We start from the raw sequence: 61,596 nt of genomic DNA, 5'->3' as shown, positions 1-61,596 counted from the left end.
ATGTATGTATGTATGTATGTATGTATGTATGTATGTATGTATGTATGTATGTATGTATGTATGTATGTATGTATGTATCTATGTATGTATCTATGTATGTATGTATGTATGTATCTATGTATGTATGTATGTATCTATCTATGTATGTATGTATCTATCTATCTATCTATCTATGTATCTATCTTTCTATCTATCTATCTATCTATCTATCTATCTATCTATCTATCTATCTATCTATCTATGCATGTATCTATATACGTATCTATGTATCTATGTTTGTATCTATGTATGTATCTATATATGTATCGATTTTGGTCTATGTATATGCGAACATAGTTTATATACATACAAAGAATGCGAGTAAAGGATAGAAACAAACAGGTATATACTTGCAGAAAATTATGACTGTTTTAAAAGCCCACGTAGAATCTGAGTATAAATTTTAATTATATGGTGAAATAAATGCTAAATCATCCAAGAAGTAGGACTTGGTCAAGGACAAACAGTGCAGCTGCATTTCAGACTGCCAACATTTCTCTCTCATCCTTGAGGCAAACGGTGTGCGAAAGGTCAAACATTATCTATTATTGACTTGATAGTGCTGTCACTGATAATTGTTGTTGACACTTGTCGCTGTGTGACTTTCGAAGTCTCAAATAATCATGCACATCATCTTTTGAATCAAATTATATAGTATGTGCCTGCTTTTGAAGTAATTTGAATTTACACCTCCAATCATATATATAATTGTAAACTTTTACCTCAACGTGAACAGCTTTCTGAAAGCTCTGAGTAATAGCTTGACAGGTACGTGTAGACTGACCGATAGTCTAGCAATCATTAACCTGAAAAAAACAGTTCAAGATTCCTCGCTCTATACCGACGCCTGTAAATGTTATCAATAGTGTAATAATCTTGTAAACACATGAACTCATGAACACATGAAAATATACATATCACGATATTTATTTATTGTCGATCAAAACAATTGCACATTTCCCTTAGCAAAGAAGTGGGGTCGGTCAACCGAAAAATGCCACATTAATAACGACATCGTAAGATGTGCATATCATCCAAACGGATACTGAAACATGCAAGAGATGTTTGTCCCACTCAATCAAGCATCGCAATTATTATTAGGAACTGGACCGAAGCGCACCGGAAGATATTATCTCGTTGATTATGAGGTACATGCTATTGTTGTACATTTACGATAGAAATATGAAGAAATCGACAAAGGCTGACAACCTTGAGTATGAGTCATCGTCACCGTTTACGCAAGTATACTCATTCCGACAGCAAATACCGAGTTTTCATAAATTCCGCTCAGGTAGGCGGCGCACATGAGAAACAATTCGTTTACACATTAAAACACATTTTTTACAGAATATATGACACACATGACGACCATTTACATAGACATTAAGTATTGCGCATAACTAGTCTACGTAGTATAAACATGATTGCGTGCATTAATACAAATAAACACACACACGCGCAAACACACTCATATATAAACAGAGGTACATGAATATATACATGCATAGTTATATTTACTTTGCATACATATTTTAGGGGAAATATCATTTTATTGATAAGAGCCTATATGCAGGCTTTCATCCAATAAGTGAACAAGGAGGTTCAATGCTTTTTTCGTATCCAAAGTCCTCGTATAATAACTCTCTGTCTGGTTACCGAAAAACGACTCGGAACTCGGTAGAAATCTCTTACATATTGTTTTACCTTACAGTCTGTGGTCTCGCTGTCGCTCGTAACAATGGTATTACGAACAAAAATGAAAATTTACGAAAAAAATAAATGCCTGATCGGCCATTTACGAATAATTTTGTAATTTTTGAAGCCTGATTTTCGGTTAAGATTAGGAATTCCGGGGAAATACTGTCATATCTCGTCTTTCAAAAACTACTCTGCCCCTATCATCGTCGCATCGACACATGGCGATAACTTTGGACTTTGACCTGTGCTAACATGAGCATGCGCGAAAAGGTTTCAAGATTCCCGGGTCGTGTACTCAGATACTGGTGTGCCATGCATTACGGTAGTTTCGAGACACCCAAACACTCACACGCTGTCAACTTTCCGAATGGACGGTTGGAGCGGATCGAGGGAAGCGGGCAGTTACAAATGCTTTAGATGGATAGTACCCTCAGCTGCGAAAGGAAGTTAGGAAAAAACGGCAACTGATATGACAAAAATTGGAAACCATGAAACCGCCGAGAAGAGATCAAGAACAGTAAGCCTGAAAGACAGTCGACCTGCAGTCCGGACCGCGCATGGTTGAACGACGTACCGCAAAGTGTTTGTCTGTGCATGGAGGCACTAAAGCGAGCCGGAAATCTAGCATGAAATCTTAGTTGTCATAGATTTGTCATTTGACGATGTGCAGATTGAATTTTCTGTGAACTTTCTAATTTTAATAGGTTTCCTTCAAAATATTTTACAAGAAACTGTCTCAGCAAATGTTTTGAATACTGATGGTTTTCTCTGATGCTCCATAGACAATGCTGTGCACAGTCGCACGACGAAAGTTTATCCAGACACACAAACATAAAGATCATCTGCAGCACTTTAAAAATGTGACTGTCTCTGTGAAAACATTTGCAGGATCACCAGTTTCAGTTTGCGCACTTAAATTTGCAGTTATAATGAGAAAAAGTTTGTGCGAAACCACAGACTGCCAAATGTTCTGATCAGTGGTTGTCCTAAAATAATTTTAGAGCTGAACATGGCATAATGACTGCAGCTATAGAGGTATCACCTAGTACCAAATGGATGACATGCATACTTTCAAAGTAACAGAGCTTTCCAAATATGAAAAACAGAGGACAGATTTTCTAGCATCTAAAACTTGTGCAAACACTGATAATATTAATGACTACTTAATATTTTAATATATATATAATCATCAACCACTGAGAAATAAAATAATAATAAAGATCGATTAATTGAATAACATTCATGGGCCGGTTGACCAAAATGACACACGTTATTGAGACAAGGAAGAAATTTTAATGTTACAAGCATTTATGACCCATGGTGTACTGGTTATGCGATGGATCTTTTGAAAATGGGTATCAAAATATGAGTGTTAATAATTGTCATAAAAAGGAATTTTTCGTTTACCTTTGTCTATCATGTAATCATACATTTTTTATTGAGTACCAGAAGTGCTTGTTGAAAATTGGCAGGCTCGGCATTACAGGGAGAGCACAGCTTGCAGTCATCTATAAATTCAGTCATATTTTTCTGTGACTATATATATGTTAGTTTCCATCCTTTTCTCGCATTCTCTGTAAAATGTGTACGCACATACATATACATACATACATACATACATACATACATACATACATACATACATACATGCATACATACATACATACATACATACAAACATACATACATACATACATACATACATACATACATACATACATACATACATACATACATACATACATACATACATACATACATACATACATACATACACACACACAGACACACACACATACATACATACATACATACATACATACATACATACATACATACATACATACATACATACATACATACATACATACATACATACATACATACATACATACATACATACATACATACATACATACATACATACATACATACATACATACATACATACATACATACATACATACATACATACATACATACATAACATCATATCTATGCATTCATGCATGTGTGTGCGTGTGTGTGTGTGTGTATGTGTGTCAATGATGAATACACCTTGTTTTCATATTTCCGTTTATACTTGAAGTCGTCTGATTTAGGTGCTTAATTGCATAAAAGTCTTTGCTTGTCGTCTGCATCCTGATAGGTGATCAGAAAAAAGTAAATGAACACAACGTTAAGACAATGTTAATCACAAATAAAGATATCATTTTTCCACAAGAAACCAAGTAAATAATGGGCTTATATTAGTACACTTGTGTTTTTTGTCTGTGTTTGTTCTTTTCCTTGGCTGGTGATAGGTTTTGCAAAAATCCAGGACGGCAAACAAAGAATTATTTTTAAATGGCCTTAGAGCAGACCAGAAAGGTTTTTTTTCCTACTTGTTCTGATAACATGACATTCAAACAAATCAACTGACCTGTGTCATGCACCGTCTACTATTTCTTGCATATTGACCATATGATCCTTAACCTTTAGTAAGGTGATCTTAGAGCATTGTACTATTAATTTATTATTTAACAAGCAAGCAAGAATTTGTGTGGGAGGGAATGTGATTAATATTATTAAGTGTATAACTCATTCCTATGCAGAGCACTGACATCACGCCAGGCAATGCTAGTTGAAGTGTCAAACAATCTGACCAAAATTGCAACAAGTGCTCACTGATTTAAATGTCAACAATTTTAACCTTGACATGGTTGTTCACACCCCTCTTAAATTATTTACGTTCAGACTTGTCTGCACTTTCCAACAACGATGGGACTGAAAATTTTCTGTCTTATTTTATTGGGGATCGTCTCAGCCACACATGGTCAAAGTAGGTCGGATTTTTTTCATTTTTATCTCAATTTAGCAAGGATGGTTACAAAGTAGACTTTCTGTCGTTACCTACACGCTTTTGGCAGGAGCGAGTTGTAATATTTTTAAGGGGCGGGTCCCCAACGGAAAGGGACTGCTAGTGTGTAGTCGGCAAGTGGTTTTAACAAGTGGGCCATGCGAGATCACTATACTCTCGAAGTGATAATGTCATTTTGAAGAAAACTTAAGAAGAAATATTGTCATGATTGCGAGGTAAACAGCACATGGTATATTTATTCCTTGATTACCCGACAGCGTTCATATCATACTTTCTGGGGTCAATTTATTGTCAAAAAGCGATAGTATACACGTCTCAGTTGTTTTTGGCATGAAAAGGTTTATATGTAAACTTCATTTTCTTTTTTCAAAAAAATTAATTGAGTTTTCTTTAAGCGGTGATATTTAAATGAAACTGGTAATCATGGTAACCTTTCAACACAGACGAGAATAGCGACGAAGAAACACGAGAGCTCTCTTTCACTAAGTTAGTAGCACACTTGATACTAAAAGGCTCATGGCGTGATACTGTGAACTTTAAGCACCGTAATATTTTGAGGTTATCACCCAATATCGCCTGTTTCTATGTCGTATCAGCATGAGTGTCATTTGTGCTGCGTCAGACACAAGACGAAGCCTTGTTGCTGCGGACATGAAAAATTATCACATAATGGCCGGCACGCAGCCAATTTATTTGATCTTACCGTAAAAAAGTCAAAGTGCATAGGTATGACATCAGTCCATGTCCTTGTACCAACTTTGAATAAAATCGGTTGAGACGTATACCGTTAAATATCACGGCTTAAATATCATGGCTGATATTTTACATTAAACGTCACCAGAAAGGAGCGATATGGGCGTTGGTATATGATAATCATTCTTATTCCTACTTTTAAACTTTGAAAGTAACAGCATAGTAAACATCAAGATCTTTATTTTTTACAGAAAGTGGAGATGGATATAGCTGTGACTTTGAGACCGGCATGTGTGGTCTGTCAAACAAAGAGGGCAACCCAGTGAAGTGGGTTCGGAATCAGGGTAGTACACCAACGCCGAATACAGGTCCATCTACTGATCACACCAAATCTAACAATCAAGGTAAAATCAAAACAGTCAGATGCACGCGTTAGAATGCCTTGCGTTTTAAATTCCGACTCAGGCTGCATAATTCGAATTAGTATATTGCCTGTTTGTTTAAGTTTAACATGTTAAGTTTTCTATGAGATCGACTCGCACTGACAATCAATGGTTTACTACTTTGTTTGCTAGGGCTGAGGTTTCAGCATATCCAGTCCCCTTAACGTATCTATTTCCGGCTAAAATGTCGCTTCTGTGCCCTAGACAGAGCCACTTACTGGCACTACAGATAAAACGTGTTTTTGTGACGGTGATGCGGCGCACAAGACTTTTTTATTGGTTTCTTTCGGATCTTTCCGAAAGTATTGCACTGAAAGTTTCAGTCTTGTATGGGCACTCCGACCCTAACAATTACTTAAAACGCAGACTACGGTGTAGAGTCGGAGTTGGATGAATGTCTACACACGACTGCAACTTTCAATCTTGTACTTTGAATTTTGTAAATCGGGCACCGAGGGCGTTGTTCTGAAAGTACACTGAGCAGCGTCCTCTGTATAGTGTTACACATTCTTCACAGAAATAAATGTTTTTGATAACAACAAATTAATACCTCTTATATCCAAATGTTCCTACATGAACCACAAACGTGAAACTTATTTGTTATCAATAAGCTCGCTCTTAATGTTATTAATATTCAGGAGAAAACAACTCTGTCACACATATTGGTCGATATATTTATGGTAGCTACATACCTTATAGACAATTTCAGATTTCCGCATCTTCATTTAGCACATAAAGGTTTGCAATTTTCGACTTTTATCAAGCAGACAAATACTTTGTGTGGGAAGGACATTCATAGTGAGATGTGCCGAACTGTGCATATATGTAATAATTTTTATCCAAACTTCGCAAGAAAGTTGAAGTATTACGAGAGTTTCGTGCGTTAAGTGACACCTTTGAGTTCAAGGTGAAAAATGAACGCTCAGAGTGTATTTTGATAACTATATTGCCTGCTTAACCATTTTGGCATATGATTACGTATTCTGTAGGTTACTATGCCTTTGTGAACGCTGCTCTCCTAGGCAACGGCGGAAAAACTACCATGTTTACCGAAAAATTCAGCGCAACAAGCAACAGCTGTTTGAAATTCTGGTACTACATGTATGGACAACATTGTGGGTTCCTGACGATATCTGTTGCAGACGGGAAAACTGGAACCTCAGCTACTATCTGGAAACGATGGTTCGACCAAGGAGATGGATGGATTCTTGGTCAAGCTAACATCATCTCCAAGGAATCCTACACGGTGGGTTAAGGTAGTACGTACCTGGAAACTGAAATACTCAATTGTTGCTAAACCTTTCCTCAAGGAAACTTTAAACCATTATCTTTTCTTAATCAAGATTCAAAATCAGGATTTAAGTGTAAATTTGGTATTTGGAAACAAACTAGTGGCATTTGAAATTCAAAATAACGGCTTTCTCTATGTTATCTCTGTAAGGAAAATTATATATTCACGAAAATAAGACCTTAAAATCTTAAATTACTTCACAAACTTCAAAACGAATCTACACGAGTAGTAGACCAGGAAAAGTTTTGTAGAAACTAGAGTGTTAGAATATCTGTCCCTGAGGCGCATTCTACCATAAGTGTATATAGATAAAAAGTAATTTTCAATATTTTAAAGGAAATGAATTTAGTGAACATTCAGTAAGGCGTAGGGTAGGGTAGGTAATGTGTCGACATCTGTAGCGAAATGTTCTAAAAACGAGTCAAAAATATTCTTCATTGAAAGAGTGAAGTCGATTGTTTATATGTAACATGATTATGTCCTTTCTGTGTAATGCTCCCTTTGACATAACCGGCCTGGTGAGTATAAAATTATCGTATATTATTTGTTTCCAGATTGAATTTGAGGTATACAATCGCATAGCTATCAACGCGTTCGAAGGTGACGTTGCATTGGATGACATTGCTATAGTCAGTGGTTCTTGTGAAGAAATCGGTGATTGTGATTTTGACCTTGATATGTGTTCATGGACAAACGACGCTGGAAATGACTTTGATTGGTCAAGACAAAAGGCGGGCGATGTAACTGTCGGACCGAGAAAGGACCATACTTTATCGTCTGAAAATGGTAATGTACTATTTTCATTTACTGTACTTTTTACATTGAGTGATGTCTACTAAAGTATTCAAATAGAATTTTCATCATTTATTTCCATGTTACCTAGTACATATTTTTTCTTCTTTTCCGCGTAGGTTATTTTGTTTATCTGGCTTTGCAGTCTTCCACCGGAAGTGACAGGAAATCACGGTTGATAAGTCAACAGTTCAGCTCAACCGATGTCAACGGCAGGTGTCTACAGTTCTGGTTTGTGATCTTCTGTCCTCACTTCGATTAAGATTATTTGTACAAATATTAACCTTATATGTTGATTTATACAAAAAAAATGAAGGATAGAGCTCTTGATACAACCAGAATCAAATTGCCTAAATAGGAATGTATTGAAAGGGACATACATTCTGATATCAAATATCATCTTCATGGTTAGTATGTTTGCAGTCTTTTTGATTTTATATAAATACACGAAAAACCTGTGGCGATTCTAATACATCATCAAATTACCAGCAATGTGATATTTTCAATTCTGAGGAATTTCAATATAAAAGTGATGTATACATATTTCGTACCGACACACACTCTGTCGATACTCAGACACGCAGTATTAAGGGGGACAAGAATGCTTCTTGCTTGGTATAAATAAACTATTTCAAGGTTGAAGCATAAGATCTAGTTACATACATATTTTGTCAATCGTCATCCGGGAACATTAAAATGTTAACAGTTCCAATATATTTTATAGAAAATGTTTATTTGAATAGTCAGTCAATAGACTCATTTGATTTAAAGATTCAATTGCGTCCTGTTATCGGACATTATCCATGATGCTCTTACAGTACTCATATTCTTGGCTACTATCTGTTACAAATGTGTTGTTAAAGACTTCTCTCATTTTTTCCTTTGTTTGCTCTTGTCGAAATGTTAATACAAAGGGATACCACGCTAGTATCCACTTTGAATTTCAAATTAAAGCATCAGTCAATATTGGGTAATTTGTTTCTCAGATTTTCATTTCAATGGAACGTTGAAATCTTTCATTTTTGATCACGTGTAGATCGTTAAAGATAGTGCCGTGTAAGGGGCAACGTCAAAAGATCGATGTTTGAAAAAAAACTTAAATGCTTAAGTTTAGGGGTGGGGGGTTTTAGGCCAAATTAATTTCTGTGAAGTCAAAAATGATTTAACGTCTTTTTGGCAAATTTTACGATTTCAAGGCTGCTTTTCGTACGCTAAAACCGATCCAGTCACCCGTATTTGTGTTACTTAATAATGGTTTTCAATTTTCATATAATTCAATGGTACACTGGTAAGTCGTTTGAAAGAATTAGTACAGGGTATGAGTCCGCAATGTTTTTCAATTTTAGGTCAGTTAAGTTAGAAGGGGGGGGGGGTATGAGGCCAAACTTAAGCAATTAAGTTAGATTTATTATATTGAACTTTTGATGTTGCCCCTAAGTTGAGTACAAGTTGCAGTCTCGACTTTTATGACTGAGACTTAAATTTCCAAATTGATTGGCAATTTTCCTTGCATATTGTACTGCATTACAGGTACTACACAGTTGGTTCAACGGGAACAATAACTATCTACGTCGATTATGGATCGACATTTCCATTCGAACAGCCATACTGGAGTTTGACTGGGAGTTCAATGAACGATTGGCAGAGAGGGTTCGTACCTGTCGTTAGCGAAGTAGACTATAAAGTAGGTGCTATTCTGTCTTATTTCTTTTTGTGAAGTATCGCTTTGAAAGATTTATATCTTTGTGTTACCCTTGCTTTATTTCGGTGTTATTCACAGGCTAGCTGTTTAGGAGCAAACTCAACAAGGGCAATCACCGAATTCGTTCGGGTGAGTTTGGTCGCGGAATTCGTGGAAAATGCAGTTGCGTCGCAGGTAGGGGTAAACCAAGACGAGTGCAGGGACTGGACAAATGACACAGACACTTGAAGTAAAACAAAAGAATAATAAACAAAATGTAATGAATAACGATCCAATAAAATTCAAATGTACCGGTACCGAGCAAAAATATCGAATTACAATGTCGTTAACAAAAAAAAACGTATTATCCCTAAATCGATTCAGCACTTGATATGTCTAAATGCTATAAAATTAAAAGACATTGATTGACATTGAAATTGACATTGACATGTACAAAATGATATCAAAAACATGTGACGTCGAGAACAAGTAACACTTATAGTGACAATGCTCAGCTGTTGCCACTCGTTGCGTTTCACTTGGCGGACAAACCAGAGCAAAGGCTCTGGACTTGTCAAACAAACAAACAGTACAGTGTCCGTTGCGTTAATTGTCCAAACGCCTATGTGGTAAGTTGACAACACAGTGACTCGTTAGCATTCCATCGCAGGTACACGTTCCTGGAGAAAACGAGCGTAGCTTCGCCTGCCAAGAGTCACTTCAGGCGTAGTTCGAAAGTTCATAAACAAACGCGAGAAACAACGTCGGCTTTCACCGATGAGGGCGTCGTCTCGCAAACAGCTCTCGGTAGCGTGTAAATGGACATATAAAGAGTCAGCAAAGCACGTCTCAGTTATAACCCACGAACGTCACGCTAATTCGCTGAGTATGAATTCCACTGGGACATTCGTTTGTCGACAATGCTCCGAGTTCCTTCAAACGTGAAGTTAAACTCAACACCAAAGCACTGATCAGTTCTTCGAATGAAAAATCACTTATAGGGTCGATTAATCATGCTCGTAAAATGATCCGTCGACTGTTTATCCGTTGGCGTTGAGTTATGCGGGTCGTTGCATTCCTCACACCCAGTTCAGAGAATTTCGAATGGCCGTAACGTTATCAAATTGAGTCCGATTTTCATGCGACTTGTATCGATCGAATCGTACTTACATCAGCTTCTAAGAAGTGAAGCATCAGCGTTGAGAAACCTGTGAAAGCATCCTTCATCGTCGGATCTCTGCAATCAATGTCTCCAAAGAAGTGTTCGATTTCGGCGAGTACCCACGCTTCGTTTAAGTACAGCAGACTTGACATGTAATAGGGTCGAAGAAATACCACTTCACACGCCGGGATCTCACGAAGACAAGCTCAATTAATGTCGGTTAACATCAAGCTTCCCTCGCGTCTCCTTCGAATGCGATTTCATCACACAATTCCGCCGATGGTTCGGATTTTGTAGAGACTTCCACTCACATCGACCTTACCGGACACCGGCCATATTCGAAGTTCCTCATTATCAAGTTTCCTTCGCCGTATTACACCCGCCAAACTTTGGGTGAAATACACACGCGTCTTCTTTGATTGAACTGATTTAAGCCTTCTATCAGCAAAAAGGTCAATAGTTAAAAATAAAAGAGCTTTCGTACAGAAATCATGAAATCTAAGGTCTAAATTACCACATCAAAATACAATCAAAACCTTTGGATTACTTTAATAGCGTAATCACCCCAAAAGCAAAAGTCAGTAGTTTAAAATCGTCTATCATCACCTATTCGTGGGTCATCCCACTATGACTTGAGGGGGTCATTGCCTATGGTATCATTTGCATGATAAAATATGCTGAAATTTGAAGCTGTTATCTCTATACACAATTTAGTAATGTGTCAGATTGCATATGAATGGAACTTGATTCAATGCAATGTAACGCTGTTTTATAACTACTATAATTGAACTATATTAAATTTATTCACCGAAAACTTGCCTTGAGAGAAAAGAGATGAATCCTATTATATTTTCTGACCATGACGAGGGATATTCATCCGGATTTAAGAATTCAACGCCCAACTAACTGTACCAAAGAACATGACTTTATATTTTTACATTTACTTTAAATAGTGTATATAAGGCATTACCAATTTTGATCACGTTAGCTGAAGAAAAGTAAATGAACGGATCAGAAATTATCTCTGGCCTGTCTTTTTGTGCGAGAGCTTCACGACGGGCATCAGTGTCTCGGTAGACTTCTGACTCAGAGTCTCTCTCTCTCTCTCTCTCTCTCTCTCTCTCTCTCTCTCTCTCTCTCTCTCTCTCTCTCTCTCTCTCTCTCTCTCTCTCTCTCTCAGATAATTATAGAAGTTGTAACGGGAAATGACAGAGACGGTGTTGTAAAAATCGATGATATAAGACTTACCATTGGCTGGTGCGATATATCACCGCAGTCTGCTTACCCACCTGTTGATACTCAGAGCAGGCCTACAGCGCCCCCACATGGTATGTCTTACTAGTCCTGTTTCAAAATGACCTACATTACACGTCCTACACACATGTACTGCATACTCTGATTGGTTAATCCACTTCTCTAAGGTCCACTTTCGGAGCAGTCATTGGAGGGACCTCATGTCTTAGGTCTCAGTATTATGTATTATTCAATTTACAGCTTCCTGATTGGTTAATGTGTAGGTCTGGTCCTCCAGTGTTCACTGCCTCATTATGCAATGTCCCATGTACTTTTGGATGATGCCTGCACGTTGTTGCAGCTCGATCCCAGTATATGAAGAAAAGTACTCATGCCGAGTATTTGTCAAAATATCTAGTTAGATTTGACCTTGTTCGAGAGTTTCTTCACTGTTCATGGCATTATTTGCAATGATTGAATGGATAAAATACCCTCTGCAGCTTTGTGTTCTCTTCAATTGCATGTCAGTGTTTTATTTCGATAGTCAATAATTTTTCAGTATAGTACATTTCCACGTTTGATCCTTATTTCTGTGTAACTTTACATACTAAGGGACTGGTCAGTTTCTTAAGCCTGGGGGGCCGGTGGATTCATGGGGGGGGGTCACCCTGTTTTTGACTTTGGTGATAGGGGGGTCACCATGTTTTTGAAATACCCAATAGGGGGGGTCAGTGTGTTTTTGAATTTTGACACAGGCTCATCATTGCCTAAAATGCTAGTGTCAGCCACAAATTTCATCATTCAGTTGTATTTTTCGGCGCGCCCTTCGGGCGCGTAACTTTAATAATCAGTCATATTTTTCACCACGCCCAACTTTAACATATCAAGCATACATACATCAGAGATATCTGTATGTTCAATATTTTTCAGCGTGCTCTTCAAGCTCATTACTTTAATATATCAGACATTTTTCAGCATGCCCTTCAGGTGCATGACTTTAATATACAAGGCATATATATCAGAGATATCAGGATGTTTCATATTTTTCGGCGCGCCCTTCAGAGATATCTTGATTTTTGCAAAGTGAGAGTGTACATTATGAAATCTTCATTTCATATGAAAAGGATGACAAATTAATGATACTTTTCTGTTCTCTCTATGAGAATTCAGTATGAGAAAGCAACATGCACAAATATTTCACAATATATATTTGATACAGTGACTTATTTTAGAGATAGAAAAATGACAAGATATCTTTCCTTCTCATTGATGCAATTATTTTCCTTTGTGTCACAGGTTTTCTGTAGAAAGATGCTTTTTTATGAACAAAATAACAGTTAAAAAGGGCAGTTTTTGTCATTATTAGCTGTGCTTTTATGGTTTCAATGTTACAAGAAAAGGTCCTCTCAGACACTGTACACATCAGATTTGGCTAAAAAAGCTCTCTATGGCTCCTCAGGAGATTTAATTGGATGGTTGGCAAGTCTTAACACCCATCAAAGTTTTTGATTCACTGCTTTTTCCTCTTTGATATTAATGATTGACATCCATTTCTGTACAACAGTTCAGGACATCTGGTTTAAGCATAGAAAGTGTGAAATACATTCAGGTGTGTCTGATGTGTACAGTGTCTGAGAGGACCTTTTCTTGTAACAACGGAGAATAAGCCCCCTACCATTCATCAGAATAATATTGGAACCTGTAGGAACAAATCGATAAAGCATTGGCATTCGTACGCCGGTCAACAGAAATTAAAAAGCAAGCACAAATATCGCGACCAATGACTCCAATCACCAAATGTCTGTCACTGTGTCGACTCAAGCTGTATTTGGACTTCCGGAACTTGAATTCATTATAGATGTTTTTTTGTTTACATCCGTGTATTCATAAATTTCCATAATACAGCCTGGCTAAAAATCTATTGGGAGGCATATCGCAAAGATAAAGGAAACAAATTTGTGGACAAAAAATTAAACCAATCAATAACAGAGTTTGAACTAATGTACAGGTGTGATTTTCGGTCTGTAGAAGAAGTAATGCAAATGAAAACATACAAAGATTTTTTGGCCGTCATATTGATTATTATTTGCATTTGAATGAACTCTGAATTCTGTTATGTAACTGTGTGCCGTCTTTGGCAACGGCCATATTGAAAAGGGGTCAATATGGCCATTGCCGCCGGGGTCAGTTTGTACATGACAACAAATTTGATGAATAAAACGTGAGAGGGGACATATTGTACCCGGAATGAGACGGAATTATTGCCGCGATCACATGAACTAACTAACCCTAACCCTAAAAAGTCTGTGATGGTCTTCATTTGCTTGATTTTGTGTCGGATGAAGCACAGTGGGAGCCAGAAATTAGGATTAGCTGACCAAATTGTCGGACCTCTGCTCGCTTCGCTTGCTCCATTCCTACAATTTGGTCAGCTAACCCCAATTCCTGGCCCCCACTGTACTTCACCCAATACAAAAACTAAGCAGTCGGAGATTGTGACAGTGATTTGAAGAAAGTGCAAATTTATATTATTTTAACCTTATTAGTTAGTCGGTGCCGCAATTACGGGGCGTCTGTGTTTTGTGTACGGCGATTTTGACGTCATCAGTTTGTGGCTATACCACTTGTAAAATGATGCCTGAGGGAGTGAAAATTAAAACAGTGTTCGGAAATGCAGGTTCTGTGTGGGGATGTCAACATCGCTGCAAAACAGTGAGTGCAATATCTTGGTACTGACTTGGATCAATCCTTGTCTGGTGAAACAGTAGCATCTAAGGTTTTTAAAAAGACATGCTCTCGTCTCAAAGTTTTATATCGTAATAAGAAGTTTTTAGATTTGCATACGAGAAAACTGTTGGCTAACTGTTTGATAAAATGCCATTTTGATTATGCAAGATCTTGCGGGTATAGTGCCTTGACTCTAAAAAGCAAACAAAAACTTCAAACTTCCCAAAATAATGTTATACGGTTTACCCTTTGTATGTCAGCAAGAGCACACCTTGAATCGGTTCACTTCAAACAAATGGGATGGCTACCTGTTAGCCACAGAGTCGCATATATAAAACTCAATCATGTTCATATAGTTACATTAGGATTAGCACCGGAATATTTGTCTGATAATTTTGTTTTTAACAGTCATGTCCGTAGAATGAGATCCGGACCCTATTCTATTTTCATTCAAGGTGGGGCTCGGTTTTATCAGAATAGTTTTGTATATACAGCTAGTGTTGAATGGAACAAAGTTCCAAGAAATATACAGAGTATTCCTTCAAATTCTCTGTTTAAAGAAAGTTAAAGAAGTATTTTATGAAGCAATGAATCAACGTGAGCAAAATGATTTTGTTTTTTATAAATTGTTGTGGAGCCGATTTGCTTGTGATTTTATTTTTCGTGGGACCACAGTGGAAATAAGTTTTTAACTTTTTATGTATTATATCAGCACTTTTGTCTTTGTCTTTTTTCTTGTTTGTATTGTATGGTTATTTTTTTAAGTGCTAAATAAATCAAATCAAATCAAAAACACACTGGAGGACCGGACCTACATATTAACCAATCAGGGAGCTGTAAAGTGAATAATACATAGTAATGAGACCTAACGCATGAGGTCCCACCAATCAGCGTAACGCAAATGGATCTTAAATTACCAGATGAACCAATCACTGATGTTGGTACATATGTCATGGACCTGACTTATGAAACAGGACTACTAAAACTAAATATGGTATTATCGAAAAGACACAGTAACAACCTATGAATGTACAGAAATCAAATTTACGCTGTCTTCCTGGATAAGTGAAACGTGGCTCATAAAAACAGTTTTGCTGCCTTTATATATTTATGTGCTGTTACACAGTATTATAATATTTTGATATCGACTGTTGATGATATAGATTGACTTTGAAATCTCCTGCAACAGACTGACCTGATATCTTGAATGGAATGGCATGAGATTCTGTATTCCTTTTATAAGTTAAAAGCAGATACTCACTTTATTGCTGAACAATAATGTCTTTAATAGTCTCGATCAACACCGGCGTTATTTATAGTCACCAAATGCATTATGTCACCCACCAATTGTCACAGGTGTTCGGTCAAAGTTACTGACAATATACTAGAAACGTTTTTTTTTTACATTAGGTGGATAACACATAATCATCGTTCTTTGACTACATTTCAGTGTCAACTCAGTATGATTGCGACTTTGAATTAGGCTCCCTGTGTTCCTGGACTCAGTCTAAAACTGACCACTTCGATTGGAAAGCTATACAAGCTAAAAGCAACGGTGGACATGGCCCTGTCATCGACCAAACTAGAAGAACAGGTAAAATGTTGAGGATAAAACATAGCGATCGCATGCTGGCGCTTCATTCTTGTGTCCTACAATGGGCGTGTCAAATTATTTTGTTTTACACATTAATATTGTACTAGAAATCATATAATTGTACCAATATTTTCTCTTAAGTTATTTCTTTCTATTTTTCTCTTGGTCAAAAAGGCATAATTCATACTCCAATAAATACTTCGTCACATTATCACCAACGTTTCCTTATAATCAAACGATGGCATTATACGTCATAATTTCACCATCACCACTGCAAGAACAATTCATCTGTACTGCGATAGCATGTCTTGAGAATGAAAAGTCGACTGATTGCGATGCTTAGTCGTACACTGTATAGAACAGTTTGATTGTTGTCCATAAAATTTTTGACTTCACTATTCCTTTTCGAGACATAGCCGGATTTTCATCTCTCTTCATCTCGGCCTGGCTGCAATGCCTGGTCATCGTTCAATATCTTGATGTATCCTTGAGTCAACAATGTGATACACCTGTGTTTGTAACCTGGGGAGTTTTATCGAACTGTGAATATTGGTATCAATATTCGAAAAATTCAAGTGCAGTCCAATTTGGTTCTAGTGAAAGTTACTTGACTTTTGAATAATATTCTGCTGAACTATGATTTCTCATGGCGATAGCGGTTTAGATTTTTGTTCCGTATGGGCCACTCAGTTGACGGTCTAGACGCATTCTCCCTTCATGCATTTCGCGTACAGGATATTCTGCAGACACTATTTGTTCAACTTTGCTAATAAAATTCTCCTACTAGAGTGATAAAGGTTTTTCACAAAATACCGGGATCTACGTTCTTGAACACTGTACGGCGGAGGGAAAAGTGCATCTGCAGTAAGATGTAATCTTGCACAGACATAAACCCCGATTGTGTCATTGCATTACTATAGTCACAGACAAATAGAAGAAACAGACTCGCAACGCGACATGGCTTTTGTTCCATGGTCGTCTCGGTAGACTATGGCCTTTTCATATCAAAATGAGCTTCAAAGGTGTTAAACTTTTTGGAGACTTTGTTTGTGGTTGATAATTGCACGAGATTATGCAAAAAGTACGACGAGATGGCATCGTGCTGCCAGTCGCGTAGCAACCATACTTTGTGAGCTCTCAGGGCAGAAACACTGCTTCACGCCAATCAAAACATAACACGCCCGCAGTTTCATAAACACGTCATTTATGACCAACTTTTAATAGACGATATGACTGACCGTAAACCATTGAGTAAAACCAGACAGTATCGATAGAAGATTTTCAAATTTGGTTGAAACACACTCATTATATATTCATAAAAATGTGAGAGAAATTTTTAAAATGGTAAAACTCACTTTCCCAAAGCTCAAAACTTTCCCGTTTTCGCCAGCATGCCGATTCCACTCAGCACCACATGACAACAATAACACAAACTTTGCCGAACATACTTTCGCTTAAAAATTGGCGAAAATCCTGAAACTACCGAAGGGTGCATGGTCGGCACTCTTCGGAAAAGCGAGGCGAGAGCTACCTGAGGCGAGGCGAACATGGATGACTTACGTAACCGCTTCACGCCTTGAACAATACCCGTTTTGCCAGTCTGTTTCCATTTGTCTGTGCTATAGCGCATGTGTGCGTTTACCTTTCAGTAAAAGTTTATGTATCTCATCAAATATAACGAGTATTTCTTTATTTCGCTTATGTACACAGTAAATTAGATCCATTAGGTATTTGATGTCTTAATAAAATATTTGATTTTTGATATTAAATATTTCATCGACGATTTGCGTTCTGTTTGCATGTTACTGAAGGAAATGGTTGGTATATTTACATTGAAAGTGAGGACCAGACTGTCGGTGATAAAGCCCAGCTCGTGAGTGATGTCATACCTGCATCGGATCAATCGTGTGTCATATTCTGGTACCACATATATGGCACACACGTTAACAAACTAAAAGTTTATACCAAAGCAAAGGATACTACATCACGACTTCCTATTTGGCTACGAGAGGGCGGGGAAAGCGACGAATGGACATTCGGTTATGTTTAATTTTCGTCAGCAGACGACTTTCAGGTATTGTATACTTCGTAGAATTTCCCTATAGACTGGAAAACTATTAAATCGTGAATTTTCAAAACGATTTCTCCCGTTACACTTTGTCTACATCAATAAAGCGTTTCCTGGTGAGTTATACGCTGGCGAGTACTTATCTTAGCCCGTGCATTTCTTAAGGTAGTTAAATTAATCCAGCTTCCTTACTATTTCAATTATTCACTGCATTGAAGTTCGTAGCAAGCAACGCACATTTACACGACGACTGTTCTAAATGATTTCAACGCTTGCATACAGTATTTGACAATTTGGCCTATAGATGATGTTTGTAAAATTGATTGACCGTTTTGCTAAAATTCCTTTCTCAAAGCTCATCTTCGAAGCTGAATGTGGAAGCAGCTACCATGGAGACATTGCGCTGGACGGAATCTTGTATATGAACGGAGAATGTCGATTTCCAGGTAGGTTGAAGATAATAAAACTGAAGACACTGTCGTCAATTGAAGATGTATGGCAAAACGCTAAGCTATCAAATTCATCATCAGACTTTTCTCAGTATTCTTCATAGCTATAACTGAAATTCACTTCATTGGATAGTTTAAGCTTTTTATGCCTTGAAAAATCGTAAATAGATACGTATAAACATGACAACAGCTTTGTGTTCTTGATAACGTTATTCCACACGCTTTCTCTTTCCGCCGGGGATACATGGATACACTGCGTCGACGATGTTGTTATGTAGACATGATTTGAATTTGAATATATTTCAGTGGATCCGAGCGCATTCGGTTAACTACAACCTACCCTAACATCATTTCTGGACGGTCGTAAATTGCAACAATCGTCTAAAAATGGTCTTTTGCGTAATGGGAAGATATTTCGGAAGGGTTTCCTGCCGTAGGCGTTTGTAAACATGAAGCCATAATGTACGACACAAGTAACAAAGTCGATCCAATCTGATAAAATGTTACTCTGTCATCCCTCAAAATTTCCCCGTTGTTTTACTCTTAGCTTAATGTGCTACGTTATTTGCTCGTTTGTCTCTCTGCCGTCAAATATTTTGAGTTTAAAAATGAATGAGTTGTTTTGACTTCTCTATTACAGAGATCCATGATATGGATTGTGACTTTGAAGATCCTTTTAACAGGCTGTGTGGCTGGCAGCAAGAAAAAGACGACGATTTTGATTTCGTAGTCGGAACTGGCGCCACACGAATTCACCATGAAATCGGTCCATCCATTGATCACACGACCAGAACCGAAAACGGTAAAATTTAAGATAATACAACAACAAAGCTCTTTCCTGCTTTTCTTTAGTTTAATATAGAGTAAAGTTTTGTTTTATACACACTACGTCATCTTTTGAACGTCATAATGCCTGCTTAATCTTTGTGCTGGAAAACATTTTCAGTGTATCAGCATCTGGGTCTGCACAGACCTATATCTCCATGTGAAAACCATCAACATGCTTTGTTCTTTACGATCCACGGGAGATGTTGCAATACACTATTAATGTAGATCTTGATTGATCCTAGGTCACTTTATTTACATTGATACAACTGACCATGAAAAGGGGGAGGCAGCATCCATTTTGTCTGGAAAACATGAATGGAGAACTTCATCCGTGTACAAGTGCTGGATTTTCCACTATCACCATTGGCTTACCACGGGAACGTTGTCAGCGTATGAACAGGTAATGAAAAGCAGTTAACACCCCGGCCTGAAAACGGTTTCCATGGCCGTGGATTTACACATACACAAAGTTGAGACGAAACACTAAGAACAAGACAATGCTACAATCAAAGCAGAAAAAAAGATTTCTGCACTTTCTGTCGTAAAACTAAGATGCATGCATGGCAGGTTCATCAATAAGAGTGGATGTATCCTTCCCTACGTGAGGCAACCATCATTAAATATAATAGATAATTTCAATGCATGTAACTTTCATTCGGCTACCACCTACACCAACCCGATTCTAAAGATAAAATCCATCATCAGTGAAAATAAATAGATTTTATTAGTTCCATCCATCTGCACATACATCAATCTGATTAAAATCATGATCAGATGCAGAGTACGGCGACGTCTATACTTACGCGGTATTCTCTTGCTGTCGCCTATCACTACATCTGATCAACTCCCATGCATAGAAGGTGGCATTTAAATCTCGCGCTCTGAAGCTGCAAATCAGATTGCATGTTACATCGATAACACTGGAGGAAACTTTCTAACTTCTGCTATATAATCACAGAGTCTCAGAAGGGCCGACTTCGATCGCCAGGTCGAGTTTGTCGATGCGATGTCGGTTTCTTTTATCCATGTAAACATCCGATCGTTGTTCAAATCTGCAGCGACAAGTAAAGATCACGACGCACTTTCAAATTTCAGTCTACAATTCATAAACCTGTCAGTTTGTTTATCTTGTCTCTTCAACATATCGAACCAAAACTCATCTTAAGGTCCAACTACAACTCTTCGGTAGTTTTCTCAGTCTCCAACTGGGTGGATGGCTCGGTTACACACTTCGACGACATTTTGATTTTCGTAGGTCTTCTTCTCGCATGCTCGCGAGTCATACCTATTGTTCTCTGTAAGGCGCGTTCTGATAGGTCGGCTGTTCTGGCTAGCGCGTGAGATTTGAACGCAACCTTTTATGGGAGTTGTTCAGATGTAGTGAGAGGCGACAGCAAGGGAAAACCGCGTATAAGTACAGACGTCGCCATCTGATTATAATTAGATTGCACAAACATGGATATGTGCGTACGCACGTACGTTTGTATACAGGTATATAGAGAGTGGTGCCAATCATGTAAACTTGACAGCTATTATAATCTGAGGATTTGTTTATGAAACAGACTTTTTTCACTTATAACTGTTATTCGCCAAAATAAAATCAAAAACTTCTTGCAGTTTGACTTCAAAGGGAAGACTTATAGGAAAATCTATGGGTGGACGGTACGTCGACGTGGCAATAACTGGGGAATGGGAGCCCTCACATTGAAACTCTATCAACATCCTAATTCACCTGTGCAGTGGGCTGTTAAACTGTATGTCGGTCGTGATGATAAAGGAGATATGGCGTATGACGATTTTACTGTGAAAGAAGGACCATGCTATGCGAGAGGTGAGTGAAATAACAAATAAAAATCAATTTATTTAGACACCTGTGAAAGAACAAATATCTGTCTGTCAGACAGACACTCATGCATTTGTTCATAGAAATCGCCCGATTCGCTCTTTGGTTACATTGATCAGCAAAACGTCCACCTCAGAGAGAAACGTACGTTGAATCAGCTGAATTAAATTTTTAGTAATAAGGGCATCCGTCAAGAGTTGAAGTTCCACAACCGCTTGTATAATTGTTAGCTCACAGTTAGTCTAGATACTAGACTTGCAATAAGAGATATGAAATCATAGAAATTAGTTTTATATGGTGAAACGCCTAACAACTAGAAATCTTCAAATTTGATGTAAAAAGGCAAAAACAATGAAAACAAGAGCACTGATATAGCAATTTAGTGCAGTTGACTCGCGATAGTCTTCAGTTAGTATATTTATTTAGAGAGGCCCGGTAAACGAGGTGTTACATGTACTAAAAGTGTAGTTGAAACCTCTTTGTTACATCAAAATGATTTCAGAAAGATACAGGGTCTGAAGTCAAAAAATATTGTTCCATTACAGACTTTGCCCCATTGTGTGCACTGTTAGATCTAATTATTCATAAACTTGCAAGTCCCCGAGTAGCCTGATTTCTATCTGCGACGCTGACGTAACAATTAAGGTGGGAAATATATCATGCCGTAAACGTCGCCTTTGCGCCTCCTCTTGTACTGATAAGTATAGTAACCCGCGAAGTAAATGATAGACAGTTTCGACTTGAACAACTTCGTACATTTACATGTATATACCATCTTACTTTTCAAGGAAATGAACCGTTCGAGGAGGGACTTGGCACATGGCTTAATGAACATGATGAAAATATGGACAAGTTTGATTGGCTACTGGCGTCAGGTGACAGTGTTTATGGAGTTTCTGGACCACAAGTGGATCACACACTTGGTACTGAGAGAGGTGAGCCCTGGACAAAATGTTTGGAACTCTTCAAGTTAGAAAGCGTCCGGCCATAGCTCGTCAATTCATTCACGTCTGTATCTTGTGTATTTTGCTTTTGTGAAATTTTCATGGAGAGTGTAATGTGGTTAATCTATCAATACATTTTGTACATTTATTGTGAGACTGATTTGATCTACGGCTATGGACTTGACTAGTCCTATGGTATTTGCATGGTCCTAACTAGACTATGATGTCTTAGCATATCATCAGTATCAGCTTTTAATGGTTCTACTCCGGAATAAAAAGGACGCGATGAGTTCTATAGCCTCCGTACGACCAAGAGATCAGGTGATGGCGATACAAACAAATCCACGTGTACAAGCGCATACGATGGTCCATTCGAATTCCGGTTTTTAGGTTACGTGAAGGGTCTACACGAAACTAACTGAGTATTGTCATTTTTCTGATGTCATTTTTACCTCGCGTGCGCATGCGCGCAGCGAGGTTATGTCGCAGCGATGTCTGTCTGTGTGTCTGTCTGTCTGTCTGTTGGTCCATTTTCTCAAAAACGGCTGAACGTATTTCAGTCAAATTTGGTAGACATCTTTAGAATTCAAATGGCTAGAACTGAAAAGGTTTTGGTGGGCGTGGCTTGGTATTAATGAAGTTATGAAAGTTTTAATTTTTCTGTTACGCCGCGTATGACAAGTGAAAACAATCGACTGTTTGAGGGCGCTGTGAAATGTGCTTGTCCAGGTTGGCTACAGCTGGATAGCTCTGGTTTCAACCACGGTCCCTCCGTGTTTCAACCTCGTATTGAACATTAAAAATATGATATTTTATTACTCATTCAACTCACTATTCAAGATAAAATATCGTTTAGCAAATTAGCTTCATCCTTGGTAATTGATTGTTTCCCTCGCTGCTCGATCGCCAGAAATGAGTACATACGTTCTTAGCCCTGCGTACGATGCTGTGTGTTCCGCTACAGCTATTAATAGCCCCGCTCACCACAGCCCTGCAAAGACCCGTACGTAGAGTTGGTGACTTCAAATCCATTTTGGACTTGACGTAAAAAGCCAAATTACTGCCGAAATTCAGCGTTCTTGGGCCCAAGTCGTATCCCTGCCTACCGCAGCTACTCGATCGCTTCCAAAAATGCCAGTCTTTTATTCTTTTTTCGTAAATAACCGTCGATGTCGGCAACTCTCTCGCTAGCCCTGCGTACGTACGCAGTGTACGCTGTGCATTCCCTGTGTGCGTTCCTAACACACAGCGTACACTGCGTACGTAATACGTTCTCTACCTAGCCTCATGGCATGGAAGTGCTGATGAATAATAACTTTGGGTCAAAGGTATTGAAGTGTCCAATCAGGTTCGTGCACAGAGTCCAAGGCCATGACCTACTTCATGTACTGCTGCACTGTTTTGATTTTGCTTCGCCAAGAAACGTATTCGTCATTGTCCATAGAAGTATGTTTGCTCTCCTTTGAGGTTGTTTGTGAAACAAATTCCGGGATAGGCCTTGGAATGCATACGATCGGCATCGCGGCAGTGCATGTAGCTAGCCGTACGAGTATGGCGAGAGTGTCCGGCTTTGGCTACGCCGCCTCCCACCTCCGGTAGGCGGCGTAGCCCCCGGCGTAGCCAAAGCCGGACACTGTCGCCATACTCGTAGGGCTATGCATGTAGCGTACCATGCTTGTGTAACTGCCGAGCTCAACGTGCATTCACGGTTGATACTCGTGTACAATCATGATGTGTTCAATTCTGATGAAGATTCATAAGTCTTAGTTTTGCAGTCTTTTTTCCGTACGATAATCCTGACAATACGTGTTACTGTTAGACGAGGTGGCCATTTTATGATAAGTTTCAATACTGCACAGCTACATAGCGTCACTATCGTGTGATCGAGGTACAGCGTTGTTGAACGGGATACAGAAACTCTGCAGAGGGAGAAACGATCGTTGACATGAACAGTCAATGTACTTCAGCACGTAGTCCGCAGATAGCGGATCGAGAAAATAAACGTGTCCCAGTAAATAACGGAATATTTATGTACATTAACTCGATATTAATCAAATTTCCAGCTCATCGCAAAAAAATGTATTGCAAAGATTAATTTGTCACTGACAAATACTGCACTGTATGGAAAAAACAGTCTGTAGAATAGTTCAACTTCAACTGGTAGGCATAGTATTACCCGAGACAAACACTTGTGTTGTCAATTTTGATTTCATTTCATAAACTTCATACTTCATCGAGTATCGTGTATTTCAGCCTTTGTGAAGCCATTTTATTGATATTTTCAATTTTTGTCTTGGCTTTGTTGTTGAACATGTTGAATCGTCTCCGTGGACATGTACGCAAAAGTGTGACGGGGTCGCATTGAGATACTGTGAAGTAGGTCAACTCGTTCTACATGGCAATTATATGTGAAATATGCAGAATTTATACGCAAACGCGACCTCTGCCAGTTAAGAGCCTGCTCAGCCATTTGCACTTGCATCGACAGATATTGTTGGATCATAATTTTTCAAATGGTTTTTTTTCTTTTTTTTCATTGCGTAATACAGTGGGGATAATGTCAAATTTAGATAGATTGGATTAATTTCGGGAATAAAAACAATGTAATGTCATAAAAGCCAATACCCCAAGAAGTACTTTACAAAATGTGCACGCGAGGCAATTCAGTTCATATCTGGTTTATATTGGGCTCTAGTCAATTATATCAACGACCATGAACAGAAAAAAGGGGTTCCCGTCCTATACGTTTTGAGTTGGGAGTCCTAACGTACGGCAGGCAGTTTTCTACTACAAACTGGTCTTTTTTTGCATTTTGTGACAGTTTCAGTGAGGAGCTCTGTCTGCGAAAATTTCCATTTTCCCGATTTTGCATATGTTGTGCATACTCTGATTAATGGTGTCAACAAAATGAAACAAAAAAGGGGGTTTCCATCCTACGTTTTGAGTCTAGCTTTTCTGCAGTACCGTTAATCAAAGCTTTTTTCAAATACAGACTGGCTTTTTTGTCATTCTCGAGGATTTCAGCAAAGAACATGCCTAAATCGTGTCTAAAAAAAGTGTCACTTTCCCGATTTATGCAGATATTATAAATTCATTTATTGTAACAACAAAAATAAACGACAACAGGGGGTCACAATCCTAATTTTTATGTTGGGGGGAGAGGATCTGATTCAGATTTACCCTACCGTGCGATTATCAGCTGCAGCTGGGCAGGTTTTTGTCATAGTTTTATAATTTCAACAAAACATACGGCTAAATATTGTAGGCGAATATTTTCTTATTTTTGAATATACTGTGTATGGTATAAGTGAGTAGAAAAGAACAATGACAAGAACGGGTGGTGTTTCATCTTGTTATTTGAGACACATCTTATAGTAGCCACGTCAAACACCCGAAAAATTATTCTGCCGAGTGAAGTTCACGTAAAAAGTCCCAACTTTAAAGGCATATTTCTCCTAAATAAATGATTTTTTTTCAATCATGATACTTCATTTTGATTGTCATAAATTTCTTCTTTCATTTGTAAAGAAATAAAATCGAAAAAACAAAACTAATAAAAAGTTATAAAAACTTGAAAATTGGGTTTCGTTCTCTTGCGTGGATCGCCAGAAAAGGGTGATTTTGCGACACCTATATTTAATGAAACATTCCACTAAAACGTATTGGCCGATTTCAATGTATGACCCCTTTTTGGAAACGTCAGATAATTTTCTAATGTGTCAGAGACCCGATGTTGCGATGTTCACATGTTGTCATCGTTTGAAATTGAAAGAAGAACTTTGATCGAAAATCTCGACCTCAAGACAGCAAAATTTTTGATGAGCGGCTATCTGATGATAAAATTTAGTGTATATTAAGTTATTAAGTAAGATTAGAATGTTTCATGAAATTTTGTTGAGCGATTTTGATGGAAATTGATCGACAAGTACGTTGAGCGCGATCGGGAGGTAGCGTGAGTGCCACTATCGACATTTCCGCTGCAAAAATTTAAGCCTACGGGCCTTTGTTTGCCGTGTTGGCTATCAACATAGCTGCAATTTCAACGTGTCTTTCTTTTGCCGTGTTGGCTATTCAGCCACTTGCATGGCGGGGCTGAATAGCCTACACGGTAAACAAAGGCCCGTGGGCTACAATTATTGCAGCTGCCGACATTGTGACTTGAGTGAGGCCAGTGTGTACGCTATCGCGTACTGCGTAGACAGTTTGGATGAGTGTATATTCGCATAAAAACAAAATATTGACTCGTAGTTTTGGAAAATTTTAAACCACTGTGATTCATAATTTACTTCAGAAGATGCTTCGGGACTAGTAAATTTTCGTAAACTGATAAAATGTTACTTTCTTTAATATTAACAAATGCAAACAAAATTTAGTGGCAGAATACATACATCGCACACCATGAGTGTTTTTTATGGGCTGGTCTGGCACAAATGATTGTAGTTACCCATTTAGCTGACATATTGCTAATTACAGAAACTTACAATGAATAAATCTTTTTGAAATGTAATAATTTGCATAAATTAGCATACCTGAAAGGCTGATCAGGAAAACTATATAGGATATGGTCAGACATCATTTTGAACGATTTCATTGAATTTAGCATATTTGAAAACCTACAAATTGAAAAATCTATGTCTCTATGTGGAAGAATAATCGAGATATTTAATTTTTGCATATTTAATTAGGTGGACTTAGTTTTTCTGTGAACGCACTGTTTTTACGGTCTGTGAAATTAGATAATATTCAAACTTTGAACGCATATGATTTGTAGTTGAATAAGTTTTTTTCAGAGTGAATGGCCACAATTGGTTTCCAAAGGAATATTGCAACATGTTTTAAGCTTTCATCAAAGCTATTTATGTATTATTTCTGATATATTGACATCAAAACTTCATTAAAATTAGAAACGTTAAACACTTTCAATGAACGTCAGAAAAAAATACGAAAATTTATCACTTTAAAAATCTGTATCTCCGGAACTACTCGTCCAATCTTGATCATTCAAGGCTTGTTTTGTTCCTCTCTACTCCAAATTTTTAAAAATGGCCTGACATGGCTACTTATAGAAATATGCCATACCCTTTGATTTTATGTAGTTTTCACTGCTTTAAGATACATTTCAGCCCTTCAACATGACGGGATTGATTACGACTAAAGAATTGCTATTTAATGCAGTATAGAGTTTGAAAAAATCCTTGAAAATATATGTTGCTGACCACTCGATCAAGTTGCATGATTTTATATTCATCAAAGGTACTAAGTAAAAACTTTAAGTCACCATTTTGTAGGTTGTTTTGTCGGAAAGGAATCGCGCCATTCATTTATCTTGAACCGTAGCACAGTGACAAATTTTTAAAATACGTTTTTCAAAATGACCTTATTTTTGTAAAATTTTCAAGGAAACTCCAATATTGCAAACCAATAGAATTGGCTGATACTGCTTTTTCCAAGGGTAGTCCCCTAACTTAACCTGTTTGACCGATATCTTTACATTACTTTTTCTTTGAAATGTAAATACTTAAAGCTATGTTTATCAGTATCTTGTTTAATAAACTACTGCTATCATATTATACATTTGATCGTGACATGTTGGTTTACTGAAGTTCGGGCTTTTTATCAAAATCATTTTCTTGCAGGCTCATATTCACTGCTTTAAGATGACTTTTGGCAAACAATGCAAAAACTTAATTATCTAAAATAGATAGTAATGTTACCCTATACATACTATCATTGCTGGAACGAATGCCATGTATTCTGTTATTTATAATGGATGAGTCGAGATAAGCTTCATTAAGAGCCGTATTTGACTACACCAACACAAATTTAGTTGGCAAGATTATCAAAAGCTCTAATATCAAGGTTTTCTTACACAGGTAAATACATGCTATTGGATGTATCGGGTGGCAGTGCAGGGGACAACGCCCAACTGAAAAGCGAAGAGCTGACTTACACTTATCCCCGCTGTTTCGGATTTTGGTATCATATGAGTGGAGACAATATAGGCGAATTGCGTGTTAGCATTAGAAATATGGACACCAACGACGATACCTTGTTATGGAAACTAAACGGACCACAGACAGCCGGTGATGCATGGAAAGAGGGGATAGTTCCACTTCCCGAATATCCTCCTGCAGAAATAGGCCAGGTAATTAGATCGGCTGTCTTCCTCAAATATTGTTTTGCTGTTCATTGTCGCCAGTGGATTATCTAGTTAAAGTGACCACAACGAACTGTGTCTGGTATAATCATATTAAACAACGAGGCAGAATAAATATTACATTACCTTATATGATATGAATACACATTTTGCAGAACAAACACGAATGAACCCTTTGAGCGCCAAAGTCATTTTTTGTCGCCCTTATAAAATATACCTCAGTCATTATTGTCAGATTTTTCCCAAATTTTGATAAAAAACTGTGGCCAATGAAATGTTGTGTTCATTTGGTCTAAAATTATCAGAAAAAATACAGAAAAGTTCATAAAAATTGGTAACATGTTACACTAAAATTTTTGGTGGGAAACAATACAGGGCTAAAAAGGTTAATGAAAATCATGTTGTCTATTACCATCGAAGTGTGCTTGATATGATTTGATTTAACTTCTGCTCCCTCTGCAAACGAACCATATATTTTTGGATTATGTATGTAGTTTCCGAGCATTTGTCAATTAATGATCTAACTGCGCCTTGATAATCTCGATGTAGCAAAGCAAATAAGCCTAAATAAATCGGTAAAGTACATGTAAAATTTGTCCCTCCCGCTCCTACCGACAGCTCGTTTTTGAAGGTATACGTGGCACAGGTACCCATGGTGATATTGCTATTGACGACACAGCAATGTATACAACGCCGTGTGATAGAGTATTGCCAACAGAAGCAGACCCTAACACAAGTTCAGGTAATAAACTGTGTCAAAACCAATAAAATTCATCATTTTCCTCTCTCATTCATACATAGTGCACAATTTTAGGCCAATGAATATATTCCATTGATAATAATTCATTGTCGACCGATATACATCCTAAAGCTATTCTCATTCATAAATACAAATATTGGGGACATTGAACATTACGTGTAAGTGTTTATTCATTTGGCACTATCATAGCTGACTTCTACCAATTTCCGAGTCAACGAGGAACACGTACCCTTTGCGTTGAGAAAGTGACACGTTCTTGCCAGTGTGAGCATCGGCGGATCTGGTGCGTCACTGACAAAATCGTATCGGTTCTCACAGTTCTTTTTACTTTGGTATCATCGTAAATGACAAATTAATCAAGCGATGCAATAAAATAAACTAGTCGAAGCAAAAAAAGTTATTTAAAAGGCAATTGAGTGCCGAACCGCTTCCACCGTAAGTTGCTTCGAGAATCAAAAACCCTTTTCTCGAACTGACGCTGAAAGGGTTTATGTGTACGTCAAATATCATGGAAATCTTATCCATATTTACAATGTGCATTTTAAGCAAGTCATGCTATTTTAAGGCCATCGAACGTCTGGTAAGTAACATCTGTATAAATTGAATTTATAAATTATAAGTTAAGCTGTTGCAAGGATGGCTTAAAGATAGATGTATCTCTTCCAATATGTAACCTGTTCTTAATCTTCTAAGTAACATGCGATGATCTAAACAATAGCAGGAAAGCTTCATGTAAAGAGTAGAAGACAAAACAAGATATTAAATCGAGTAATTCTAGCTTTTATTTTTAATCAAACCTTAAACGTCAAAACTAACTGGGAGATATTAATATAACAGTCCTTAATAAAGTAACTATTTAAGAGTTCTCAGACATGACGCAACATTACCTAGACTTTTGATATCATATTATTTTATCAAATTGAAATGATAAAAGTTGCATCAAACAAAACAGTAATTTCCCCTCAACTCAAAACCTGTTTTTTCCCTTTTTGCCAAGTAAAGTATAGTTACTTCTACGAAGCATTTAATTACGTCGTAATTGTATGTCATAAATGAAAACAAATCTCTATATCTTTGAGCGGTACAGTTTAAATTTCGAACTTGTTCATACTGTTCACACTAAGCTACGCAGTATTTTAAATCATGTGTCGTTTTATCTGTTTTTCAGGCAACACGGGCGTGATAGTGGGAGTAGTGATTTCTTTTATTATGGCTATAACGATAGTCGTTGTTGTTATCTTCATTGTTGTACGCAGAGATGAGCTGAAAGTGTGAGTGAATTCGAACACAATTACGTACATTTTCAAAACGATTTCATCAGGTTTGATTTATTTTGTATTTGATACATGTATGTTGATTTGATTGAGCGTTTTCCATCCTTCATCGTTTAATGCAGAGAATGAAAATGTGAATAAGTTCGCTCATTGCAAGGTTCCGTGCACTAACTAAATTTGACTTATATGCGCATCTTTCGCACATCGTTGTCTATCAAACATTTTGTGTCAATACAGTTATCAGCATGGATTATGATATTAGGACCCACCGGTCTGGGTAACGAAAACCTGTACTGTAGTTTAAGTCCCAAGTTCAAGATCCCGCCCCGGAAGAGTACCGCCATTGACTGGTGATCAAATGGCCCTGCGCACAGTCAGCAGAACAATTTATGTAAGGGAACTGAACTTCTGGGTCACACCTGTAATGGTGAAAATTGCTGACTGGTCTGATTTCGACTTAGGATAAACATTTGAATCTATATGTAAAGTGTGGAGGCTAGACATTCCTAACAGTGTAAGTCAAAGTCAAAACTGCACAAAATATGGTAGACAGAATTATGGACTGTACAAAACTTGAAGTTCTATTCGGATGTCTTTATCTATTCGCGAGGCCCTTCGTGATGATCATACTGTGAATTGAGATAGTGGAGAGGGTATCAAACCACAGGGAAATTTGGAGGTAAAATTTAACAAACAAACAAAATAACTGAGTTGATGAAATCCTTTGTTTATTACGCAAGGAAGCGGCGTACTATGCGAAATGGGAATCCATTAAAAGGCCGTCACTTTTTACACAAAGGGTTCAGCTTTTATAAAGTCCTAGGGCTTTTGTATATAATAAATTATTCAAATGAACTTCGATTATCATTCAAAGTTTAGTCAAAACCTGCGTAGGCACAAACACAGAACAAGATGCACTTAGGCTTCTATGGCATGTTCCATTACACTTGTAGGTAACTTTAACAATCAAAGTTTTTTATGTGTTAAGTTAAAAGTGTTACATTGACGAACGAGATAGTCAATTTAAGACAACCCATACGAAAAGATGTCGGTTTCGGGTTTAACTTTTTCAGTCCGAAAAAATCCACATGTACAGGCTCTTCTCGTATATGAAGTCCTCCCCTACGATAAAATGTCGAAGCCAATGGCTGAGACATTGTTTTCGCAGGATCGGAATTTACATATCATAAGAGCCCTCGTGCTTGGCCTTTATCCCTTACTTTTAATCTATTTTTTGATTACTTGATCTAGTCAGTTGTGGGGGCCTTTTAAGTGTTATAAATAAATTGCGTTATATATGACTAAATCGTTTTGGTCTGTATTTGTTACTTGACACTGTCGTCACTGAATTTTCGCAAACCACGTTATTTTACATTTCAGGTCTAAACACCTGACTACGCTGCAGGATGTCGTAGTATTTTGGCGAAAAACGGACGACACAGACGAGATGAAATTGGAAGAACAATTGCCTTAATAGTTGATTATAAATGTTTGGAGAACAAATTCAACAACGGTAGACGTCAAAGTTTGATTGCGGTCATGTTCATATACGAAGTACAGTCTTTACTTGGTGAACTAATATCACCAATTACCAGCTTCAAAGATTTTAACTTTTTGTGAATGATAACATGGCGTTGATGCATTGCCGTGAATTATTCTTGACAAGTTTATGTACAACACTTTCTCGATTTTAGTAAATTAAGTCACCTGAATAAAAAAATTGCAAACATGAAATTAAATAATTCAGCATCTGCGTGTATATTTCCCCCAAAAGTGGCATTATTTAATCAACGACCAGCGACTTTATTTCAAAAATATAAAGTTAACATGGAATAAATATACAGATTCATTGTTCTCGATTAACATCCTTAACAACTTCAATCTGCAAACATGCAAGATTGAACATTATTGTGTGTCGTTCAGATACAGATTGTAAGGCAGGCTGTTGCCATTTTGTTGGTAAACAAATTTACAATACTGAAGTACTCCTGCATAATTGACATGATGAAAAATGAAATACCACTTAGGAATATTAAATTTAAATCGTTCAAGTATTCTCTTCTGATAATATTAACACTTTATTGTTATTGTCCCTCAATGCTGAAAAAAGTTCGATAACATCCTCAGGAACCATTTTCCTCTTAAGATTTGAAACTGATTATAGTAGATACCTGTAAGACAAAAGATGACTTGGTATCCCCGGCATACGAATCAGCTGGATGGTTGCCTTCTTATTTCTATTCCTAGCAAAATTTACAAAGCGAGACCATTGAGATCCAATCGATGAAATAAAGAGTGGTGTTCCTGTAAGAGAAGTATATCTGTCAGCCACTTTGTTAGGTGCTATACGAATGAACTCTTCTGTAAATCGCCTGATCTTATGTTACATGTAGCTTGATTCACACTGGATTAACTGTCTATGATCGACAACACTAGAAATACATTAGCGTCGCCAACTTTTAGAATCTTTTTCCCCTTTAAAAGGCACAGCTGTTATTGAACGATGTTGTGTTTTTATTCCGAAAGAAAATATTGATTACTTTTAATTTAGTGAGAAACTTCAAAGTTATCTGAGTAATTTTAAAATTTTATCGCTTTCAAATATTGATCAAATAAAACATATTCAAGCTAGGTCCCTGACGTTTGATGACGCACTCACAAGCGTTGTGATTGCCATGGCAGCGACCATATGGCTATGGAAAAAGTTCTTATTCTACTGTAGTAACGGATGCATATCTGTAAGCGACTTGTGACCGGCCTTGGTGGTCCATTGCGCGAACTATGGTAATAAAATTACGAATAACTTTTTCAAAAAGGCATTTTAAGGAAATCGCATTTCAAGCATGCAAAAATTTTCAAAAACCTACTGAATGGTGGTTTTGGAATCAGATAAATGTTTGTTTAATTTTATTTTGTTTGACTCTCCTGACATTGCTCTGGCAGTTTAATATCACATGCAATTCATTAATCTAGGAGACTGCTGTACATCTTTATTCGAGTTAATCTCTATCACCAGACACGATGATAATATCACTTAAGCTAACATTAGAAACTTTCTTTACCACCAATAATGCTGCTATAAATATAGAGAAGAGGCTGGGTAGTGTTATCGATCAGTATCTAATTGAATTAGCTATCGATCAACTATATTCAATGAATGAGGTGTTTGTAAGTCACGTTCATTTTTCTGTTCTGAATACCATGTTCCTGACTACCTCTGATCAATCTTTTCTTTAAACTTTGAATTCATATGGTGACGTTATCTTCTTTCACATACATACATACATATGTACATACATACACACAGACAGACAGACAGACAGAGACAGACAGACAGACAGTCAGAATCTATAAGAAAGACGCAAGTCAAAAGAATAACGTCTTGTCGATGTATGTTGTGATTTTCGTGCACCTACTTTCAGCGATCTCCTGTTCAACTAAGGACAGAACATAATTGTCATCTTTGTACGTCATGAGCTCATCAGATATCCTTAGTGCATCTTCTAATGTGTGGACAAATTTTGATTTCTTAAGATGATCAACCATTTTCTGAAATGAAAGCATGCCTTAGTCAAATATTTTGTATCTTATTCTTGCCATTTTTACAACTACAAATACACGACTCTTTACGAGATACTGTCGCATTTACATTCTTATTTCGAAATATGTATATTTCCTATCATCAATAATATAAATATTGATTAATACTAACGCTGCGCAATGAGAGCAAGATGGTTTACTTGATTTTGTATTTCATCGTCATTCAAAGTTAAACCCTCAACATCTTGGAAACTATCATCGTACCTGTTCGTATGGAGCAGTACAGACATACAGGCACGACATGTTGTGTTCTTGAAGTGCCTGCCAAACGAGATCTATAATTGTATCAACTTCCTCTGACAAGTAAGCCAGGCCTTCCTTCACATCTTCCGTACATTCAGGCGTTTCCATGCCAGGCCTACAGCTAGAACATATTTATGCACATTTTTATTAGTGCACTGATCACTGATGCAAACATAACAATATTTAAATTACAAATCAATCTTCGTGTGTCCCATCTGTCTGCCTCCATTTCAAGCTCCAATTCTAATATTTAAAGATAGGGGACTTAATTCCGGGGATCAAGTTTGTTCTAGTGTGTAAGAGGATTATGGAAGTTACATAGCATTTTGTTTTCCGATGAAATTGTAATCTACTGAGTAAATTTCCTTGCAAGACAATATGACGCCTGACATACGACTTTAAACTCTTACCGAAATAATGCTTTCACTAAAAATTATTTTGCATTTTGTTCCTCGGTGTTTGAGATGTAAAAAACTACTGCCCGTTGTGTGACCTGCACGACAAGATTTTTCATAATGTGTGCTCTACGTATTCTGTCTACTTTGCAATCATATCAAAGTAGTTATGATGTATACAGAAATACAAATACATACGGCTCTGCACTTTTGTTCCTCCAGTGCATCACAGCAAAGGATCCCTCGCATATTTTCCCCATCACTTCATTAGCCATCCTACGAATGTATGGTGCTCGGATGAAATTTTTGGATACCTTCTCCTCTATCTCTTCTTCTTGAAGTTTCTGTTGCCGGGGAGTGATGTAGCCAAGACATCGTACTTGTGACATTGCCTTAAATCTTTCAAGGACATTTTCAAGCAAAGGAGGAACCTCATTCACGTTAGGCATGGTAACGCCTATGTAACGTTCACATTCTCCTTTTATAATGTTGTATTCTTCAAGTTTAAACTCATCGATGAATCGCTGCGGGTAGGGTCCTTCTGTAATGTTTTTAAGTGTGAAATGAGTACCACAGTCTCTTTTGAATTCGTCGAAACTACTGACACTGACAATTTCCCCCAGCTTTGCCGTGTCAAACGTCTCGTCAAGAGTTCGTTCTTCAGGTCCCGTTGCCTGTGTTAGATGCTTGTGCAGGTATGGTATAACCAATGATCTATTTTGATAAATTGCGGCAATTATTGCATAATACAAGTGTATAAATAGACCACTTGGCCCATCTTCGTATTGAAACAAGGGAAGTAGATAACGGGCATCATTACTTTGTTTTATGGGCATGGTTGACCATTTATTCAAAGTTTGCTCCCCGCCTGATCTGTGTGAATATTTTCCTCCTTTTGCCGGTGCTCTTCCATGTAAAGCTCCGTTGAGTGCTGTGACGACCTTTTTTGTGACCTGTTGAGACGTGGTGTAATCACTGACAATACCTTCAAACATTTTAGTGGCAAATATTATTATACACATTTGTCAGTAAGCTGAAAGTTTCATCGTACAGAAAGTTTCGCTATACAGTAAGAGGACGCGAAATCCAAAACATTGACGAAGAGTATAATATTTAAGCAACAAGTCATCGTTGATGACACAGTCCCCACTTGTTAATGGTTACTTTGATTACAGGTCCTCAGAGAGGATAGAGTCCTCTTCATTAGGTCTGTGATAAAAATACTTTGATAAAGATGGCACTCAATGGCCAAGAATGGTGATGAAAACATAAAACCAATGTAGGCCACTATCCTAAAGGTCATTAAATGAGTCAACCGGGAATTAGTTGACAGGATGTTGCAAAACATTTTATATACTATCCTAACACTTATAGATTATCACCGGTACCATATTTCATAAAGTTTAATGCAGTATTTACAACACTATGAGATCAACATCTGTATCAAGTTTCATCAAATTTGATGTTGTATTTGTGGATACCGGTATATCACTCTACTTAGGAAAGTTCATTACATATGCAATTACAAATTAATTAAAATGACACTGATAAATGTCTTTTTCACTGTTAAAGCAATGTGAGCTTAACATCTGTACAAAGTTTCATGAAATTTGATGCAGTATTTCTTGATATATCAGCCTAATTATGAAACTTCAATAATTGACATGATACTGCTACATGACGTGAAACAAATTGATGAGCATGTGTGAAATAGGTTAATGTCCTTGTACAAACTTTGAATGATACTGGTGGAAATATGTCTGAGTTATGGCATGAGAAAATCGTAACAAAATCGCCGCCACGCAGCCATATTTGATCTTACTGTTTAAAAAATCAATACGTATATGAACGACATAAGTCAATGTCCAGGTACAAACTTTGAATAAAATCAGTTGAGACTTGCCATAGTTATGGCTCTCGAAATGAAAAAAAAAACATAACAAAATTGCCACCTTGTGGCCATATCAGACCATATCGAGAAACAAATCAACGTACATATGTATACTATAAGTCAATGTCCTTGTACCAACTTTGAATAAATTTGCTTGATACATGTCTGAGTTATGGTTCTTGACATGGAAAAATCGTAAAAAAATGGCCACACGGTGGCCATATTGGATCGTATTACAAAACAAATCAATGTCGTATCACAAAACAAATCAATGTGCATATGTATGACATAGGTCAATGTCCTTGTACCAACTTTGAATAAAATCAGTTGAGATATGCCTGAATTATGGCTCTGTACATGAAAAAATCGTAACACAATGACCACCTGGCGGCCATATTGGATCGCATCACAAAACAAATTGACGTGCATATCTATGAAATAGGTCAATGTCCTTGTACAAAGTTTGAATAAAATCGGTTGAGATATGCCTGAGTTATAGCTCTGTACATGAAAAAATCGTTACAAAATGGCCGCCTGACGGCCATATTGGATCGTATTACAAAACAAATCGACGTGCATATCTATGACATTGGTCAATGTCCTTGTACCAAGTTTGAATAAAATAAGTTGAAACATGTCTGAGTTATGGCTCTGTACATGGAAAAAATCGTAATAAAATGGCCGCCTGGTGGCCATATTGGATTGTATCTGAAAACAAATCGACGTGCATATGTATGACATATGAAGTAATCTTTGTATCAAGTTTGAATGAAATCGCGTCAGGCATCTCTGAGATATCTGCGTGAACGGACGGACGGACGCAGGTACAGACATGGCCAAACCTATAAGTCCCCCCGGACGGTGTCCGTGGGGACTAATAAAGCACATCCAGCGCAAGTGTACCACGAGATTTTGACCAGTTCACGACATATATGCACGAGCGATAGCGAGTGCATATATGAAGTTAACTGGTCAAAATCGAGTGGTATACCGTCGCTAGGTGTGATTTTTAGAGGTTATTACCCAATATCGCCTGTTCCTGTGTCGTATCAGCATGAGTGTCATTTGTGCTTCGTTCGTCTCGTGTCTGCCGCAGCACAAATGACACGAATGCTGATACGACACAAAGAATAGGCGATATTATAGAAATAACGGGCGACGCGCTGACCATTAACGTTTATTTGTGGGCAAGGGCGAGAGGAAAGCCAAAAATTAACGGGCGAGGCTTGCCGAGCCCGTTAATTTGGCTTTCCTCGAGCCCGCGCCCACAAATAAATGTTAATGGTCAGTGCGGAGTCTGTTATTTCCATTATATTATCAACGAACCGGAGAAAACCGTCAAAATTAGCGAAAATGTTCGGAGCGAACGACAACTGGGCCCCAGAACTGAGCAGTACGCGACGCACTGTCACGCGCGCTGTAAAATATTGGCAAATCTGGAAATATTTTCAGAAAAAAGTATCTCAACTTGGCCCACAAGTGCTCCATTTTATTTTGTGATTGATTATGATTTACGTTTGAGCTGCAAAGTTACGATACTTTGAATTGTTAATCTTATTATTCATATTCAAGGGCATATAAACAGACCATTACTGTCTATTTGTGGTCAGTCACGTGGTTCAGCTCGACCAATCAAAATGCGACAGGCAGGGCATGGTAATATAATGGGTAATAACCGATTTATCATATACCCATGCCCACAATTTTAGGGAATTTTTACCAATAGAACGAAAACCCTTAAATTTTGAGGCTTTACTTTATTACGCCTCGCGCATAAATATCAAAATGTTCGTGTGAACAGGCTTCATTCATAAAGTATATGACGAAGATGTCAACATCACGCGCGACATCGCTGCAAGTCCTCCATATCTCAATGAAACCCATGAAGAAAGACACCGGGATACAAAAATCGTCATACAGAAGGGGAATTTTAAGGTGCAATATGCTATTACAACTGTAACCGATCAAAAACTGTGCTCAGCCTAAAATCTATCCTGATTTCGATCGTCTTACGGCACGGAGCTCGCGCGGAGAGGACACCATTTTGTTAATTTACCCTTAGAGTTGCCATGTCAACAGTCGTCGCGCGCGCGACATCTCTGTCACGCCACGCGCTCACTACCTGTTCGGGGAGACCGTGCACAGTGCCGGCGCCGTGCGAACGGCAGAAGTTTTGCTAGCACTTGACCAAAAAAAATAACATGGGAAAACATTTCAAGACTCAACATAATATTTCCGCATTTTGCAACCAGAAATACCTGTGTTCCTCGAAGCCCTTCAATTTTTTACGTCGGTGACATCGCTTCGCAGGCGGGGAGCGGCAGCCATTTTGTTGTTTACGTTGTTTACCAACAAACTGCTAATGTAGTACGGGAAAACTCTAAATCTGATGACGTTCATCGTGCATATCTCAACGTTTATCGTTAAATATCACGGCTGATATTTTACGGTTAACGTCACTAGAATGTAGTAATATGGGCATGGGTATATGATAAATTGCTATTATATCATAACAGTATATTGAAATTCTGGTATGGAACGTCATAAAAGGAATTTTCCTCAAGCTGAGAGCTAGTGCGCATGCCAGCCGTGGTATACCGCCAATATACTACGGTTCTTTTCGCGTCTCGACCAATCAGATCGCTGTATTTGCACCATCATACTGGTATGATATAATATGTATTATATCATACTAGTATATTGATGGCGCAAATACAGCGATCTGATTGGTCGAGACGCGAAAAGAACCGTGGTATATTGGCGATACGGCTGGAATACGCGCGAGCTCTCAGCTTGAGCAAAAATCCGTTTTTGACATTCCATGCCAGAATTCAATATACTGTTTTGATATAATAGCAACAAATCACACCCTGCGACTGTACACAACACGATTTTGACCAGTTCACTTCATATATGCACTCGCTATCGCTCGTGCATATATGTCGTGAACTGGTCAAAATCTCGTGCTATATATATATATAATACATAATACATAATATTATACTCTACTCCAAACTACAAACTATGTGCCCGAGGGTAGACGACCGTTCGCCTTACGTCAGGAGGGCGAATAGTCTTCTGCCTCGAGGGTACATAGTCATTTGTTTGGGCTATAATGGTTTATAACATGCTTTTCGTACTTAGTTTTCACTCTAAATGTTTCGATTTATTAAAAATGACAATCATATGCTTTATTTTCATGTCAGACGAAAATTCGTTAAAAATGAGAACGATTTTCATCGTAGAATGGCGCATCAATTAGTAAACACATATTGCCTGGTCATGAGGGCTGTAGCGCCCGTCTATTACCCCGAGGGGCCGTGTGTTACCAGAAACACATCGCTATTCCCCGAGGCCGTAGGCCGAGGGGTATAGCGATGTGTTTCTGGTAACACACGGCCACGAGGGGTTATAGACGAGCGCTATAGCCCGAACAAAGACCAGGCTATAGGTGTTTTATAACACACCACATGCTCATGTTGTATTGTTATATAGTTTTTAATGTGTTTTGATATTTTGCACCGCAACAATCCATTGTGACAAGTTTACTGAGCGATGTAAGCTTACAGCGGTTTCAGTTGTACGTGGTACTACTTTCTTTCAAAAAAATTTCGAAGCATACCTAGCGACATCCTTTGTTGCACTTTAATCTTTTCCGTCGATGAGCTGTTCAAGTTCCTACGCAGTTGGAATGTCGAAAAATGTTGGAAAAATTGTTTTAGAGAATGTGTCGTCACCTATCCCGGACGCACATCACGTTCCAGTCACCCGCCATTGTTGCAAAGCTGCAGACGACACTCCACCCGTGACGGTCACGTGACCGGGCACTTTTCCAAATTTGGTCAGAACTATTTCCCCAGGGAAAAAGCTTTTCAAAAAATACCCTCTGACGTCACTTTTTTCGATTCGGTGGGGACTAGACGTATCTATTTTCTCGTCACGTGACGTATTCTGGCGAATCGCGACATGGAATGAGCATGTGGCGTGTTATAAATATATTTAAATCACTTTTATATGGTTTATCGGCTCTTCATGCACAATCTTCTAAAAACGGTTGTGCTACACATATTTGAATATTTTGAAATTCCGAAGTTGTAAAGTTTAAAATAGTGCCGGTTCGATTTCAAATGATGAGTATGCAGCACTCGACGTAATCGACGAGCTACTATTGAACACATGTAGCACCCGTTCATTACCACGAGGTGCCGTGCGTTACCAGAAATACATCGCTATTCCACGAGGCCGTAGGTCGAGAAGTACAGTGGTCTTTCTGGTAAGGCATGGTCACGAGGGCTAAAATGCCCGGATTTATGTCCTCGTACGTCATACGCTTCGATATTTTCATCAAACCCACGCGTCTGGGATATCTTCGCTATATGTGGCGCTCCGATATAATTCAAGGTAGTTTGTGAATCACCTTATATTATATTTCAGGTGAAGGGGCGAACAACAAAGGTTTTGGCGTCATCAACTGATTTGAGGAAACCAGCATACGACAAGTTTGTTTCAGGCAGATAGCCTAGCTGATTATAAGTCTCTCATTTCTTCAGTTTTGTGGGAGTTTTTATTAATTCGATTTTGTTGCCACTGTACGAAGAGTCAAATTTGTCATTTGCTTTACCTGGGTGTTACAGTTGACGAAGTACCACCTTTATACCACAGTTACAGTGTTACTTATGCAAACATGGTAAAAAGTTTTACTTTGTCTTCTTTGCTTGGGCAGGAAAGTTTATGACAAACTTGACTTTTTGTACAGAGTTGTCTTGTTATACTTGTTCTCTTCACGTGTATCTTTTCAGATTTCTAAATAATTATTATTTACTCTTCCATTTTTCATTCTACTCCTTGTAAATTAGTCTTTATGACTGAGGGGGTCATACCAGTAAATAAATTGATAAATAAATAAACAAAACTAATTGCACTTGATCTGACAGCGGTATTGTATAACGTTGAATTCGAAGAAAAATAGCTTAAGCTGATAACTCAAAAGAGTCAAATTTCAGCTGGTATTACACGTTTGTGCGATCCACTGACAATCTTTCTGTCTAGACGGACGAAGCCCTGGCAGGTTTTACAGCAATTTATCAGTAAGGCAGTGACTGTGATTTGTGTTGCGATACACGTGTGCACTATATACCTGTATCACACAGGAGTTGTGGAGCTTGACTCAAATCCATTCTAAATTCTAATGCCAGTGGAAACGGTTGGCGTGGACCGTCGTTATCGCTGAGAGTGGACATTTTTAGCTCACATGTATGTGTAATGTGGGCTAATGTCATAGCGATGTCTGTCTGTCTGTCCGTGTGTGTGTGTGTGTGTGTCTGTCTGTCTGTCTGTCTGTTTACACGATAACTCAAAAACGACTGAACGGATTCAAGTCAGATTTGGTACACGGGTACCATATGCTACTTGCAAGTACTGATTAGATTTTGGTTGGTGTGACTTGCATATTAATGAAGTTATGCAATATTGTTTTTTTCCGTACAATGGTTTCCCTATGGAGACGGTAATGACAGTGTAGACATATATCAAGAAATACTGCACCAAATTTCATGAAACTTTTCACAGAGGACAGTCTCAGAACATTATGATGATACTGTGAGTGTCATGTCAATTACCTTCTCATTTACATATTTAATGAACTTTTGTTATTAGTGAGATAACTCTAAAATTCCTGCACCAAACTTGATGATACTTGCAACAAATATTGATGTGATATATATCTAATTATGCTTAGAAGCATTTGGCAGTGTCAAGTTAACAAATAGCTCATTTGCATATTTTATGAAGTTTTGTAATTAGTCATATAACTCCGATATAACTTCACCAAATGTGATGAAATCTGCTGCAGATACTGATCTTACTGATATCTAACTGTAGTGTAAAGCATATAGTAGTGTGAAATTAATTAAGGGTTCATTTGCATATTTAATGAACTTTGTAATCAGTGATATTACTCCAAAATTACAGCATTAAATTTGATGAAACTTGCTACAGATGTTGATCTGATAAATATCCAATTGTACTGAGAAGCATTGAGCAGTGTAAAATTAATAATTAGCTCATTTGCATATTTCATGAAGTTTTATAATTAGTCATATAACTCCGAAATAACTGCATCAAACGTCATGAAAACTGCTGCATATACTGATCCGACAGATATCTAACTGTGTTGTAAAGCAGTTAGTAGTGTAAAGTTAATTAAGGTTCATTTGCATATTTAATAAACTTTGTAATTAGGTATATAATTCTGAAATTACGGCACCAAATTTTTTTAAACGTGCTACAGAAATTGATTTGATAAATATTTAATTGTGCTATGAATCATTGTACAGTGTCAAGTTAATTAAGGGTTTATTTGCATATTTAATGAACTTTGTAATTAGTAACATTACTCTAAAATTACAGCACTAAATTAAATAAAACGTGCTACAAATGTTGATCTGATGGATATGTAATTGTCCCATGAAGCATTGAGCAGTGTCAAGTTAATTAACAGTTCATTTGCATATTAAATAAAGTTTTGTAATTAGTGATTAAACTCTGAGAGTACTGTGCGAAGTTAAAAAAAACTGCTACATATAGTGATAACATAGAACTATTAATGAACCTGTTGTAAAACACGTGAGCATATTCAGTTCATATCTGGTTTAAATTTTGTTGAGTAGACGACAAAACCGAAGGGGCGGCTAGGTAGTTGTGAATATACGGCTAGTTTTCCATCGGGTTCGAACCCACAACATACGGCATCAGTCGCCTAGCGGAGAGGCCACAGAGAGAACCGCTCGGCTAAATCTCCACTCCCAAATAAAAGAGTGGTTCAATAGCCGGCTAAGTTGTTACATTTTTCTGACTGAGACCGCTCCACACGTTGTAGAGTTCGTGCAGCACTCACGCACGCATGCTCACTATCACACATCGCACATACAAACCTTATCGAGGCGAAGAAACGAATTTCATCGCTTTAACTGGGCGAACGATAACCTCGGGGACAATTCTGTCCACCAGCAGAGTTACCAACCCAGGATAGAAAATACGGCTAGTTTTCAATCGGGTTCGAACCCACAACATACGGCATCAGTCGCCTAGCGGAGAGGCCCCAGAGAGAACCGCTCGGCTAAATCTCCACTCCCAAATAAAAGAGTGGTTCAATAGCCGGCTAAGTTGTTATATTTTTCTGACTGAGACCGCTCCACACGTTGTAGAGTTCGTGAAGCACTCACGCACGCATGCTCACTATCACATATCGCACATACAAACCTTATCGAGGCGAAGAAACGAATTTCATCGCTTTAACTTTAATAGACAGGTTGTGCTACACATTTTACGTGAACATGAATGCGGAACTTCACGAATTTATGGGATGACGTCATCGACTTGTGGGTACGTTCTCGACGTACATAATAGACAGGTTGGCTACACGTTTTACGTGACCGTGAACATGTAACGTCATGAATTTCTGCGATTATGTCATCGACTTGTGCGTACATTCTTCACGTGCACGGAGCCGGCTTCGAGTAATTACATGGAGATAGCTGTTTTCACGTAATTTGTAAACGTGTAAATTTATTCTCATCTTTAGGTATCAAAATATGATATAAACTGTGAATCATTTTTTGCACATTGTAAGTTTGATATATGCTTGTGCTATCCTCAAAGATATTTATGTATTTTCGTCATTTTTATGTGAAATTTCTTCGTCGATTCGCGGCATACTGGATAACCATTGAGCTATCCCTGAGATGCGGAAACAGATTACGCGGACCCAAGCCGGGCCAAATCATTTCTTGCGCGTGCCACACGAAAGGGTGACGTGAAGCGCAGGCAAATGGACATTAGAGAGGTTTGGCTACACGTTTTACGTGAACGTGAACGTGTAGAATCCACGTTGGTGTTGGCGTACACGTTCGCGCGCAAAAAATCCGTTTGGCTACGCGTTACGCCACCCGTTCTTTTTCTTTCACGCAGAGATTGAAGCGCGCAGTGTGGATAAGCAAGCTAGAGGGTCTCTGAGTCGTTGACTTCGAGCCCAACCATTTATTTATCATCGCAACTTTCTATGTCTGCCTTTTTTTTAAATTATTGCAAAGAATGCACATTACATTAAATGTTTTCACTCAGTACCGTCAACATACGAACATATCAGCTTTAAATGTGTCTACCAAAATTGACAAGGTCTATCAAATATGCAAACCTTCCGAGAACTGACAAATTCCATTTTGACAAATATCACCAGTACAGTTAATTTTTTCGATGTGTCACTAATTGACTACATCGCTTCCGGCATCCATTCATTCACCGTAATCACAGCTCTTCTTGTGTAAACATGAATAGAATGACCCACTCTTTACAAAGTTGGCAAATAATTATAATTCTTAGGGTAATGTTCGGTCAGGCTAGGTCAGAGCATGCAAAGTAACTGTGTTTGACGCCACATGTGCTGTTAATGCTACAGTGTGCCTTGTTTGAAGTTAGGTATTAAATGTTTTCCCTGATGCGATTATTTATGTCTCTGCCATGACAACACTTATTATACTGGAAGAGGCTGCCTGACTATCGGGTTGTATTAGGGAGTGACACAAATAGTAATAGCTTTAATTCGCTAATATCTGACAGATTCATTTAAATTACGTAACAATTTTATCCGAAATCTTTCAATGAAGGGAGAAAACCTGTCATCGACCAGTCACAGCTTTTGGAGTGTAAATTGCTCTGGCTTTCACATTCGGAAACAACATGACCTCTCTCGCCATCAAACACATGCAGTAGATAAAGCTATTAACTCAGCTGGCTGCGACGTTGCTCGACTTACCTTGGGTTGATATGATTGGCGCCTTCCTATTATTTGATGCTGCTCGCCAATATTGACGTACTTGCTGGCAATGAATAGGGGAGAGAAATCTCCAGATGTATCGGCTTTTTGCCTATATCCAATCATCTTTCCGTTGGAAGTATAAAGAGGATAACACATACCACTAAAGTTATACAGTGCCATCAAAACAAGAACTGTGACACCACACATAGAATAAAACAAGAAGTACCAGCGACTAATCGATCCTTTGATGGCCATCCTACAAAGGAGTAATGATGGATTGATAATTACATCGCAGTAACGTCTGTAAATCCTATTGAGATAACCTGGCATATCGTTAAATTTAGGCGATGCGTATTGCATTAAGAGGCGAAATCATGTGTCGACAACCTGAATATGCATGTTAAGCACTCACTGTGAGACAGATGTTCGGATCGTAAATCCTATTTGAATATTGCTATGTAATCACTATTTGCACACCCTTGCTCAGTTGATTTCAGTCTACCTCCAGATTGAATTACAAAACTTATGTGTCATCCCATTTTCATTATAAGGAAAAGAATGTGCAATATATTAATATTTAAGGTGTTCACCTATGAGACACGTTCCATTGTATTACGATAGTATTTGTATAAACATTTCTGTGACCAATGCTCTTGCAAACAAAAGTATTATGAACTTGTTGCAAACTCATTCCTCAAAGAATTTCTCAGTATTTACACAATGCTGCATGATTAGAAGCCTGGTTCTCCCTCTGTACATATCTATTTTCCCCTCACGTGACTTGTTCTGGCCGGTAGTTATACAGAATGAGCAAGTAGTGTGTTATAATGAATCCTAGGGAGTGCACGGTGTTAGATATACGAGTCATTTAGATAGCTGTCATTATTTATAGCCTTGGGGTAAAAGGAATGTGAGGGAGGTCATTCAAAAATTTTAAAACTTCAAGGGGTTTGCTCAAAATATTAAGAGGAAGAAGGGGTTACTCAATTTTTTTGTGCGAAATAAATTGATATAGCTCTCAGATTGCACCACTGCACACATCAATTTCTCAAAATTTTCGATGCGAGAGGAGTAACACCCCCTCTCGTGCTCCCCCTAGGGGTGTTCTGACAGTTTACTGGTAAAAGACAAATTGGAAATACCGCTCAGATTGCACTAGACTGTACCATTGCACACTTGAATTTCTCAAAATGTTCACAGGATCAAGGACAAAGCATAAATTTGTCTTCAATCTCTTGCAAACTGAGAACTGTTTTTCACAAAACGCATTGCCATTGTTTGGTTGTTGAATATTATGACACAAACACAGATCACGCAAAAAATGTATTGAAAATATGACTGTTCGACGTCATTTGCAAATAGTTTCACAGATTACAAAATAAATTGAAACACCTTTTAGATTGCACCATAACACATCAATTTCTCACAATTTTCGATACGAGAGGGGGACCCCACCCTTCTCCTTTGTTCTCCCCTTGGGATGTTTTAACAGTTTTACTTCGTAAAAGAACAAATTGAAAAAACCTTTCAGATTGCACCAGACTGCACCATTGCACACATCAATATCTTAAAATTTTCCATGCAAGATAGGGGAAGCCTCCTCTGACACTTTCCCCCTCAGAGTCTCGGGTGTTCTCCCCTGTAACTCTCAAATTCTGCCCCGTCAGATATCTTAGTGAAAACCCTGTCATGATACCCATCAAAATTAAACAATATGCTGTATGGTTAGATACTGGTTGTAGCATGAGCTTTTATATCTGTAGTTTGTTGTGACTTTGAATTTCATTTGATGGTTTCACCTTTTTCAACTGTCATGATATAACCGATGATAATCTTGCAGGGTACATCAGGATTTGAAAGGTCTTTACTATTGCTGTACTTTGTAAATTTTACAAATATATGTGTTAGTATTTAACTTTTCTAAGGGGCGGGGTCAGTCAGAGTTAGAGAGGGGCGTCACTGCAAATTCATCGTGGTTTGCATGAAGGGGTTACGCGAAATGTCGGAGTTTCCGATGAAATTCCTCCGTCCCCCGGCTTTAAATTATGACGGCTCCCTTATTAAGTAAATTATTTTATCATATACCTTGAGCCACGTTCCTGTATGTGCAACGCTATGGGAGAAAACTCACTTATATTTGTGTAATAATTTTCCTTATCATACATGATATGCCTGTATTGCCATTCTCCTATTGTTTAGACGGTACTAATATGAACCCGTATTTAAACTAGTGAAAATACGAATTATATTTTCACTGTAACCGAACTACTTACAGCTACGCGTACGCGTGACCTTCGGTTGGATGTTCACATACATGTGAAACTGCTGAGCGAATAGACTTGTGACACTCCGAAACGTCATTGTGAATGTGATTATGGTCAAAATTTTGTTGTTTGCAGTCAGTTCATGGGCATTGCACTTAGGTACAAGTACAGTTGTACCAAAAACATACAAACGAACGCATAGAAAATGTGTTTGTTTTGCCGACCCGACACCTGTCATCGTTCACGGCCAGTCCCGTACGGTGCTGTTTTCAAATCGTCTACTCTTCGCTGCCGAAGATTACGATCTCGGTTGACAGAACCGCTTTATGTAAAGTTTCCTGTTGACGAGTTTAAGTATCTAAGGGACTGGTCAGTTTCTTCGGCCTGGGGGGGGGCCGGTGGATTATTTTTTGCCGACGTCAAAAAGTGGCTGACCCCCCCTATTCCAAATTTTGAAAACAGGGTGACCCCCCATTCCAAATTTCGAAAACAGGGTGACCCCCCCCCCCCGCACGCGACAACTGTAATAATATAATACTGTAATATATATATATATATAACTGTAATAATATAATACTGTATATATATATATATATATATATATATATATTAATATATATATATATATATACCGAGATATATGTTATATTTTACATACATTTATATTTTAAGTCATTCTGTGTTTTAATGAAATTGTTGGCATGTCAGTTGTAAGATGGGAATTGCAAAGTGTCAATCTTAAAGTTTGAATACAGTACATTTTGAATGAGCTGTGAATGTATTTCACACTTTCTATGCTTAACCAGATGTCCTGAACTGTAGTACAGAAATGGATGTCAATCATTAATATCAAACAGGAAAAAGCAGTAAATCAAAAATTTTGATGGGTGTTAAGACTTGCCAGCCATCCAATTAAATCTCCTGAGGAACAATAGAGAGGCATTTTAGCCAAATCTGATGTGTGCAGAGTCTGAGATGACCTTTTCTTGTAACATTGATATTTGTGCATGTTGCTTTCTCATACTGAATTCTCATAGAGAGAACAGAAAAGTATCAGGAATTTGTCATGCTTTTCATATGAAATGCAAATTTCATAATAGTACACTTTCACTTAGCAAACATCAAGATATCTCTGGCATATATCTCTGATTTATTAAGTATGGCGCCCGAAGGGCGCGGAGAAAAATATGAAACATCTGATATCTCTGATATATATGTCTTGTATATTAAAGTAATGCACAGGAAGGGTGTGCTGAAAAATGTCTGATATATTAAAGTAATGCGCTTGAAGAGCACGCTGAAAAATATTGAACATACATATATCTCTGATATATGTATGCCTGATATGTTAAAGTTGGGCGTGCTGAAAAATATGTCTGATTATTAAAGTTACGCGCCCGAAGGGCGCGCCGAAAAATGCAACTGGATGTAATTTGTGGCTGACACGATGCTTTTTAGGCGATGATGAGCCTGTGTCGAAATTCAAAAACACACTGACCCCCCCTATTGGGCATTTCAAAAACATGGTGACCCCCCCTATCACCAAAGTCAAAAACAGGGTGACCCCCCCCCCCCCCATGAATCCACCGCCCCCCCCCCAGGCCGAAGAAACTGACCAGTCCCTAAGTGGTGAATTATATTGTTTACAGCCATAAATGAGCCACAAAAATCCAACCGCAATGAAAATACTCGCGACAAACAAGGTGCACATACTATATTTCCGATTTGAACCTGTCAGTGAGATTTACAGGTCATGATAGCTGTCCGAGGCACCGGTGCGGGTTTCGGAGACAATGTAAGATACTAGGGAAAGCAAAACTTTCGTTTAGGTTATTGTGAAAGAAATTTAGTTCTAATTAGGCAAGCCAGTCACGAAAATATACGAGCAGACAACCTTTGAAATATTTTATTCGTGCAGCAACAATACGAATGAGTTACGACGCTACAGCTTTCAGTGTACTCACTCCATGTTTCCCCTAATGCGCTCACAAATTCCTTTCTAAGATGGTAAATTCGGCATATTTGAGGACTGAGGACATGTTTAATTCTTGGAGATAAACTGACTGGTAGGCTATATATCCACTGTGCATTCATAGATGTCGCAGAGCTGCTTGCTTCATGCTCTCAGATGCTCGATCGAGTTTGAAATCGAACGTTGGCGCGGCGCGACTCGGAGTATTTTGACCCAATTTTGGCCGGCCTCATAACTTTCGCAAAGGGATGAGTTTGTATTTAAAAAACACGAAAACACACTCATTTTACACACTCCAGGCTATTTTTACATCCATCGCCATTTCAAGCTAAAAATAAATCGTCTTCAATGTGTGAAGCCCTTTGTCGACATCTTAATATTTAAATTGTTCGCTTTAAAAGTGTGCCATAAACCCTCCTTTGAAGTGGAATGGTCCAACAGCGGAATAATATCAAGAAGTGATACGGTTGTCATCACTACTTAGCAGCCAACTTTTTATCAGTACAGCGATGAGCAAGCAAGGTCTATTTCAGTTGATTTCGTCGCTAATTTCGGAACGTCCGTAGGAAAACAGCCATACCAAAGCATGCATGTATGATAAAGGGGTTATTACACGAAGTTTGGGCGATACCGCGTCGTATTCGAGTGATTGTGTCCGTATTTTGACGAGTTGCGCATCGTTCCATAAGGTATATGATAAAACCTTTACGGCCCTGATTGCGGCTTTTGTGGCCCTTGGTCGCACTGCGTACGGGCCCTCGCCTTCCGCAGTACGACCTTGGGCGGCAAAGCCGTATCAGGGCTCAGGGGACTCGTACTTGTCGTTTATTTGTGTCTGTTTGTTATATGTTTGTGTTTGTTTATGTTATTTTAATAAAATAACAGCGAAAAGCTGTTTTGTTAATATTTGTCATAAAGAGCAGTTTCTTTATTTGTTTGTTTGTTTATATATTTGTTTGTTTGTTTGTTTGTTTGTTTGTTTGTTTGTTGATACGTATTTCCGATGGTTAGGGTTAGGGTTAGGCTTAAGTTAGGGTTAGGGTTAGGGTTAGGGTTAGGCTTAAGTTAGGGTTAGGTTCGACTTATTCACTCTTTCTATATATTGAGACTCAATATATAGAGGGAGTGAATAAGTCTAACCCTAACCCTAACCCTAACTTAAGCCTAACCTAACCCTAACCATCGGAAATACGTATCAACAAACAAACAAACAAAAACAAACTAATAAATAAACTGCTCTTTATTGACAAATATTGACAAACAGCTTTTCGCTGTTTTTAATTAAAACTAACAAATGAACAAACACAAACACATACACACAAACAAACAGACACAAATAAACAACAAGTACGAGTCCCCTGTGATCAGGGCAGTAAAGATTAATATTAAAATCCAGTGTTAACTAAGGACGCTATCAATGATGTCTGCGGTTTTGAAAGATTTGAAAGTAAAGTGAATATAAGTGAGGTCGAGCGCGATCGTGCGGTAGATAAGCTAAGCCGTCTTCCGTGACCCAGCTTCGAGTACACGGTTACTTCATCGCATGCTGATCTAATAAAATGCAGGTGTACGACAGGACATTTGCAAAATAATTTCGACTTCCATTTTCCTAGTAAAATTGTGCTATTAAGGGGAAATAATATTAATGTTATTCACAAAATACCTAGATTTGTGTCTTCTATATTTTCCTCGACGTCTTATGTCTCGGATAATACCTTCGCTATACGATGTACTCTGATATAATTCAAGGTTGTTTGTGAATCACCTTATATTATTTTTCAGGTGCAGGGGCAAACAACAAAGGTTTTTGCATCATCAACTGATTTGAGGAAACCAGCAGCAAACGAAAAGTTTGTTTCAGATAGCTGATTATAAGTCTCTCATTTCTTCAGTTTTTTGGGAGTTTTTCTTAATTCCAATTTTGTTGTTTTGTTATACTTGTTCTTTTCACGTGTCTCTTTTCAGATTTTTCAATAACTGTTATTTAATCTCACTGTCTTCCTTTTTCAAACAGTTGTTATGACTGAGGGAGCCTACAGTAAATAAAACTACACCTGATCTAACAGTGGCATTGTATGACGTTTGACTTAGAACGAAATCTAAAAGCAGCTAGATCGGATCAAGTACAATCAATATCAACTGTAAACTGAGGATTGAAGTAAAATATGCAGTAGAGTATGTAGCTTTAGCTGATAACTCAAAAGAGTCAAATTTCAGCTAGTATTAACCATGTTTGTGTGATCCACTGACAATCTTTCTTGGTGGACGGACGAAGCCTTTGCAGTTTTTTACAGCAATTCATCAGTAAGGCGGTGACTGTGAGTTGTGTTGTGGTACAAATGTACTCAATATACATGTCTCAAATAGGAGTTGTGGAGCTTGACTGAAATCCACTCTAAATTGTTATGCCCGTGGAAACGGTTCTTATCGGTGGAAATGGACAATTTGTTACTTTGTTGAGCAGACAACAAAACAGAAGGCGTCGGCTAGGTAGTAGTGAATGACAGACAGGTTTTGCTACAAGTATTACGTAAACGTGAACGGGTAACGTCATGAATTTATGCGATGGTTTCATCGACTTGTGCCTACGTTTTCCACGTATGCTTTTACTTTGAGACAGCTGATTTCATGTTAGTTGAAAACGTGTAAATTTATTCTCATCTTCAGGTAGCAAAACGTGATATAGACTGTGAATTATGCGCACACGTTATTGGTTGGATATGTGACAGTGACATACTCAAAAATATTATTGTATTTTTGTTATTTTTGTGTGAAATTTCTTCGTCGATTCGCATAGTACCGATGTTACCGGGTAACCATTGAATTATCCCTCTGAAACAGAAACAGAATACGGGAACCCGAGCAGAATAATTTTTTTATTTGATATCAATTATTTGATAGTATTGTGCTGCATTTGTGCTCCTTACACTACTACTGTACTACCAGTGATAATCTGAAAATCTTTGGGGAATATAATGATAAACAAATATTTCTTTAATTTGATTGCATTTTGTAGACCGCTGTGACACTGCCGACTGTGATACAGGCAGACGGTGACGAAATGGAAACCGATTGTGCATGCCACACGAATCAGTGACGCAATGTGTCGCCAAACGGATTTTAGCACGTGAACGTGTACGCCTACGCCAACGTGGATTCTACGCGTTGACGTTCATGTAAAACATGTAGCAAAACCTCAATCTCCACACAGAAATTGAAGCGCGGTGTGGCAGCAGTGCGGCGTGGATATTTAAGCAAGCTCGAATTATCCGAGTCGTTGACCGACATTCCAACTTTTCCCCACACAGAAACTGGGCAGTTTGGATTATTCATACCTTTCTTAATCCTACTGTTCGTAATGTTTATGTTGTAAACACATCTATCGCACACTTTAAACACCTTTCCCGGTTCTTGAACCCGTTGGTCAAAATTGGCTGTTCTGTTCTGGCCTTTTGATCACCCCTCTTAAAATGCTTGGATAGTTGACTTGGAAAACAATTAACATTAAAAGTTTCAATAGCAATTAAGCCAAACACCGGAGACATCATGAGACACGAACAATCGCAACAACACCAATTCAAAGAAAAGTCAAGTTGGACTCCACGAACAGCAAAAAATACAAAAACCTGAAAGCTATCTGAAGCTGCTAAACTCGCACTCCTAGAGATACCCTTTCAAACAAGGAAACATAACATGTCGCGTGCCCAAAGAATCGCGATAAACCAGCTTGCAAACAGTAGACAAATTACCGTAAAAAACCTTTGACAAGGGTCGGGTTTTGTCTTTGTCAACACAAAAGATTACGTACACGAATGCGAAAGGCAATTACGCAACACTAAGTATTATACACAACTAGCCAGTGACGACACAGAACAAATAGTAAACAAAGTACACGAACTATTAAACAAAATGTACGAGAACAAACACATCGATCATGATACTTGTAAGTATCTTGATCAAGAAAACATAAAATCCGTACTCCGCAGTGGTAATTATTGCCTAAAAATTCACAAACCTCGGCAAAATTCTAAAGACACACTATTCAAAACAAAATTTACTGAAGTAAAGAAACATAGAACAAACAAACTGAACCACCAAACGGACTCACAACGAGACCCAAACATTAATATACTTGCCTCGCTACTCGAAGAGCAAGACCACTAAAATGCATTAAAATAATTTTTCACAAACACAAACTAAGGAAAGAATCTACACTGCGACTGATGAGAAACCACACTCGGGTTTCGAAACGCAAGCGTCAAAGGGCCACTCTATCAACTCTGTAACACAATAGGTCCGGCTGCGTCTCGCCATAAGCTTTCCCCACACAAACAAAACATTACCGTACACACTGATCCAAACTTCCCTACAAATATCCGAGGCGAAACACACATTTTTGTTAACACAAACAATCGGATAAGAATGTAGGAACACATTTTTGAAACGAATCAAACACAAACTCGACACAAAAACATTTTGGATAGTTAGGTGGGAGCGTCTTTCACACTTTTTACATTCATTGCTCTCGTGTGGGGGGTTGTCAACCTGATGTAATCGCAAATCCTCAGATTTCCATCTGATACAGGTATGTACGTAAACAAGAAAAGTAAACTCATGAATTTTAATAGACGGGGTGGCTGAGACCAATTTCAATAGAGATTGGTCTCAGCCACCCCGTCTAAGTCTGTGTGGGGAAAAGTTGTCATGGAGCGCCCACAGCTTTTATATGTCTAGTGCCAAGTAACCAGCGATGTGGAACACGCATTAATTTCTATCATTACAACTTTCTATGTCTGCCCGTAGTTTAATTATTGCAAAGAATACACATTACATTGAATCTTTGCACTCAAAACTGTCAACATGCAAATATATCAGCTTCAAATGTGTCTACGAAAATTGGCAAGGTCTATCAAATATGCTAACCTTCCTGAACTGCCAAATTCCATTGTGACAAATGTCACCAGTACAGTTAATTCTTTCGATATTTCACTAATTTCTACTTCGCTTCCGGCATCCATTCATTCACCGTAATCACAGCTCTTCTTTTGTAAACATGAATGAAATGACTCATTCTTTACAAAGTTGGCAAATAATTACATTCTTAGAGTAATGTTCGGTCAGGCTAGGTCATAGAATGCAAAGTAACTATGTTTGACGCCACATGTGCTGTTAATGCTACGGTGTGCCTTGTCTGAAGTTACACTGTAAAAATAGCGGACGCTAGACGCGTCTTTACGCGTTCAAAATGTACATGTCGGTGTTCAAATTTGAACGGCTAGTGTTCATATTGTTAACACCATGTTCATAATATTAACGATGATGTTCTAAACCTGAACACTATGTGTTAACAACCATCTCCTTCAAGTGTTCAAAAACTGAGCATCACAGAAATTTTACAATACTGTGAAACAATTAACAATCTTTTGTGTTTTTTACTTTACAATGGCTATATTAAATTTACTATTGCTTCACTGTCCGGTAAACGTACACGGATTTTGGTGTTACGAATTTCACACTAGTGAAAATATTTCCGGCCTACAATTGCTGAAAGCATATTTTTTCTAAAAAGGAAGTATACAAATAATTTTACACGTTTATTACGGGTTGAAAGTTAAAAATTAGAAAAGAAAATCTGAAAACCACCATGAACGTTTTAATTTTAACATCGGCGTGCAAGAGGCGTTCTACTTCTAAACACTTGGTGTTCAAGTTTGGTGCCTTTTCCTATCCCATGATGCATCAAAACGGAAGTTGAGACATTTTTCTTGTAAGCACACCCTGAAGTCGTGATCGTGCGGAAGCAACGCCAGAAAGGGTAAGTTTCATCTCCAAAATAGTAAAAGGTATTATATTTTTGAAGCATCTATATTATCGTCCTTTGAAATTAATTGTATTGTACCTTGAAATAGCTTAACTACGTGAGGAAACCTTTTTTTCTTTCATGGCTGCTATACCAACAATTAGCTGTGACTACGCAGTGGTACTTTTGGCCATAGCCTATCGATCGATCTCACTCGGGTCAAGGGTCATCAAAGCACATCTGTAGCGATAATCCTTGACCTGAGCGCTATCGATACGCCTTGCATAGTACAGCTAATACATGTCTTTTAGCAAACACAATCGCATGTAAAACATCAGTTAAACATCGTAGAGTATACAATGTATTGTTTCAGCATATGAGAGTTTGGCTTTTTTATTTTAATCAGTTGATGACAAGAAGCAGCAAATATTTTGTAACAGTATTGAAGAGAGGCACTGTATATGAAAGTCTCCCCTTTTCCTTAACCTAATCAGCTCCTTGTCTTTCATTTAAAGTTTCATCTCGCCATATTACCTATTGTTGCATTTTTCAGAATGTAATAAGTTGGATTTAACTGAAAATCGAAGAGTTGTTATAGAAGCTGGTGGTACAGATAACGAAGAAGATGAGTGTACAGGTAGCTGTCTGGAAACAAGCTTGAGAACCTCAGTTCATCTCTAATGTAGATTTAAACTTCCAAGGGTCAGTAACTGAATTTTGATAAATTTCTGTATTTTTGTTCTGAATTAATCAAAGCTTTGGTAGCATGCTATGATCAACTAAATGTTGTCGGAGAATAAGCTTTCACAGACGTGTAGTCTCCCTTATTTAAATTAAAGCTGAAAGCGACAGACCATTCAGAGTAAAAATGTCCGCTCTGAATTACTGATTTTTCTGAAATTTTCACTCTGAATTTTCTGTCACTTTCTGCTTCAATTTTTCATCCCCCCTTGCATCTGATGAAGGAGACTTCACGTCTTTGAAAGCTTATGCCCTTGTAACATTTAGTTGATCATAGCGTGCTACCAAACCGTAGATTATTTTGTATTGTAGCTCAACACGTCTCTTGTACTTAGCAACTGGTTTTTAGCTTTGCTGTCAGCTAAATAGGTGGATGTGTAGCATTGTCCTCAAATTTGTACATCCAAAGGTTTTTCTTCAAAACAGCCTGTACGAATCCTTAAATATTTGGATTACAGGTCCCAAGGGATTATCCTAATCAGATATGTTCAAATTATGATGAAATATGCAAATTTATATTTTTGAGGCTAATTTTGCTATTCTTTGGCAAAATCTTCTTCTATTTTTCTGCCGTCTTCAATATTTGGTAAACATGTCCCTAAAAATGACCTTAGTCAAATTTGTGCTAGTTGTGATGAAATATTCAATTTTTTATATTTCATGGCAATTTTTGTCATTTTTTGGTCAAAAAATCTTTAAAAAATCTCTTTCAACACTGCTAATCGAACAGTTTTGATATTTAGGACATAGATCTCTACTGATAGTCGTTTTCAGATTGTTCAAATTATGCAGAAATTTGCAACTTTGTAATTTTAGGACATTAAAGATATTTCAGACATTTTTAAGACATAAAGGGATTACCAGAATGTGATATATTCAAGTTATGATGAAATGTACATTTTTTCATTTTAAGGGTGATTTTTACCATTTTTGGTAAAAAAAATTGTATAAAAATTAATAGCAGGGTACACCAGAATTTGAAAGGTCTTTATGAATATGTTTTAAATTTCTGAGAAGTATATTTTTGAAATGTCACCCATTTATTTCAGGGTTTATTTAAAGATATTACAAACAAACAAACCTTTTTGTTTATGAAGGACTTTGTTGGACTAAGAAATAGGTTTTACCCTGCCAAGGACCCACTTTCCCCACTTTCTGCATGTTGTGCCTTACTGTGACACTTTGACAACTTGACATGTTGTGTTTACTTTAGTGTGGACAACTATATACCATGTGCACCAGAGAAGCCTTGACTAACTTCTTTTTTCTTCAAAATTTACAATTGTCTATACAAGAGGAAATGTCTTTAAGAAACCATCTTACCAAAATGGAGTATGCATTTCATACACATACTTTTCAACACAATAAGTATGCCAAATTTTGAGCTTTTTCAGATTATTTTTGTACATTTTAAACAAGTGTGAACATAAAACGTCATCCACAATATGGCGATTTTTATTGCTTATGTTTTTGATAGGAAGGTGTTAACACTGTTGGTTTTTTCCTCTGACAAACTTTATATACAAAGTTGCAATGTTTATTTGCCCATTTTACAGTAAATTATTGTATTTTACTCTAGAAATGTTTCGTGTATTTTAGAATAAAATAATTTTACTGGATATCAATGGTCTGTAATGTTATTTCAAGGCTTGAACACCCCTGAACGCCCAAAATTAAAGGTGTTCAACAAGCGCGCATCATGTGTTCTAGCCTTTAACACACTTATCGTTGAACGGCGTCCATGCGTTCAAAAAGTGTTACAGCCCTTTGAACGCGTGTAAGCGTTCAAATTTTTGAACACATTTCCTGTGCAACATGTGTTCAGATATGGAACACCATGTGTTCAATATAATGTCTGATGAACACATAGTGTTCAAAATCTGCACACGTGTGTTCAAAAATTGAACGCTGGTTGAACACATAGTGTTAAATTTCTGAACATCTGGACGCGTTCAAAAAGTGTTACAAAAAGGCGTTTAATTGGTGTTCTATCCTTGAACACTTAACTTTACAGTGTAGGTATTAAATGTTTTCCCTACTACGATGATTTATTGTCTCTGACATGGCGACACTTATACTACTGGAACAGACTGACAATGTGTTGTATTAGCGAGTGTCACAAATATTAATAGCTTAAATAAGCTAACATCTGACAGATTCATCTTAATTAGAATAACAATTTTATCCGAAGTCTTTTAATTGAAAGTAGGAAAACTCTACATCGACCAGTTACAGCTTTTGGAGTGGAAATTGCTCCGGCTTTCACATTTTGAAACAACATGACCTCTCGCCATCGAACACATGAAATAGGTAAAGCTATTAACTCAGCTGGTTGCGACGTTGTTCCACTTACCTTGGGTTGATGGGATTGGTCCCTTCCAGTTATTTGATGCTGCACGCCAATTTTGACGTACTTGTTGGCAATAAATGGGGGAGAAAAATCTCCAAAGGTATCGGCGTTTTGTCTGTATCCAATCATCTTTCCGTTGGAAGTATAAAGAGGATAACACATACCACTAAAGTTATACAGTGCCATCAAAACAAGAACTGTGACACCACACATAGAATAAAACAAGAAGTACCAGCGGCTAATCGATCCTTTGATGGCCATCCTACAAAGGAGTAATGATGGATTGATAATTACATCGCAGTAACGTCTGTAAATCCTATTGAGATAACCTGGCATATCGTTAAATTTAGGCGATGCGTATTGCATTCAAGAGGCGAAATCATGTGTTGACAACCTGAATATGCATGTTAAGCACTCACTGTGAAGCAGATGTTCGGATCGTAAATCCTATTTGAATATTGCTGTGTAATCACTATTTGCACAGTCTTGCTCAGTTGATTACAGTCTGCCTCCATATTGAACTACAAAAATTATGTGTCATCCCATTTTCATTAATAAGAAAAAAAATATGCAATATATCAATAACTTCTAATTTTGCGCCGCTGTGTTCACCTCAGAGACAAATAGAAGAACAGTGGCAGACACCATGTTCCATTGTGTTAAAATGCTATTTGTATAAAACTTTCTGTAATCAACGCTCTTGCACGTAAAAGTGTATGTATAATGAGTTTGTTGCCAAGTGATTCCTCTTAGAATTTCTCAGTATTTACACAATGCTTTGTGTTTTGAAATCCGGATCTCCCTTCTACTCTGGCTACCACCCCTACGGAATTTTTTTATCTACATCTAGTCCGCGGTAGATCTACAATAGACTTTATTTTAATTGGGCTGTAGATCTACTGCTTCATCTACTTTTGTGCATACTAATTAGGTCATAGATCAGCTGGTAGATTAGATGTAGACATAACGTAGACGATGATGTAGACAAAAATTAGATGAAACAGTAGATCTACAGCTTCATCTACTAGCTCATTAATATGGACAAAAGTAGATGAGACCCCTTGTAGATCTACAGTAGATCTGCAGTAGATCATTCAGTTCATGTAAATCAACAGTAGATGAAATCACATATAAGATGTGGCTTAGACAAAAGAACAAATAAATTAATTATGCATGGAAATCATTCAAAAGTGTTGAATATGAGAATGCAAGTATGGGAACATATCAATGATTTTTTGGCATTAAAAATTGACCGATGGCAATGATTTGACGCAGCATATAGGGTTCCACATCCCTATGAGTATCACAATATTGGAATTTGGATCAGAGCAGCTTTCATCCTACATGCAGTATTACCTGCTGTGTGCATGGAGGTAGAATTCTACCTCCATGCTGTGTGTAAAGACGATAACTTCATACATGTCACAACCACACCCTCTTGATGTAATTTGATGGCAACTTAACAAAAGACCATGCTATCAATTAATGTACCTTTACATAACATGAAATATTTCAAACTGCAAAAAGCAATCATTCAACAACCGATGAGTTTCAAAAATTTACAACTGAAATATTCTACATGTTACACAATCAAAATTCATATGGCCGTGGTATTGAAACTGATCACTGCTGCTGTTTGATGCAAACTATCTCTCAACTCGATGTCATTCTCGATCAGAACACTTTATATGCATATAAGAATTGATATCGCTAAATGATGATTCCAAGGTGTACAGATGACGAAAATGTGCCTGAAAAATAAGTTTTGTCGAAGTAACAGGAGCGGTTAACTGGCTTCTCTCTCCGATGCAGGACTGTGTGACTGAGCCTTTAAAACATGGCGCCTTTTGTTTGCACATGCGCACAAGTTCAATTTTCACAGTTGACCCGGAAGTTAAAATGTGTTTAGGTCATTTGCTTTCTACAAATGCGAGAGAAATTGTGAGATCTAAAGTACGTGAACTCTTGATAAAAATGCTACAATAATACATCATCTAGGTGAAGAAATTACTTCTACGCAGTACTGGTAATTTTAAAAGTTGGCGCGTGCTATACATGTACTGAAACGCTTTTGCTAACATAATTGGTCTTGTCCACGCGTGTGCGTAGATTCCACTCCAGTGGCAATGATAACAAAACTATAAATGTAATTTGACTGCGAGATAATGGCTGCGGCTGCTGATTTTCACATGATTCAGAAGTGACTTAACTTGAAAGTTTTATACGAGATGGTTTTCATGTTATTTTTAAAACGAAAATGATAATTAAAAGCAGCTGCCTAACAGGTTTGTTTCATTGCTTTGTTGGTTATCAAACCGAGAAAATAAAAGTCAATTAGCTATATTAAACTTAAGACTTAGAGATGTAACTGTATTGACCCACATGAAGAAAGTCAATAAACTTACTGATTTTTCTTGTTTTTAAATTTGTGATTCACTTTAATGTCATTTTTCAAAGATTTCATGTACATGTTTTCATGTACATTTCAAGTACATTTCATGTACAGGAAAACTTTACCATAAAACTGCATTGGATTCCTTTGATACATTGCATGCGTGCTCCTTGAGTTAAAATGGAGTCATAATTGTTCATTGTTTGATGCTGCGTGCCTTTTACCCAATCAAAATAATATTTTTTATCCATCAGTTAATTTTGGCATACTTGAGTTAAAACAATACTCCATGCACATGTAAATGCATGTAAAAACTCAGTAAGCAAAGTAACGTGTTTCACAATCTGAACTTATACCCATTGCCTTCGAGGTCTTTCATATTTCATATTAATAATACAGGAAGCCCACAGGAAAGAGGTGACCCTCAGACCTCCCCCCAACTCAATATTCATTGATTAATTCCATTTTGTTTTAGTGAAAAAAATTATTTCACTAATTTCTTCTCTCTATTGCTGTACAGTAAATATTCAAATGTAAGTTAAAATGTCTAGACATTTTACTTATACCTTCTGCTATGGAGCCTGCAGTTTGCTAATC

General features: G+C 37.7%; 3 protein-coding genes across 4 annotated transcripts; 2 read left to right on the top strand and 1 right to left on the bottom strand.

Annotated features, from left to right (window-relative positions):
* The first annotated feature begins 1,221 nt into the window (after nucleotides 1-1,221).
* On the top strand, nucleotides 1,222-19,543 carry LOC139122330 (MAM and LDL-receptor class A domain-containing protein 1-like). Its single transcript, XM_070687724.1, has 8 exons — nucleotides 1,222-1,330; nucleotides 5,542-5,694; nucleotides 6,723-6,979; nucleotides 7,579-7,810; nucleotides 16,070-16,213; nucleotides 18,025-18,086; nucleotides 18,637-18,727; nucleotides 19,371-19,543. Exons 1-8 carry the CDS (start codon nucleotides 1,222-1,224, stop codon nucleotides 19,541-19,543), a joined length of 1,221 nt encoding a protein of 406 aa, XP_070543825.1.
* A 2,587-nt stretch (nucleotides 19,544-22,130) lies between these two features.
* LOC139123168 (MAM domain-containing glycosylphosphatidylinositol anchor protein 2-like) lies at nucleotides 22,131-30,537 on the top strand. The gene is made up of 4 exons (XM_070689238.1): nucleotides 22,131-22,336; nucleotides 28,219-28,490; nucleotides 29,121-29,244; nucleotides 30,431-30,537. The coding sequence occupies exons 1-4, from the start codon at nucleotides 22,246-22,248 to the stop codon at nucleotides 30,535-30,537; spliced, it is 594 nt and encodes a 197-aa protein (XP_070545339.1). The 5' UTR covers nucleotides 22,131-22,245.
* Nucleotides 30,538-31,195: 658 nt separating this feature from the next.
* LOC139123167 (uncharacterized) lies at nucleotides 31,196-59,027 on the bottom strand. Of its 2 annotated transcripts, none has more exons than XM_070689237.1 (5): nucleotides 58,611-59,027; nucleotides 34,973-35,727; nucleotides 34,341-34,500; nucleotides 33,953-34,085; nucleotides 31,196-32,840 (listed from the first exon to the last, which is right to left on the bottom strand). In XM_070689237.1, exons 1-5 carry the CDS (start codon nucleotides 58,971-58,973, stop codon nucleotides 32,695-32,697), a joined length of 1,557 nt encoding a protein of 518 aa, XP_070545338.1. In that variant the 5' UTR covers nucleotides 58,974-59,027; the 3' UTR covers nucleotides 31,196-32,694. The 2 variants fall into 2 exon arrangements, with proteins under 2 accessions (XP_070545338.1, XP_070545337.1); XM_070689236.1 differs by lacking the exon at nucleotides 58,611-59,027 and adding an exon at nucleotides 45,478-47,497.
* Between the last annotated feature and the right edge of the window lie 2,569 nt (nucleotides 59,028-61,596).

This window comes from Ptychodera flava, chromosome 22 (assembly GCF_041260155.1).
Source record: "Ptychodera flava strain L36383 chromosome 22, AS_Pfla_20210202, whole genome shotgun sequence".
NCBI classification, from domain to species: domain Eukaryota; kingdom Metazoa; phylum Hemichordata; class Enteropneusta; family Ptychoderidae; genus Ptychodera; species Ptychodera flava.
The sequence above is the reverse complement of the archived record's forward strand: the minus strand, read 5'-3'. Positions and strand labels throughout refer to the sequence as shown.

What these genes read in the sequence shown, in the direction of transcription:
- LOC139122330 (XM_070687724.1), top strand. Translation starts at nt 1,222, where the DNA reads ATGAAGAAATCGACAAAGGCTGACAACCTTGAGTATGAGTCATCGTCA. An exon ending in TACTTTATCGTCTGAAAATG is followed by an intron (nt 7,811 to 16,069) that starts GTAATGTACTAT and finishes ACTACATTTCAG; the next exon opens with TGTCAACTCAGTATGATTGC. An exon ending in TCGGTGATAAAGCCCAGCTC is followed by an intron (nt 18,087 to 18,636) that starts GTGAGTGATGTC and finishes CCTTTCTCAAAG; the next exon opens with CTCATCTTCGAAGCTGAATG.
- LOC139123168 (XM_070689238.1), top strand. Translation starts at nt 22,246, where the DNA reads ATGGACAAGTTTGATTGGCTACTGGCGTCAGGTGACAGTGTTTATGGA. An exon ending in CACACTTGGTACTGAGAGAG is followed by an intron (nt 22,337 to 28,218) that starts GTGAGCCCTGGA and finishes TTTCTTACACAG; the next exon opens with GTAAATACATGCTATTGGAT. An exon ending in CTCCTGCAGAAATAGGCCAG is followed by an intron (nt 28,491 to 29,120) that starts GTAATTAGATCG and finishes TCCTACCGACAG; the next exon opens with CTCGTTTTTGAAGGTATACG.
- LOC139123167 (XM_070689237.1), bottom strand. Translation starts at nt 58,973, where the DNA reads ATGCAATACGCATCGCCTAAATTTAACGATATGCCAGGTTATCTCAAT. An exon ending in AGGAACAAAAGTGCAGAGCC is followed by an intron (nt 34,501 to 34,972) that starts GTATGTATTTGT and finishes AATATGTTCTAG; the next exon opens with CTGTAGGCCTGGCATGGAAA. An exon ending in TGAACAGGAGATCGCTGAAA is followed by an intron (nt 32,841 to 33,952) that starts GTAGGTGCACGA and finishes CTTCTCTTACAG; the next exon opens with GAACACCACTCTTTATTTCA.